Here is a 64,450-nt window from a genome sequence, read left to right on the forward strand (position 1 = left end):
ACCCCCAGCTTTGGGGAGGGGGGCAGGACCCCCAGCTTTGGGGAGCAGGACAGGACCCCCAGCTTTGGGGAGGGGCCAACACGGGGTGGTGCCCCCAGTGTGGGGGGTGGGGAAGGTTTGTGGGGTAGCCCCCCCCGGACACCTTAGTTTCGAGGGAGTCTGATCTGGGGATGAGCCTTAAAGGGGGGAAGAATAATTGGGGGGGGGTCTTGAGGGTCTTAATTTAGGGGTGTGGTCCAGAGACCTCTCATTTTGGGGGGGGGGACTTGGTGGTGATGATTTGGGGGGGAAGGGGGGGGTTTGATCATTTGGCAGGGGGCATTTGGGGAAGGTTGGGTTTCCTTTTTTTGGGGGGGGGTAGGGGGGAAGGCTGAGGGGATCCGGGGGTGTCTGGGGAGGGGGGTGAGGGATTAGGGGTCCGTGGTTCCCCCCAGGTGTCCCCTGAGGAGCAGGTGGGGGTCGTGAAGCAGTTGGTGGCCGAGAGCTTGGAGGTGCCTGTGGAGCAGCAGCGGCTCCTGTACAGGGGAAAGGCGCTGGCAGGTGGGGGGGGAGGGATTGGAGGGGACTGGGGAGGGACTGGGGAGGACTGGGAGGGGATGAGGGGGACTGGGAGGGACTGGGGAGGGACTGGGAAGGGATTGGGGAGGACTGGGAGGGGATGGGGAGGACTGGGAGGGGATGGGGAGGGACTGGGAAGGGATTGGGGAGGACTGGGAGGGGATGGGGAGGGACTGGGAGGGGATGAGGAGGACTGGGAGGGGATGGGGAGGGACTGGGAGGGGATGAGGAGGACTGGGAAGGGACTGGGAAGGGATTGGGGAGGACTGGGAGGGGATGAGGGGGACTGGAAGGGACTGGGAAGGGATTGGGGAGGACTGGGAGGGGATGAGGGGGACTGGAAGGGACTGGGAAGGGATTGGGGAGGACTGGGAGGGGATGAGGGGGACTGGAAGGGACTGGGAAGGGATTGGGGAGGACTGGGAGGGGATTTTGAGGGTGTTGGGGATTGAATGATTTGGGGGGGGGTGTCTCTGATATTGGGGGGGTGCTAATTGGGGAGGATGTTAATTGGGGGGGAGGGGGCCGCCCCTCATCTCTGTGCCCCCCCAGACGACCGCCGCCTGTGCGATTATGCCATTGGCCCTTCCGCTCGCCTCAACCTGGTCCTGAAACCTCCCCCTCCAGCCAGGGGGGGCCCCGAGAATGAGGGGGACCCTCCCCCCCCGAGCTTTCAGAGCCCTCCAGACTCCTCTGAGTGTTTTGCTCCCTTTTTTCGGGGGGAGGGAGATTTGGCTCAGGTTTTAGGGAGGCATTTTGGGGCTCAGGAGGTGCCCAGGATCCTGCAGCAGCTGCAGAAGGTTCGGGGGGGGGGGGGGGGGTAGGAGGGGGGGGAAAAAGAAGGGGGGTGGGGGGCACAAAAGGGAGGGGGGTAGGAGGTGACAGAGGGGAAAATTTGGGGGGTGGGGGATTTTTGATGCTGGGGGGCAGAAGGGAGGGTTTGGGGGGGTCAGGGGGAGTATTTTGGAGGGTCTCTGGGGTTTTTTGGGGGGGCAGATCAAGGGTCTTGGGAGGCCTTTGGGGGGGGCATAAAAAAGGGGGGGGGGAGCAGGGGAAAATTTGGGGAGGGTTTTGGGGAGGCTCTGGGGAGGTTTTGAGGGGCCAGAGGGGCTTTGGGAGGGGGGAGGAGGTTCTGGGGGGCTTTAAGCTGGGGTGAGATTGGAGGGGGGGGTTGGAGCCCCTTGGTGGGCCAGAAGTGGGGGGGAATTTGCAGGGGGGGTCTGAGAGAGCTTTTTAGTCCTGGAGGAGGCCCAGGGTGGGATGTTGGGGTACAGGGTGGGATCCAGGGTGTGTTTGTGTGGGGGGCAGGGGTGTCTGGGGGTATGTGGGGGGCTCTTGGGGTGGGTGAGACTGAGTAGGGCTTTCTGGGGAAGGGTCTGGGGGGGTCCTAAAGGGCCTCTCCTCCCCCTCCCCCCCCCCAGGATTATGAGCAGAGCCTCAGAGGGCTGAGCCTGGACGACGTGGAGCGGCTGGGGGCCAGGCTGCTGCAGCCCGAGGGGGCTCCCAGTAGCTCCCAGTAGCCCCCAGGACATCCCAGTTACCCTCCTGGACACCCCCACCCCACCCCCAGTCACTCCCAGTGAGCCTCTGGCTCCCTCCCCAGTAAAGGCTGCTGGAGAAAAGAGTCTTGAACTGCATCACTGTGGGGAGGGGACAGGGAATCACTTGGGGGGGGGGACCTGAGACCCCTGCCCAGTGTGGCCAAGAGCCCTGGGGGTCTGCAGGGAGCCACAGGGGTCTCTAAGAGCATGGAACCAGAGTCTGCCCAGTCCCTCCCAGGGACTGCAGGAGAAGCCTCTGGACCTGCTGAGTGCTGGGGGTCTGTTGGGGGGGGTCTGCTGTCATCTAAAGTGGGCCTGGGGGTACGAAAAGGGAATCTGGGGGTGTCTGAAGGGTTCTGGGGGACTCTGTTGGGGCTCCCAGGGGGTCTCTGGAGGGTCCCAAAGGAGTTGGGGGGGCAGGGGGGGCAGGGCTGTGAGGTTTAGGGTCTCTGTGGACTTCCAGGTTGTGGGGTCCTGTGGGATCTGGGGAGCTCTCACTCGGCACTGCAGCTGTGCAGCGGTGTGTGCCTCCCTGTCAGCGCTCAGTGCTGCCACCGTGTGGGTAATGTTCGGCACTGCAGCTGTGCAGCGGTGTGTGCCTCCCTGTCAGCGCTCAGTGCTGCCACCGTGTGTGCAGTGTTCGGCACTGCAGCTGAGCAGCGGCGTGTGCTGCCCCCCTGAGCGCTCAGTGCTGCCACCGTGTGTGCAATGGTCGGCACTGCAGCTGTGCAGCGGTGTGTGCCTCCCTGTCAGCTCTCAGTGCTGCCACCGTGTGGGTAATGTTCGGCACTGCAGCTGTGCAGCGGTGTGTGCCTCCCTGTCAGCGCTCAGTGCTGCCACCGTGTGGGTAATGTTCGGCACTGCAGCTGTGCAGCGGTGTGTGCCTCCCCGTCAGCTCTCAGTGCTGCCACCGTGTGGGTAATGTTCGGCACTGCAGCTGTGCAGCGGTGTGTGCCTCCCTGTCAGCGCTCAGTGCTGCCACCGTGTGGGTAATGTTCGGCACTGCAGCTGTGCAGCGGTGTGTGCCTCCCTGTCAGCGCTCAGTGCTGCCACCGTGTGGGTAATGTTCGGCACTGCAGCTGTGCAGCGGTGTGTGCCTCCCTGTCAGCTCTCAGTGCTGCCACCGTGTGGGTAATGTTCGGCACTGCAGCTGTGCAGCGGTGTGTGCCTCCCTGTCAGCGCTCAGTGCTGCCACCGTGTGGGTAATGTTCGGCACTGCAGCTTTGCAGCGGTGTGTGCCTCCCTGTCAGCTCTCAGTGCTGCCACCGCGTGTGTAATGTTCGGTACTGCAGCTGTGCAGCGGTGTGTGCCTCCCTGTCAGCTCTCGGTGCTGCCACCGTGTGGGTAATGTTCGGCACTGCAGCTTTGCAGCGGTGTGTGCCTCCCTGTCAGCTCTCAGTGCTGCCACCGTGTGGGTAATGTTCGGTACTGCAGCTAGGCAGCGGTGTGTGCCTCCCTGTCAGCTCTCAGTGCTGCCACCGTGTGGGTAATGTTCGGCACTGCAGCTGTGCAGCGGTGTGTGCCTCCCTGTCAGCTCTCAGTGCTGCCACCGTGTGGGTAATGTTCGGCACTGCAGCTGTGCAGCGGTGTGTGCCTCCCTGTCAGCGCTCAGTGCTGCCACCGCGTGTGTAATGTTCGGTACTGCAGCTAGGCAGCGGTGTGTGCCTCCCTGTCAGCGCTCAGTGCTGCCACCGTGTGGGTAATGTTCGGTACTGCAGCTGTGCAGCGGCGTGTGCTGCCCCCTCGGGGCTCAGTGCTGCCACCCTGTGTGTAATGTTCGGTACTGCGTTGCTATGGATTCAGGGCACGCTCATCCGGTCCAACCTCTCTGCAGTCAGCAGGGACGTCCTCCACTCGATCAGGTTGCCCACAGCCTGGTCGAGCCTCACCTTGAACACCTCCAGGGATGGGACCCCCAAGCACCTCCCTGGGCAGCCAGCTCTCGTGGTTTCTTTCTCGTCCAAGAAAACCCTGGGATGCCCACCCCCCCCCCTGAGTTTTAACCACTTTTCAAGTTCTTCCTTTCTCAAGGCACCGCGGGGGGGCTATTGAATTGCTGAGGTTGATCTTTGCAGCCCCGCAGCTGCTGTCTTCGCAAAGCATTCAACCAAACAAAAACCGTGACAAGAGTTCCCATTCAGCTGCTCTGTTTTGGGCATTGAAGGAGTGCAAAACGGTGAGCAACCTGGAAGTGGTCATGTTGGGAGTGGTGCTCTAGGAGAGAAGGGTCACTTGCATCCCCAACCCACCGTGCAGATGGTGGCTGTCGCTTTGAGGGTGGGGGGGAAGGCAGCACTCCTCATCTGGCTCAAATAATGCATCTAAACGAAGAGGTTTTAGTGAGCATTTGTCGAAGGAGTTAGGCTGTTGCTCTGCTCGTCGATGAGGTCTGAACAACCTTTCACTGCCACTGCCTGGCTGCAGGCTGGGGCAGAGGCAGGCACAGCACCAGCACCCTGCTATCTGCTAAGCTCTCCTCTTATTGCTGAAGTTGGGGAGGGCCAGCAAAAACGTGCTCTCTTCCCCGAGCCAGATTTGCAGCCACTCTGTTCCAGGTTTGCCGAGCACCCTGGCAGCAAGAGCTGGCCAGCCTGACAGCTCCGTGGGGGCCAGACGAAGCTGAGCAGGGTCCTTAAATTAATACATGTAACACTACAAGAAGGCCACCCCGGAGCTGTGACTTTAATGGCAGTGAGCTGCTTGCCTTCACCCCGTGGCAGTGGGTGGCGTTTGAAACAATTGTAAACAAGTCAGTGCACATGGAGACGGTTTCTATAGCAGCACAGCAACAGTTAAGGACTCGCTCCCAAACAGACCCCAAAGGGAACTAAAAATAGTGTTGTCTGTGGCCTCAAAATCTGTGTGCATGCTGGGGGAGACCTGCAGAAGCTAGGGGTTTGTGAGGCTCCAGTGGCTTTCCCCCTTTTCTTCCTTTCCTTTGCCCCCTCTTCTCCCTTTCACCCTCTTTTCCTCCCCCCTCCTTTTCCTCTCCCCTCCTCTTCCCTCCATTTCTCTTTCCCACTCCCTTTTCCTTCCCCCCCCTTTCTGAAGGGGGACTAGCAGGAGGGAGCAGTGTGTGGGGAGGGATGAGTTTGATGCTGCTGGTTCCCTCCCCAGTCCTTCCCAGCCAGGGCCAAGCTGGGAGGATGCCATGTCCTCTCCTCCCCATCCTGGCACAAATGGCCCCTCTGGCCAGGGATGGAAGACAAGGCCAGTTTTCTCCTCTCTGCTCTGTCCTGCTCTGGGGCCCCCAACACAAGAAGGACGTGGACCTGCTGGAGAGGCTACAGAGGGGGCCACAAAGATAATCAGAGGGCTGGAGCACCTCTGCTGTGGGGACAGGCTGAGACTTGTTCATCCTGGAGAAGAGAAGGTTCCAAGGGCACCTTAGAGCAGCTTTCCAGTACCTGAAGGGGCTACAGCTATGGAAGAGCTGGGGAGGGACTTTTGAACAAGGGCTGGGAGTGACAGGACGAGGGACAGTGGTTTGAGCCTGGAGCAGGGCAGATTTAGGTTGCACATCATGAGGAAGTTCTTTACAATGAGGGTGGTGAAATACTGGAAAAGGTTGTCCAGAGATGTGGCTGAGGCCCCATCCCTGGAGATAGTCAAGGTCAGACTTGATGGGGCCCTGGGCAACCTGCTGTCATGGTAGGGCCAAACAGCCCCAGCACAAATCCAGGCAGACCCTAGAGTGTCCAGACATGGTCCCCCTCTCCCCCTCCATCCTGCAGAAAGCCAGGGTAACGTGGGAAAAGGAACAAAGGGGACAGGACCAAGCATGTCTGGTAAGCAACCTGTACCTGGGGTGAGGGCATGGGTACTGACCACAGCCTGGCAGAGCCCCTGCTCATTGGGTAACTCGGTGCTGGTTTCAGTTGCCCAATCGAATCTTGGGCAAGATTTGTAGACAGGCGGATTTCTAGTCGCCTGTGCCTTGCTTAGCCTTGCTCAACCCTTGCTTAACCCTTGTTCAAGCCTTGCTTAACCCTTGTTCAAGCCTTGCCTAACCCTTGTTCAAGCCTTGCCTGCTTGAACCTGCTTGGACCTTGTCTAGCTTGAAGTTGCCTCGAGTTGCATAGCCTCGAGTCGCCGCGAGCATACACATAGGCCATCGACGGCCGCGTGGCTTTCCTGCCGGCAACCTGCCGTGCCTGGCACATGAGAGCACCCCAAAGCCACAGCAGCAGCACTCCCTACCTGGGTACAACCAGCTGTGAGTGATTAATTCACTGCCTCTTTGGCTTAATGGCTGTTGTCGAGTCTCCCCCCGCTGTGGTCAATGCCATTTCGCTCCCGGGGTGTTCTCCTTCTGTTATGTTCCTCCTACTTTGCATCAGATAGTTAAATTGGGATGGGATGGGATGGGATGGGATGGGATGGGATGGGATGGGATGGAATGGAATGGAATAGAATAGAATAGAATAGAATAGAATAGAATAGAATTAACCAGGTTGGAAAAGACCTTTGAGATCATCAAGTCCAGCCTATCACCCAGCACCATCTAATCAACTAAACCATGGCACCAAGCACCCCATCCAGTCTCTTCCTAAACACCTCCAGGGATGGTGACTCCACCACCTCCCCAGGCAGCACATTCCAATGGCCAATCTCTCTTTCTGTGAAGAACTTCTTCCTAACATCCAGCCTAAACCTCCCCTGGTGCAGCTTGAGACTGTGTCCTCCTGTTCCGGTGCTGGGTGCCTGGGAGAAGAAACCAACCCCCACCTGCCTACAACCTCCCTTCGGGTAGCTGTAGAGAGCAAGAAGGTCTCCCCTGAGCCTCCTCTTCTCCAGGCTAAGCAACCCCAGCTCCCTCAGCCTCTCCTCACAGGGCTGTGCCCCAGACCCCTCCCCAGCTTTCTTGCCCTTCTCTGGACACCTTCCAGCAGCTCAACCTCTTTCCTAAACTGAGGAGCCCAGAACTGGACACAGGACTCAAGGTGTGGCCTAACCAGTGCTGAGTCCAGGGGCAGAATGACCTCCCTGCTCCTGCTGGCCACGCTGTTCCTGATGCAAGCCAGGATACCACTGGCCTTCTTGGCCATCTGGGCACACTGCAGGCTCATGTTCAGCCTACCATCAACCAGCACCCCCAGGTCCCTCTCTGCCTGGCTGCTCTCAGCCACTCTGCCCCCAGCCTGTAGCACTGCCTGGGGTTGCTGTGGCCAATGTGCAGAACCTGGCACTTGGATGTGTTCAGTCTCCTGCCCTTGGACTCTGCCCATCTGTGCAGCCTGGCAGGGTCCCTCTGCAGAGCTCTCCTTGTTACAGTTGCCCAAATCCTGTACCTTCCCATTGTAAATATATTCTAACCATACATCAAACCTTTTGCTAAGTTGTGGCAATCTTCCTATTAACAAAAGGTTGTTGATGTTTTGATGCATATTGCCATGTTGTGTATAAACAAAGGCAATACTATATACTTTTAACACCTGCTCTTGTTGGAGGTGTCCTGGCTGACTGCAGGGGGGGGCAGGGGGGTTGGTCAAGATGACCTTAAAGGGTCTCCTCCAACCCAATGCAATCTCTGTGTGGGTGTTAGCTTGCAAAATAACACCTTGGAAAAGAAAGGTTGCAGTGAAAGCCCTTTGGACTGTGGTCAGTGCTGGGGGCAATTCCTTGCTAGCAGGCTGAAATCATGGAATGGTTGGGCTTGGAAAAGGACCTGAAAGATCATCTGAAATCATTGTCCTCTTCAGTTTCTGATGGATTGCACCTGAGCTCTGGAAGATTTGTTTCTGCATCCCTCGAGCAGCACTAACCAGCAAAATGAGAGTTGCAAGCTCTCGACAGCACGTTCAACCAGAAGGAAAGGAAAGCCAAGCAGCACCTCCTTGGTTTTGTGATCTGCCTGGGACTTGGTGACTTTTTTTTGTCTCCACCATGGTTAAAGTCAAGTGAAGTGCACTGCTGGGAAGGACAGCGTGACCTCAGGAGGAGCCCCAGTGGCTCCTGTGGACGTGGGACAGGGCCCAGCTCTGTCCTCTGACCCTGCAGCCGTGCGCTTTGAGAGGTAGCTGTGGCACCACGTGTGCTCTGCCTTTTGCTTTGCCCTTCCAGCTGTCACACTGCCTGCTTTTAGAATGCAGCTACCCCCAGTGTGACTGGGATTTCTGTTTGTTTTGGGAAAACAATGCTGGGGCAAAGCCACCCTTTGGCTGAAGCCTGGTTGTGGCATCAGCTATGTGTTTATGCAACAGGAGGTGTAGCAACACCACCATTGCTGAGCCAGCTGGGAAGATCATAGAGTCATGGAACCATTCAGTGTTAGGGGTTGGAAGGGAACCTCAGGAGATTGCAAACCCCCTGCCAGAGCAGGATCACCTAGAGCAGGCTGCACAGGAGCACATCCAGGCACGTCTTGAAAGTCTCCAGAGGAGACTCCACAACTTCTCTGGGAAGCCTGCTCCAGGCCTCTAGCACCCTTACAGCAAAGACTTCTTTCCTCCTGTGGAGGTGAAACTTCCTGGGTTCCAGTTTGTATCCATTGCCCCTTGGCCTGTCACAGACCACTGCTGAAAAGAGTCTGGGCCTCTTCATCTTGACACCCACCCCTCATTACAAACATCCATGAGATCCTCTCTTAGCCTAAACAGTCCTGGGTCTGTGGAGAGTGCTGTGGACTGAGCTTTGCGACTTCACCTGGTCCTCCCTGCTCATCATCCCCTCTCTGCACTTCCACTCAGTTGTTACTCTCAGTGCCACAGAGGAAAGCTCTCCCCACCTCATGACAGCCAGAAAAATAGGTCCTGCCCATGCTTAGCCAGGGCCAAACTGCACTTTTGACTTTGGCCTCGCACTTTCAGCCACCTCTGGGCGAGCTATGCCAGAGGAGAGCCCAGACACAGCATCTCCTAGCTGATTTTCCTCGGGGGTTATGTAAAGCAGACCTTGACAGCTCTGAAGCTGAGGCAGGTGAGTGCAGCCACCAGTGGCTAATGAAGGTGAATGCCAGGAGCCACCGTGGGAGTGATTAGTATAATTAAACCGAGCCGTGAAATGCCAGCACGGGCGGCAAAGCCCCCCCTGATGGGAGGTTTGCTTCATGGGCTTGGGAACTAGCTGCTTCCTTTGGACCTATGGGGGATGCTGGTTTTCCTTGGGTTCTCCTTTGCATCAGCCCTCTTGTCCTGATGCAGCTGACGAGCACTGCCCCACTGCTTTGGCAGCTGCCCTTGCCCCTGTCCAAGGACAAGCTGCCTAATTATTTTCGGTCTCGCTTCCCCAAGCCGAAAAGCATGGAGGAAAATATTTAGCTGCCTACCCAGGCAAGGCTGATGTGCAGATGAATTATTTCTCAAGTGCATCAAGAATCAGCCAGTATTATTGCTACACAACAACTGTTGCTACGTAGGGAACGCTGCCACCGGATCCAGGCGTGGACACCACACCTACATTTCCTGGCCTCACGGAGGTCAAAGCCCAGCTTGGCTGTGAGCATGCAGCCAGAAGGATCCTCCTTTGGGCCTCTCCTGATGCTTTGCTCATGTGGCTTGTGCAGCTATTTTTTTCATTGCCTGTGGTACATCAGGTGGTTGAAGATGACACTGCTGGATGCCTCTGTGTACTCCCATCTCCAAGCGACACGAGCGATGGCTTCTGCCGTCAGCAGCAGCTGGTCTTGGCATGGCTGGGCTGCATCAGGGCGAGGCTTGCTCCTGCCAGGATTTGCCAGGCTGTCACTGCCAGCCCATTTTCCCTGGGTGATTTGCCATACCCAGAACCTGTGTCAGCACTCAGCCCTGTAAAACTGCCTGGCTCCTGCCATGGTGGCAGTGAAGCAAGGGTGGACCTGATGAGCTCTGCAGGCTGTGATACCACACCTCAGTACCCGAGTGACTCATGAGGCGCTCCGAGAGCAAAGGACTTTGTTTCAAGTCCCTTTTTTGAACAACCAGGTTGGAAGGTTTTTTACAAAGCAGCCTGCTTCACCCTCCTCCTCCTCCTGGTTCTTCCTGCTGGAAAAGCCTTGTTTCCCGTGGCTGTGAGCCTTGGCTTGGTAGGCATCACGCTGATCACTCATCGGTGTAGCCCGCGTGGAGGAAGCACATGAGCTGGGGTTGTGTCAGTGGCTTTCAGGCCAACATCAAACTACAGATACATGAATCAATTGTGTCCTTGTGGCTGCTTGCTGATCCTGAGGCCAGCTGGCAGTGTGCTACTGCTGTCAAAGTCTCTTGCAGCCCGAGACAAGGTGGCCCCTTTCTAACTGTCCCCTCCGAGTGGACCACAGCTCCAACAGTTTCCTAAGCATGCCTGGGCAGTGCTTGGGCTTGTTGGTCTGGTCCAAATCAGTGCTGAGCTGGGGCTATTTTACTGTCACAGGCACAGCCACTGTGGTTGAGGGGCTGTTTATCAGAGAGCTGCCATTAGAGGCAATAAGGTGATGAGGTCCTGTCAAAGACCAGCAGGGGTAGGTGGGACGATATTGTGTCTTCCTCAGAAAGGACTTGATGAAGCTATCAGAGCCCAGGCTGGTGGAGAGGACAAGCAGAGTCTTTGCTAGGAAGGTGGATGCTGGTTCCTGTTAGTGAGCCTGTGCTTTCACAGCTGGGCTGCAGCAAGCTGCCATACCCCAGGCCTGCAGACACCAGCCTGGGGCGCAGTGTTCTTCATCATCTGGATAACAGTCAGAGCAAGGCTTTTTCCTCACAGTGATTTACTTCAGGCAAGCCAAAGTGCAAATGAGGGGCTGCAGAAGGGGAGTTTTCCTGGGTGGAAGGACAGGATCACATCAAATGAAGTTCAGGGGTGGAAAATGCACATTGAAGTGCAGTGTCAGGAAACACTTTTGATCTCTCAGGTGAAAACAAGTGGTTTGGTATCAGCTTTGACAGGGTAGTGATGAAACACAGCTATGAACAACCAAGTCCTGGCAAGAAGAAATGGCCTCAGCTTGCCCCAGGGCAGGTTTAGGTTGGACATTAGAAGAAACTTCTTGCCTGAAAGGGTTCTCAAAGCCTGGCAGAGGCTGCCCAGGGAGGTGGTTGAATGCCCATCCCTGGAGGTGCTTGAGAGAGGCAGAGGTGTGGTGCTGAGGGCCAGGGCTTAGCCCCAGCCTTGGCAGAGTTAGAGAATGATTGGACTGAAAGGGCTTTCCCAACTGAAATGATTCTGTGATCCCAAAATCCTGCAGCGCCCCTAAAAGCAAAAGGAAACCCCAAATCAGTGGTAGGACCATGCAGACACTCTAGACCATGGTCTAGAGAAGAAAGAGCAAAGGGTGCTGCTAGCCCTGTCCCACTGGCCCCTGCAAATAAATGGAGAAAGGGAGAGACTTGAAATGCTTGGCACACAACCCCTTGGAGCTCATTGCCCAACACCTCTGCAGCTGACAGGAGCCCTTCAGTTCCTCCTCCAAAGATGAAATCCACATCACTGCTGGTTGTCCAAGCCTCCATTTGGATAGCACTCTAGATACCCAGAGGAGACCTGCCAGGTGCAGTTACAGCCAGTAAAGGGTTTCTGGAGGTCACCTATGAAATGGTATCACCCAATGGGTGCAGGGAGCCCTCACAAGCTCACCCTCCAGATCAGCTCTGAGGAGTGATGAATTGGTGTGCCCATCTGGATGTGTTCCTGTGTGAGTGACCTGTGCTGGATTCTGTGGTCCTGCTCTGGCAGGGGGCTGGGACTCAAAGATCTCCAGAGGTCCCTTCCAACCCCTAACATCCTCTGATCCTGTGATTCCCCACTGCTGGGCTCCCAGTCTTAGCATGGTCAGTATTTTACTACCATGATTTGATGCTGAGCCTTTGCTGGACCAAAGCTGGGTTTGTAAAGAGCCAGATCTATTAGCATGCTGGGACAGGCTGCCCACGGATGGTGTGGAGTCTCCTTCTCTGGAGACCTTTAAGCTCCCCTGGCCACGTTCCTGTGAAGGCTGCTCTGGCTGCTCCTGCTCTGTCAGGGGATTTGGACTAGATGACATCCAAAGGTCCCCTCCAACCCCTGCTGTTCTCTGATTCTGTGAAGAACCCAACATCTGATGACCAGGATGATGAGTGTGCTCTGGATTACAGCATCTTGCCTTATGTTAGACCTCCTCCGACCTCCTGCCAACCAGTGCTAGCTGTTACTTTACTCAAGCCTCCCCAGAAGCAACTCACTGCTGACTTATCTCCAACATTTTCACACAGCTGAGGTCTGACTAATGACTTAATCACGGCTCGTGGCACCAAGCCTCAGTGACTGCCCACGCAGGCATGCACAGCACCACGTTGTGGCACCAGCAGCTGCTCAGCACCCTGTCACCACAGTCAGTTCCAGCAGCTTTGCTCCCTGATGAGGTTTGTTTGGGTGCAGGTTTGAAGCCCTCTGAAGGTTAGGGGTTGGATGAAAAAGGTGATGCTACCCTTGTTTCACAGCCTGGTTTAGAGGGGACACCTTTCTGGGGACGCTGGTTCTTCCCCAGGAACGAGGGGCAGCTCTGAAGTTTTGGGGAGGAACTTGGTGAAGTATCCCAGCAGGCTGAACTCAGCAGCTCAGGTCTAGAAGATGGCCTGGTGCGTGGTCAGGAGATGCACTGGGGGAGGTTTGAAGTGCCTCCCTGCTTTGAGGTGGGGATGTTTAGCAGCATGGCTGTGAGCCCAGCGAAGCCACTCTGGCTTGGGGTGATTTGATTTGAAAATAGGGAGAGGAGCAGTGCAGTGTGGATGAGCTGCTGCCACTGGAGCCCTGTGCAGCTTAGAGTGGCACAGGAAGCTGGCCAAGAGCCAGCTCACTGCTTCTTCATGGTTGCAGTGAGATCACAGGCCCATACATGCTGTAATGGGAAGATGAGAGGGGACCGTGTGTCATTGCAGTGTACCTTTGACTCAGCCTGCTTGGCAGCAATGCTGGAACAGTGCATGGCTGTCAGAAGACACAAAGGAGTTGTTTTAATATCACAGATGACTTCAGAGCTCCTCTGAGTTTCAGTGCTGGGAGGGAAAAAAGTGCTCTGAACTGAGATGGATCAGCAGAGGTGATGCTCTGCCTAGCCCTCTTCCCTTCTCTGACCAATCACCCAGGGTGCTGGGTGAGCTTGGCTCCCCTGGAAGACTTCTGTGCTCTTTATGCTTTTATGCTCAGCTCCCTGCTGTCTCACCATGAGGTGGCACATGCTTATGGGACAAGAGGACATGGCAGGATCAGAGGGGAGACCAGCCCCCAGGCCAGCAGGGAGCTGAGTCCAGTTTTTAGCATGGTGCAGAGGACTGCAAACCTTGAGTGGTTGTTGCTCTCTTTCCCTAGCAAGTGACATATGTTAAATATAAGGAAATACCCAAAGCAGCCACTAAACTCAGCTGTTTCCTTTTTATTTGGGGGGGAAAAAAAAAAGTGAGGAAAGAAAAGCCTTCTGAAAATTGTTCCTCCCACAAGAGGAATGTTTTGTAAAGCTGATTTGTCTCTTAGGCTTCCTCTGAACTGTGTTTCAAAAAGAAATGAGCCCCGAGGCAGGATGGGGATGGGGAAAGGAACTGCAAGAGGGGCTGAGGCAGGAGGTTGTGCTTGCACAGATTTAAGGAGGGTTTGGGCCAATTCATGACACAGAAGTCCATCAAAGGCTACTTATCAGGAAGGTGCTAATCTAGAGTTACCAAGAGGATCAGTAATGAAGTGTGAGCCCTGCTCCTGCTGCGTTTGCTCTCCTGGGACGGCTGGGTTTGATTCCGGCACTGTAGCCCCTGAGCCTGGTCCCTGAGGCAGCAGAGACAAGGCTGCAGCAGGGATGCTGGGTGTGCTTGCAACCCTTTATGGGTGCTTTGGGTTCTGAGGGAGGGCAGCATGGCCTGGTGAAATCAGGGAAATGCCTCCCGAGGGTCACAGTGATAAATCCAGCAGCTACCAATGGAAGAGTGCAGCAGGTGACAGCAACTGGGAGCAGCTCTCGTGAGCTAAACAGGACCCCATTCCACATGGAAGGAGGAACTGTTGGCTGGGTCAGGGCATGAATGCTAGGGGCAAGGCTCTGTACTGTAAATGCCCAGCTTGTCCTCCCCCCCAGGCTTCTTTCACCCTTCTCCAGCTTCTGCCAGCTGCACCTAATTCCTATATGGTTTAATAAAGTAAGCACGGGACAGCAGTGTGAGATCTCCTGCCATCTAGCCCCAGGATGCCCCAGGCATGATATTCACCTCTGCATGCCTCAGCCTCCTCTGGTAAATTAGATAACAATGAGATCTATCAACAGTGTCACATCATGTGTGGCAGGTGATTCATGACATGCAAAGCTCTGAGCACGTAAGGCAGCACACAGTGGGCAGGCAGCACTGGGCTCATCCTGGTGTGATGTCTGCCCACAGTCACGGTGGTTTCCCACCTCTCTCTCACGTTCTTCCCCACTGCCTCTTGCCCAGTTTTTGGCCTTCATTGTGGTCCCTGGGAGGAGAGGCTCTGCCCAGGTGGGACCCAGCAGGCTGTCGGTAGCAGGGCTCATGCCAGGAGCTTCTCCACCCACACCTTCACACCGCCATTACCCACCACCTATCTTCCACATGCCCACACACATGCTCATTACTCACTCGTGGCTAAGTCCCATGGGAACTGACAGCACTGGCAGCTACAGAGAGATGCAGAGTCTGCTCCTTCTCAAGGCTGAAGGTATGCCTTGCCCTGTGGTGAAGGATTAGGGGGTGCTGGTCTCAGTAGCTCGGCAAAGAGGAGGTTAAAGGATGTTTTGATCAGAGGGCCATAAACACCTAAGCTGGAAATCAAGAAGAGATAATGGGCTGATGAGTGGAGAGAACAAAGCTACAGCAAATCCAAAGGCAAACCAGCAAAGGCTCCACGGCAGAGCTCAGTTTGAACAGCAGGCTTTGTTTGCAGCAGTCACCAAAAGCAGGGCTGGGTTTACTAGCAGGGCTATTTTTATCTCAGGTGTTGAGGCCTCTTTGACAGAAATACCACCTCTGAGGCAACCATGGCTTCAGGTGCCAGAGTGCAGAAAGGATGATCACCCTGCCCCTTCCTCCTTACATTCTGGGATCTTCAAGTTACATTTCTTGATCTCTCTTTAACAAAATCCCAGGGCCACGGAAACTCAGGTTAAGGACTAGTAGGGCTGTGCATACAGGGCCCAGCACCACTCCTGTTTCTTGCTAACCAGCAGCTCTTGCTGTGATGGCCATGAAAACATCCCTGTTGGCTTTGTGTGCCATGCTAGGGCAGGGCCATGTGTTTTTTTTCCCCAAGTGAAGACAAGAAGGACATTGAACTGTCGGAGAGGATCCAGAGGGGGACATGAAGATGATCACAGGAGAGAAGCACCTCCAATATGGGGACAGGCTGAGGGAGTTGGAGAAGAGAAGGCTCTGGGGAGACCTTAGAGCAGCCTTCCAGTACCTGAAGGTGGCTATAGGAGAGCTGGGGAGGGACTTTTGATAAGGGCTGGGAGTGACAGGATGAGAGGGAATGGATTGAAGCTTGAGGAGGGCAGATTGAGACTGGAGATGAGGAAGAAATTCTCGACAGTGAGGGTGGGGAGAAACTGGTCAAAGCTGCTGGAGGAAGTGCTAGATGCCCCATTATGGGAGACATTCAGGGTTAGGGTGGACAGGGCTCTGAGCAGCCTGCTCTGGTTGGAGATTTCCCTGCTTACTGCAGTGGGTTTAGACCATATGACCTCGAAATATCCCACCCAACCCAAATCATTCTATGATTTGTTGATTCTTTATCATGGAGTCACAGAATTGTTTCCGTTGGAAAGGGCCTTTCAGATCATCCAGCCCAACCATTCTCTAGCTCTGCCTAGGCTGGGGCTAAGCCATGACCCTCAGCACCACAGCTCTGCCTCTCTCAAACACCTCCAGGGATGGGCATTCAAACACCTCCCTGGGCAGCCTCTGCCAGGCTTTGAGAACCCTTTCAGGCAAGAAGTTTCTTCTGTCGTCCAACCTGAACCTCCCCTGGGGCAACTCGAGGCCACTTCCTCTCCTCCTGTCATTTCTTCCTAGGGGGCAGAGCCCAACCCCCACCTGGCTCCAGCCTCCTCTCAGGGAGTTGTGGAGAGCAAGGAGGTCTCCCCTCAGCCTCCTCTTCTCCACACTAAACAACTCCAGCTCCTCAGCTGCTGCTCCCCAGCCCTCTTCTCCAGACCCTTCCTCAGCTTCCTTGCTCTGGACCCTCTCCAGCCCCTCAATGTCCTTCTTGCAGTGAGGTCCCAGAACTGAGCCCAGCACTGCAGGTGTGGCATCCCCGGCGCTGAGCGCAGGAGGGCAAATCCCTGCCCTGCTGCTGCTGCCCCAGGCCAGGCTGCCGGCGGCCTCCTGCGTGTGCCCCCTGGGTGCGCCGCCCCCGTCTACAGCCACGCCCCTGCCGGCGCCCTCCGGCGCGCCAGGGGGCAGCACTACAACTCCCATCCTGCCCCGGGGCGGCGGGCGCGCCCCCGTGACGCCTAGCCCGGCCCCGCCCCGCCGGTGGCGTGCGCGAGCGAGCGGTTGCCGTCGAGGCAGAGGGCGGGCGGCGCGGAGGAGAGCCGAGGCGGCGGAGCAGGGGCGGCCGTCGTTGTGAGGGCGGCGCGGACCGGCATCGCTCGGGCTTCTTCTCTCTGGCTGCTTCCCCCTTCGTCTCTCGCCGCGCCGGCTCGCCGGAGCCCCTGCGGTCGGGAGGGAGCGTTACGGAGGCTCCTTCTCCCCTCGCCTAGCCGGTTGCTATCGCCCTCCCTGCGGCCCTGAGGAGGCTCCGAGGCTGCCCCTTTCCCTTCCACCTCCCGGTGTTCCCCCGCCGCCTGGGGGAGTAGCGATTTGCTGGCGTGAGGCTGCCTGCTTCCTTCCTGCCTGGGGTAAGTATCGCTTCTGTCGCGACTGAGGCCCGTCCGTGTCGCCAGTGGGGGCCTGCCCGGGGCGGGGGGAAGGGGGGGGCCGCCCGCTTCCTCGGGCTGCCGCCGTCTCTCAGCCGCCTTCCGCGCCGGCCTGCGCCCTTTGTGCTGCGCCTTGGCACGGCTGGGGTTGGTTTTTTTTTTGTTGCGGCTTTTTCTTTTAGACGTTTTCTTTTTTTTTTTCCCCTCCTGGGACTTGCGGAAGTTTGTTGCCTTTTCGTCATTATTCTTTTTTATTATTATTATTATTACTGGGTTTTATTATTTTTTTTTTCTCCTGGTCTTTTGTTTGGTTTACTTGCAACCCTCTTCCCCCGCCATCCGCCCCGGAGCCGGCCGAGTCCCCGCTGCGGGGCTGGGGATGCGCTGGGGGAGAAGCTCCGCCGTGGAGCGCGGGGGGTGCTGAGCCGCCGGCCCTCGGGAGCAGACAGAACAACGCGGTGGAGTGGGTTGGAAAAAAAAAGCAAACCAACAAAAGGAATCAATCAGTCGCTCAGCATTTGGAACCCGCGGATTATTATTGTGTTTTTTTTTTTTACCATGCTTTATTTTTTTTGGGGGGGGGGACACACAAGGGGGCGGGAGGGGAGAGGAAAGAGTCGTGAGCCCCTCCAGTCCAGGCTCCCCCCGTATAACGCAGCCCCTCGAGCAGGAGCGTTGGATGGGAGCAGCAGCAGCAGCAGCACGCAGGCGGTTGGAAACAAAACAAAGGGGTGTTTGGTTTTGCTGTCGTTAATCTGTACAATCTGGGTGGGAAAGCGTGCTGGGGTGGGGTTTTTTTTTTTGGGTCGGTTGGGGGTTTTTTGTTTTGTTTGTTTTGTTTTCCGCCGCTGCCTCTTCCAAATCTGATGTTGTTTTACTCTGGAAGAATCCAGATAGCCGGTAGGTAAGTTGTCTTTTTAAGCTTCTGGTTGGGGGGGTGGGGGGTGGGATTGCAAGGTTTCTTCCTCGTATCCCCTCTCAGCCTTGGCTCTTTTGTGAGCAGCCTGCCGTCCAGGCGCAACTTTCATCGGGTTTTTCTTTTCGCTCTCCTCTCTTTTTGTTGGGGGTTGGGTTTTTTTTTTGTTTCCATGTGGTTAAACAGTGCGATTTCAGGAAGGGCTAATAGCAGGGGGACGTTTCTGCCTGTAGCAGCCATGGAGAAGGTTTTTAAGAGATGCGGGGGGGGCAGGGGAAGGAGTGTTTTCAGCTGAATATTTTTTGCCCCTTAAGGGGGACATTTCTAAACAATCACCGTATTTTTGTACTGAAAGCTTGTTCCCTTCCCCCCCCTCTCCCGCTCCCCGTTCGTTTTTAACTACCCCCTCAAAAAACCTGCAGCTACTTTGCCTCTGCAAAAGGCAGCTTCTAGAACGCTTGCAAAGCCAGAAGCAGGCTTAGCTGTAACGCTCCTGTTTCTGGCCTCACCTTCTAAAGGCTCCCCCCCCTTTGTTTTCGCTGGGACTCCTCTGCCTTGAAAGCACACCACCGGGCCGGCAAAATCAGAAAGCATTTCGGCTAGGCAGAGCTGGCAGTTCTGCATCCGAAGGCTGATGGGCTTATTTTTCCCGTTTCTAACACGGGGAGGGGGGAGCAGGGAGAGAGGCAGAGGTAACAAAAGGTCATTTCCGGTTGCTGTTCAGCAGCTTTTCATATTTTAAACGATTTTTTTTTTTCCACTGAGGCAGCGGTCGGGTGCCCTGTTGCTTGTTGTGCCGGAAGGCGGCGGGAGGTTGGGGGGAGATGGAAGCCGCAGCTCGCCAGGCTGCCCAGGGCTTTTTGTTTGCGTGCCTTGCCGTGAGGTCCCGTGCGGCTGCGTGTTGTTAGACCCACACGTCTGGTTGGGGAGTAGTGTAGTGCCGGAGTGCAGATGTCTGCAGGAGAGGCTTCCCCCTATCCATGTCCCTGCCCTCCCTCCCACCAAGAAAAAAGCCTGGTTTGTAGAAAAAAATGAGCACTCCTCGTCGGAAAATCAGACTTTTCTAGTGCCGTGTGAGAGAAGCGTCCCGAGTTCTTTTGAAGCGGTATGAATGGCCAGGCGGGAGGTGTGGACACCTGCTGAGAGCCTTAAGCTGGAACGTCTCCTGTTTCAGATGAATTCAACTTGTGTGAGCACCTCGGTGATGTGAAGCGTTCCTAGAGCGTTTCTTGCCAAACACTGAAAGGGGCTTCTCAATGCAGCAAACGGGTGACTGTGCCCGTGTTCATCGTGGAAATTGACATTTGGAGCGGGTGTTGCAGCCGAAGCAATAGCCAGGTTGTATTTTTGGTGTCAGTGTTGGCTGCTACTAAGAAACGAGGCAGGGAGAAACAGGATCCTTTCACTTCAGGGTTCAGAGGTAGTGACTCCGTGCTGCGTAGATGCAACCTGAAGCATCACCTTTGTGAAAGCAGTGGTATGGAAAACTCCTTGACTTGTTTGGAAGGGATTCACTGCAGTTCCATTTTGATGTAAAATGTCTTCTCAGGCTGGAGCTCTGGGAAAGCAGCAAACCAAAGCTGTTTGCTAATCCAAGGAGGAAGAATGAGGGTATCTTAACGAGCTATCAGCGTCACCCTTAGGTGCCTGCTCGTAAGCAACATTGCACAGCTGATTAGGAATTCCTGCAGGGTAGCAGTAACTGGAGGTACTGGTCACTATGCATCTTGGTGCTTAGGTTGTCCAAGTTTTGGCTGTAGGTGGCATCAAGAGGAAAAGGTCCAGCTCCCTTGCTTCCCAGGCATTTGTTCCTTGCTCTCCAGCTTCATAAGCGTGCTGACAAACTGCCCTCGCTTCTCTTGACAAAGGAATGGTGCAGGAAGTAGGTTGGGTGCTGTTGTGTACTGCTGAGAGAGGTTTCACTGGAAAAAAAAAAGTAAGCCTGTTCTGATCTAGTTTCTGTTTCCTTTCAATCTGCTGGTTAACAGTTTGCACCAGTAAATGTCCTCTTCCATTCTCCTGAAACTGCTGGTGCGTCTCTCACGGTGCCCAGTCAGCCCAGGGGAAGAAGCTGAAAGAGCAACTGAGTTCTCATCCCATGAAGGGCAAATTGTATCTGTTGGGCAAAGCTGAAGTGGCTCTGTGTCACCCAAGAGTCCTTGGGCAGCTGGTGGGGTGGGCTCCCCTCTCCCTGTGCTGCTGGAGAAGCAGGGCAGTACTGTGGCGTGTTCTTTTGGGCTTTAAATGTTGTGCCGTGGAGGTGGCAATCCTGACAGTCATGAGTGGTTGTGAGTGTTTCTTGTTTACAGTGCTTGACTGGATGGATTTAAAACCCCTGCCTTCCAGCTTAAAAAAGGCACCAGTTCTTTGGCATGCTAGGAAGTACTCCTCAAACCACCAAAAAAGCAAGTTCTACTCTGGTGCTTTCTCCTGAAAGCAGTGAAGTCTGTTGACAGTAACATTGATTTGCCTAAAGAATGACAGCCTTGCATTTTGGATGTGTTCATTTCTAAGTAGCCTGCTTGGAGATCTTGCTTCATGGAGGAAAAAAAGAGTGCTAAGTGTGTGGTTTATGGGCTGTGTAGGTGAGCCCTGCACCCTGGGCTTCTTTTGCTGACCCAGGTCGTGGTGTTTGGAGCACCAAACGCTGCTAGCTGCTTCAAAAGATGTTGCTGGAATAACCCTGTGGTCATGAATGGATGTAAAAAGAGGTGACTGAGAACTGCAAGGTTCTGCCAGAAAAGTCTGCTGTCCTGTGCTGAGGGTGGGTGGGTGGTCATCAGTGCCAGTCTTGCTCCAGCAGTGTCTCCTGACTGGCATGCGAGGTGGTGATCTGGGCTGTGGGCTCAGGTGTAAACCTTTCATTTCAGCTGAGGATATCGACCCAGCTGGGAGCGTTTGGTTAGAGACTGACAGTGTCCTCAGGGGCCCTGCCACGCAGCAGCACAGTTCAGGCTGTGAGAAGGTGACAAATGTGAGGTTGCTGACCTTGCTGCTGACCACCTACCCTCAGCACAGAGACATCTCTATCTTTCACCCAGAAAACCTTTCTGGCTGCTTGTCCCTTTGGATGCAGGTGCTGTTCAATTGACTCTGTCATGTTACAATATTTTTAACATCAGTAGTGATGATTAGAAGTTGGAACTTGGGGGGAGGGGGGGGACTCACTTTAAACTGAGTCACTGTGCTAACACCTAAATTCAGCACCTGCTGCTTGCATGTGTTAAGGGATGTTTGTTTAACAGACCTTCAGCAAAGAGCTGGGAGAGATCCAGCTCAAATTCCTTGAAACTTCTGGGGGCAATCAGTAAAAACTGCTTTTTAACAGGGAAAATACCTAAGGGTTTGTTTTTTTAACTCGGAGAGCAGACATGACCAAAGAGGTTCTGCTTTTGGGCTCTCATAGTGTTTCACAGAATGGGAGGGGTTGGAAGGGACCTCTGAAGATCAAGGCCCAACCCCCTTCCTAGAGCAGGGTCACCCAGAGTCAGTCACACAGGAACACGTCCAGGTGGGTCTGGAATGCCTCCAGAGATGGAGACTCCACAGCCTCTCTGGGCAGCCTGTCCCAGTGCTCTGCCACCCTCACAGGGAAGAATTTTTGCTTTATAAAGCTTCTGCATTCCAGTCTATGTCCATTGCCCCTTGCCCTGTCCCTGGGCACCACTGAGAAGAGTTTGGCTCCAGCCTCCTGCCACTCACCCCTCAGCTATTGATCAGCATTGCTGAGCTCCCCCTCAGGCTGCTCTTCTCCAGGCTAAGCAGTCCCAGGGCTCTCAGCCTCTCCTCACAAGGTGCTGTTCAGTGCCCTCAGTGGCTCTGCTGGACTCTCTTCAGTAGCTCCTTGTCCTTGGAACTAGGGAGCCCAGAACTGGGCACAATATTCCATATGAGGCCTCAGCAGGGCAGAGCAGAGGGGGAGGAGAACCTACCTTGACCTGCTGGCCACACTCTTCTGAATGTACCCCAGGATCTGTCATTTTGCTTCTGTGGTACTATCCAGGCAAACCTATGATGGTAGTGCTGAGGACTACTCCAGTCTGCTCTCCCTGCACTTTACAGAGTTCAACCATTACATGTGGTTATATATACATATAAAACCATAGAGAATCATGGAATCCCTTCAGTTGGAGAAGACCTTTAAGGTCATCAAGTCCAACCCTTGGGGCTGGCAGACCGTGTTTAAGACAAATGATGTTTTAATGCTTATTAGTCTGAACACAGTTATCACACTGTTGTGCTTAGGTGGCTTTCACAGCCAAGTCATCTCCTCTTGACTTCTCTGGTAGGTGGATCCATCACACTGGATCTTTGTTCCCTCATACACATTATTTTTTAATCAGGTAATTACTATGCTGCTGATGGCCCACATCAATTATTTTAGCATTCACTCGGGGCTGGATGTGAAATAGCATTCCAGCAGCGTTTCCCCCCTGCTGCAGCAAGAGCTGGTGCCTCTTGGTTGAGGTCTCTGTAAACCTGAGGTGGTTGCAGGGGGCTGGAAGTGTCCCATGCAGAGGGGAGCAGCTGGGTTGGGTTGTTTTGTTCTTTCAAGAAGTGATGTGTTACTCTGTTGAGGCTTCAAGCCACACACTGAAGCTGAGGAACTCCACTTTTGGGTCCTGAGCTGAGGAACTCCATCATTCAAACAGCAGTGCATGGCTAGCTTCAATTCTTACCCATCTTCCTTGCCCTGTGTGTGTTTTTGCAGGCAGTGGTGTGGCCAGTGAGTTAGATTTGTCTGAGGCTTTCTGAACAGCAGATGAGCTCAAAGCCATTGCCCTTCATCCTATCACTGCAAGCCCTTGTAAAAAGGCCCTTCCTAGCTCTTGTGTGGTCCCCTTCAGGTACTGGAAGGCTGCTCTAAGGTCTCCCTGGAGCCTTCTCCAGGTTGAACACCCCAAACTCCCCCAGCCTATCCCCATGGGTAGATACTCCAGCTCTCTGATCATCTTCATGGCCTCCTCTGGACTGGCTCCAGCAGTTCCATGTCCTTCTTGTGTTGGGGGCTCCAGAAGTGCTCTAGTGGGGTCTCAGCAGAGCAGATGGACACAATAACTGTGTGTAGCAAGTGTCTGGTGTCTTTCAGTCTCTCAGAGCATTGTAGCCATGCTGCTATTGCTTTCTGATAATAAACTGCTTCTAGTAATGCAGAGGATTAATGCTTGCATTTTTCTGGCCCTTTTGGTACTTGCTTCAAAACCTCATGCATCAAGAGGCAGCAGTTTTAAAGATAGTGCTGGGCTTGCATGTAGAGTGAGATGGCACGAGAAGCTTCTTGCCTCACTGTGGGCAGCAGTCAGGTGCTGCATCACCTGCTTTCTCTTAGAATCACAGCAGCATTTTGTTTGGAAAAGCCCTTTCAGATCATCCTCTAATTCTACCAAGGCTGGGACTAACCCATGGCCCTCAGCACCACTTCTCTGCCTCTTCAAAACACCACTAGGGATGGGCAAACACCTCCCTGGGCAACCTGTGCCAGGATTTGGGAAGCCTTGCAGGGAAGAAGTTTCTTCTGATGTCCAACTGAAACCTGCTCTGGTGAAACTTGAGGCCATTTCCTCTCTGGCCACTTGTTCCTGGGGAGAAGAGACCAACCCCCACCTGGCTCCAGCCTTCTTTCAGGGAGCTGTAGAGAGCAATGAGGTCGCCTCCTCAGCCTCCTTTTCTCTAGACTAAACACCCCCAGGTCCCTTAGGTGCTCCTCCCCAGCCCTGTTCTCCAGACCCTTCCCCAGCTTCCTTGCCCTTTGTTGCCCTCTTGCAGGGCTAGGGCTGTGATCCTTCAGTGCCATCACCTCCTACTGTCCTTAAAGACAGGAGGGGTGTGCTCCCTCCCCATTCCTTTGGAGCTCTGTGAGAGCCCTCCCAGACAGAACAGCAGAAAGTCTGATAAAGCTAAGGCTACACTCCCCTCTCCTGGCCTGGCAGCAGCTCAGTGTGTCAGGGGTGGCAGGGAGAGAAACCAAAGTGCTGGGATGATCTCTCCAGAGCCCCAGATGGCTTGTCTTTTCCCCCACTGTGCTTGTTTTGATGAAGGTAAGGAATTCACAGGTGTTGATGATTAATTTGCTAGTGTTTGGAGGCTGCTACAGAAATGCAGATCAGTGTTCAGTTCCTAATCAAATCTTGCTCTGCTTTGGGGCATCTCAAGTAATGAGGAATGTGAAGGTGCTTGAAGAAACTGCTGGTGCCAGTGTGAGCTCCCTGAGTTCATGCTTCCCAGTTCTGCCTCCCCTGCGTCAGTGTGACCAAGGACCAGGTGCAGGGCTTATCTAAGAACCCAAACTGATGCTAAAGGAGGAGAGCACCCCATGCTTTGGAGCCTGGGGAGGTTACCAGGGCTGGTAACCTTTGGCAGCAGTGCAAGGCACCCCAGAGTGACCGGCCCTGAGCCCGCTGGTCAGCCTCTGCTCGGCTCAGCGCTGCACAAAGCACACCAAGTGGATTTCATGCAGTGTTCCCTCAGAAAGATCACCTTGGTTGGACTTAGGTGTTTGGTTTTTTTTTTCAGATGCATGAAGCTGAAGTGGTCTGAGGCACTCTGCTTGTGCTTTAAAGATGAAGTGCTGCATTTCCAGCTCTTGGCAGTTATTGTCCACCAGTACTTCGTGTTCCGTTGGGCTCGTGCCAGGTTTAATGTACTGCATGTACTGAGAGCATCAAACCCAGGCTTGCTTTAATTTTAGATTTTACAGCCACTATTGATTTTTCTTAGAGCTGGTCTAGCCAATCTGCTTGTGTTTTAATTACTTTTCCCTACAGGAATTTGGCAAAGGATCTTGCCAGCCTTTGTGTCTAGGGGCTGTTTGTGTGAGTGAGAGCGGCGGCGATCAGGCGTCTCTGCTGTGGCCAAACTCTCCATTTATAGAAGCTACAGCAGTGCACTGCTTTATTGGTGAACTTGTCTTTAATGCTGGCTGTCTTGGTGCAAGTGGGGGTGGTGTCAGGAGCAGAGTCCATCGACAGTCTTTCAAAAGCATTGACTGTTGTGAGTCCCTGGGACAAGAGAGGACGACTGCAAGCAGCTACGTGTACCGGGAAAGGTGAACCTTGTGCTTTTGCAGCTTGCATGCTTGGGCTCTGGAGAGACGAAAGTCACAAGAGGTAGGGCAGAGAAACAGCACAAGTAGGAGGTAGAGACAAAGAGAGGAAGGAAATAAGGGGTGGAAAGAACAGGGCATGGAGGAAAGCAGCCAAGCAGGCTGGGCCACGGCATTCTGAATGCTGCAGTCAGAAGGGCTGCTGATCCCTGCCTGCCGGCCAGCTGTGCAGCCCCTGCCTGCCAGGCTGATCCCTGCCTGCCAGGCTGATCCCTGCCTGCCAGGCTGATCCCTGCCTGCCATACAGCTGTGCGGCCTCTGCCTGCCAGGCTGATCCCTGCCTGCCAGCCAGCTGTGCAGCCCCTGCCTGCCAGGCTGATCCCTGCCTGCCAGGCTGATCCCCGCCTGCCATACAGCTGTGCGGCCCCTGCCTGCCCGGCTGATCCCTGCCTGCCCGGCTGATCCCTGCCTGCCCGGCTGATCCCCGCCTGCCATACAGCTGTGCGGCCCCTGCCTGCCAGGCTGATCCCTGCCTGCCATACAGCTGTGCAGCCCCTGCCTGCCAGGCTGATCCCTGCCTGCGGGACAGCTGTGCGGCCCCTGCCTGCCAGGCTGATCCCTGCCTTCGGGACAGCTGTGTGGCCCCCGCCTGCCAGACTGATCCCTGCCTGCCATACAGCTGTGCGGTCCCTGCCCGCCCGGCTGATCCCTGCCTGCCAGCTGTGTCTCCTGCCCTGATATTTTGTCTGTTCATGTTTTTTCAGCCCCCAGGGCCAAGTAGCTGTGCATAAGCATGGCTCCTGGCCAGGTGGCTCGTAGCCCTCGGAGTGGAGCAGGATTCCCTTCCATTGTACCGGTGTAGAGGAGCACAGCACTCGCTGGAGCCTGTTGGGTTTTCTCTTCTGCCTTTTTGACTCCTCCTGTATCAAATGATGATCTGTTCTGCTTTCTGCTCCTCAGCTTTGCCTTCTGCTAGTGATGCCAAAGCTGTTCAGGTCTTCAAAGACTTGCATGAGGAGTTCAACACTGCCTCTGAAGAGTCATTACTGTAATTGAGGTGTGTGGGAATTCCTGGTTAGACTTTGTTGTGGGCTCAACCGTGGCACCCAGAAGATAGAGTGTGGATTCAAGTCTTTAACTTCAGTTGTCCAGTCCTCAGCTGTAGTTCATAGCTCGGACTTTACTCTCTCTTAAGGATGGTGATTCGTCCTTGGAAGCATTACTTAAACTTTGACAATCTTTAGATACCATCCCACAGTCCTCAGGGACCTTATTTCTGTCATTCACCCATCTTGGAATCTCTGTTGGGGCTTCTTCAAGCTTTTGCCTTTTACCTTTACCAAGCAGTGCTAGAATATACTTTTGCAATGTGTAACCAGTAGGATACTTAGGGAGAATTATTGGGAGAAGTTGTTTTGCAAGTGGCCCCTAAGATCTGTGGGTGTGAGTGTCCATCTCTTCTCCCTAGGAACAAGTGATAGGAGGAGAGGAAATGGCCTCAAGTTGCCCAAGGGCAGGTTTAGGTTGGAGGCGAGAAGAAAATTCTTCCCTGAAAGGGTTCTCAGAGCCCTGGAACAGGTTGCCCAGGGAGGTGGTTGAATGCCCATCCCTGGAGATCATGGAATTTCATAGAATCATTAAGGTTGATCTCAAAGATCATCGAGTCCAACCTGTCACCCCACACCTCATGACTACTAGAGGCAGAGATGTGGTGCTGAGGGCCCTGGGTCAGCCCCAGCCTTGGTAGGCTTAGAGAATGGTTGGACTCAGTGACCTTGGAAGTGTTTTCCAGCCCAAGGGACTCTGTTAATGTTGCCATATCCCAGGTTTTACTGTAACTACTGGTCATGGGAGGGACCTGCATTAGTGTAGCAGACAAACTGTGCCTCGTTTTGGCCTCCAAAAAGCCTTCTGGTAAATTTTACCTTGTGGTCGGGGCTCACAAGGAGAACGAGTGCTACAATCATGCTTGTCTTCCCCTCCACTCTCAAGCTGTCACAAGTTTTAGACCCCTGGAGACAGCAAAACTGCAGCAGAAAACTTGTCCTAAGGGGAAGTGGACAGGGTATGGCTAAACCTGATGAAAACAGAATCAAAGGCTGTTGCAAGTGTCCCCTTGTGTAACTGAGTTTGGACGGTTTTGGTTGGGTGCTGCTCCTCTGTTGTCAGACTTTTCTCCTGTAAGTTTAGTATTAACTCAGTCTGCATGCTAATAAGATTATTGCTGTCCTAAGCTGTCTTTTTGCTGATGAATGCAGCTTTTGTTACCTAAAGGAACGGAGTGAGTTGAATAGAAGAGCAAGTAGAACAAAATCCACGCCGAGGTTAAGAATGGGAGCGTGTCCCCTTGTTTCTCAGTGCTAAACACGGCCTCTAAGGACAGCTCAGGAGCAAGCTGTGTTCTGTCAGCTCCCTGTTAGCTCCCCTGTGCATTGAAAGAGATGTAGGCTTGCTCTTTTTCATAGAATCACAGAACTCTTGAGGTTGGAGGGGAACCTTTGAGATCATCAAGGCCAAGGGCTCACCCAGAGCTCACAATCCCACTGCTGAACCGTGTCCCACAGCACCACATCCAGGCAGCTTTTAAATGCCTGCCAGAGATGGTGGAGGGCTGCTGTCCCCTCGGCCTCCTCTTCTGGAGACTGAGTGACTCCAGCTTCCTCAGTCCTATTTAAGTCTTCTGTCAGTGGCAACAGCTAAGTTCAGGCATTCCTGCAGGTGGTGAGAACAGGTAATAAGTATCAGTTCTGTGATGCTGAGTGCTTCTGTCTGCATGCAAAGCTCAGGCCTCTGCAAGAGTGGCCAGGTTTTGTCAGTGAGGAGAAGTTATTTTGGAAGGGAACTCTGGAGTTAGGATCTAGTTCCTCCTGCTCAGCGTAGTGTGAAAGCCATCTCTTTCATCCCTTGGTTTTGCATGGTCTCAAACAGCACACAGCCAGGGTGTCTGCTGGTGGTACTCACCTGATGCTTACCTGCACCTCTGTCTTGTGTCACTGCAAACCTTAGGCTTACTCAGTGTCATTCCAGAACATGTTCTGAGATGTCACTGAAACCAAGTGACTGCCAAGTGAATTCCTTCAGTAACTGAACAACTGAGTCTCTGACTTGCCTTGCACTAAGACTGGACACAAGTGTGTGCCATGTGCAAAGGCACAAGGAGGATCCAAGGGCTTGAGCACCTCTGCTGTGAGGGCAGACTGAGGGAGCTGAGGTTATTTAGCCTAGAGAAGACTCTGGGGAGGACCTTCCAATACCTGAAAGGACCCTACAGGAAGGCTGCAGAGGGACTTTTGCTGAGGGTGTCTAGAGACAGGCCAAGGGGGAATGGTTTGAAGCTGAGGCAGAGCAGGGTTAGCCTGGAGCTGAGGGAGAAGTTCCTCAGTAGGAGGGTGGTGAGACTCTGGAACAGGTTGCCCAGGGAGGTTGTGGGTGCTTCCTCCCAGGGGGTGTTGAAAGCCAAGCTGGATGAGTCCTTGAGCAGCCAAGTCTTAATTGAGAGGTGTCCCTGCCAATAGGAGGGAGGTTGGAGTAGATGGTATCTGAGGTCCCTTCCAACCTGAGCCATGCTAGGACTCATGCTTTTCTTGAAACAGATTCCCTCCAGTAGACACTGCTCCAGTATTGCTAAACCTCTTTGAAACTTCCTCCCAGTGACTGTGAGAGCAGGAGGAGAGGGGAGGCAGACTCTTCACTGCTGCTGCTCCCAGCTGGCAGTTCTCAACTGCTGCTGCTCACTGCTAGTGTGGATGGGGCTTAACCACACGGTCTCACTCTGACTTTCTCTCACAGCATTGAAAACTGTCCTGCCTGCACTAGCAGCTCACAGCCACCACCATCACCAGGTCATTTCCCCTCTCTGCACCTGTGGCTTTTCATTATGTGTCGTAAGTCCAAGTGGAAGCGCGGGTACAATCTGGAGGTTCTGGGACACGGTGAGTTTACATCTACCCCTGCTTTTAGAGTGCAGGCTTTTTCCCCATGCACCTGCAACTTCTCTTCACATGTCTAATCTAACAGAAGAAAATTCATGAATCACTTCTCATATTCCTTGAAATGGACCTTTTCTGTCTCTGAGCTTGAGATGAGTTGCTAGAAACACAAGTGATGGAATGGCAGCGGGGTGGAACTCTGGGGTCACCCAGAGTCAATCACACAGGAACACATCCAGGGGGGTTTGGAATGCCTCCAGCAATGGAGACTCCAGCACCTCTCCAGGCAGCCTGTCCCAGTGCAGAACCATGCAATCAGTGCTGTCCTGCTGCTTGGCATAATTGATCCTTGGCTGCTCAACAGATGAGCTGCAAACCTCAGTTTTATTTGTGCAAAACATGGTGAAGGCTTGTGGTAATAACCAGAGAGAGAGGACTCAGGCTGTTGCTACATTACTGCACCAGGAAGTAATCTCTCTTCTCTGAGCAGTTCCTTAGCTGCTCCAGCCATAAGACAATGACATTTCAAGTGTTTATCAATGACTTTATTTAGATTGTTCTTGGATATCAGAAGAAACTTCTGCCCTGAAGAGATTCTCAGAGCCAGGAACAGGTTGCCCAGGGAGGTAGTTGAATGCCCATCCCTGGAGGTGTTTGAAAGAGGCAGAGATGTGCTGAGGGCCATGGCTTAGCCCCAGCCTTGGCAGAGTTAGAGGGTGGTTGGGCTGGGTGATCTGGAAGGGCTTTGCCAACTGAAATGACTTACTCTGTGAACACATGTGAAGGAGGCAGTGCCTGCTCCATGAGCAGCTGTTAGTGGTCTGGAGAAATGCTCATAAACAGTCCAGAGAGGGCTCATCTACCCCTGACAGCTCCCAAAGATGACTTCAGAGGAGGCAGATTTCTTGCAATGAATTAAGTCTGCATTGAATGACCAACTGCAGAAGGGAAAGTGGAACAGCTCCTCTGTGCTGGGTCATTGCTGTAGCAGAAAACAGCCCTTCAGATGGTGGTGATGCACTGGAAGGTACCCAAGCAGAGTGCACAACACAGGTAAAAGGCTGTGGAAGCTTCTTTCTACTTCTCTCTCTCTCAATATTCAGAAAGGAAGAATCCTGTGTCCTGCTGACCAGTCCCTTGGGTTAATAAATCAGTGCCTGCTGTAAATCACTTGGAGCTGATTTTCCAACTGCCTTAAGTCCTCCTGAGGCACCTGGGAGTGTTTAACCTGACTGCTGCTGCTTCCCTACTGGAAGGCTGCAGAGGGACTTATCCTGAGGGTGTCTAGAGACAGGCCAAGGGGGAATGGTTTGAAGCTGAGGCAGAGCAGGGTTAGCCTGGAGCTGAGGGAGAAGTTCTGCAGTACGAGGGTGGTGAGACACTGGAACAGGCTGCCTAGGGAGGCTGTTGGTGGCTCCTCCTTGGAGGTGTTGAAGGCCAAGCTGGATGAGGCCTTGAGCAGCTGAGTCTAGCTGAGAGGTGTCCCTGCCCATGGCAGGAGGTTGGAGTAGAGGAGCTCAGAGATCCCTTCCAATCTGAGGCATTCTGTGGATTCCAGTTAAAACACAGTCAAAGTGGTGTGTGTGCAGAGTGCAGTGATGGTGTGGTGAGGAGTTCAGGATAAAGCAAAGGGGAGCTGTTGGATGAAGTTGGCTTTTGTGTCTCACAACCTCTCCAGGGGAACAGGTCCTGGCTTTATTGTGAGGTAACCCTCTGTGTGATGTGGGACTGGAGTCCCACTGGAGCTTTGCCCCTCTTCAGCTCCCTTTCTTAACCTAGCATTGGAGTGTGTGGGGCCAGCTGGTGTATAGCTGAACTACTGTTAACTGCCTGCTTTTTCTGTCCTTTTTTCTGCTAGTCTATGTGAAATAGTTCTCATCACTGAAAGTGAGGCAAAGCTGTGTTAATCATTCCAGTGACTGTCTTAACTTTCTCTGAAGTCTGTGGTCAGATGAATTAGCTTTGTGGGAATGAGAGCTTACAGGTAATGCAGGCTCAGCTGGTTCTGCTGGGAGGCACCTGAAAAGTTTTGCAAGCAGGATAGCTGTATATTGAAGCTGAGCCTCTCTTTATTTAAGGGAAAGTGTAATACCTGGAGCTCAGTCAGGCTGAGTTCTGCTGTTCAGAGAATGCAGAGCTACAGCTGAAATGTTCTTTGAAGAAGCACTGGTGCATGGCCTAGGTACAGTGTGTGGCTTGCAGGGTTCTCAAGATCCAGAAATCCTCCTGGAAAGCTTCAAAACCAAACAAAAAGCAAACCCACCACAAACCCCCAACCAAATAACCACCCTAAAAAAAAAAAACCCAAACAAACCAAACCCCCAAAACAACAGACCCCAAACTTACTCACTGCAGTTTCCAGGTACCTGGGAAATCTGAGTTTACTGTCGTGGACAGAAGCCTGGTGCAACATACACCTAGCAGGGGGCTCCCATCAGGTTGAGCCTTTGGGATGTGGCTGTTTGTTTTCACACTTGTGCCTCAGCTGTTGTCAGTCTGGGGTTTTCAGGCATCCAGCATTGTCTGGTGCTTCAGGCTGTTCTGGTAGAAGCCCATCCAAGGACCATCTTAAGAGCAGCTTCGTTCCCAACTGTCTTGCTTGGGCAAGGATCGCTGTGAAGAGAGTTGTGTGGTGGACAGTTCACGGGACACATTTCTCTGTTGTGAAGCACAAGCTGTGCTGTGGCTCTCTTTTCAAGGGTTTAATCAGCCCAAACAGGCTTTGGTGTGGCTGCTACAGGCTCTCTGCAGTCATTTTTGCCAGTTGTTTTACTTTAAGCAAATGCTGAGTCAAGGCTGTGGAGGAGCTACACACAGGTCTGCAAGGCCACTTGTCATCTGCAGTTCTGCAGCCTTCTCTCCTGTTGCCTGAGGCAATGCAACTTACAGCTCCCAGCCTCTTGCAGTAATAGCTCAGGATCTGGAAAACCAGCTCCTGCTTTCAAAGCAGGAAGGTTGGACTAATCACCTCCTGTGATTCTGCGAAGCCTCTGAAGAGGAAAGGAGTTGACTCAGTCTCTTGGAAGCACATAAGCACCACGCAGTTGGTAGTCCCTCTGTCTTAGGGGTATTTGTTCATTCCTGCCTGAGATGCTTTCAGGCCATGGTAAGGTGAAAGTGTGCAATAGTGAATTGATTCTCAGTCCCTGGATCAGACATCTTGCTTGCACTTTTCTTGATGGGATCTCTTCCCTAGGAGACTGAAGAGACTGAGCTGGTGCAAAGCTAACGGCCACGTGTGCCTACAGAAGCAGAGGCCATCTGAAGGCCGAGGGCCAAGTTCAGTCTCCACAACCAGGCCTGTGCTGATGCTGGGTTTGAGTTGAAGGGCTTCCCTGGTGTATCTGAGGAGCAGGCAGGCAGAGATCCAAGGATAAAGTGGGGCTGGGTAAGAAATGCTGGTCATGTTTATCTGTTGGCAAAGCATGACTTGTGTGGTGGGATGTGCCTCTGTAACTAGGCTACTGCAGCTTTGGTGACAAATTGCTCCACGGTTGCCTGAGGATCACTGTGCTTGGGGAGTGACAGACATTTTAAGGTTGGCAAATCCCTTTGAAGGAGATTTTGCTGGCCTGCAAATCTAATTAGCCTCTCCTCCTCCTTCCAGAAGTGGTCAGCGTAGAGGAGTTCATGAAGAGCCATCTACCCTTCATGTTGCAGAAAGCTGAGAGGCAGAGAAGTGTTCTCCTTAGCTGTAACAATGGACCTTTGTTTCAGCCCTGACAAGAACTTGCTTACTTCTTGCCACGAGGCACCATACAGCAGGGCAGTGGATTAGGTCATTTCCTTCCCTCCTCCTCTTCCTGCAGATTATTTGATTAACATTTCTATTGTGTGCTCTAGTTAGCATGTTCTTGGCTCCAGGGTGCACCCCACCCCCCTTAATCTCCTTAAAACACTGCAGTGGGACTTTGCTAATTGCAGAACACGGGAACTCCTTGCACAGAGGTTATTTGTGGCGTAGCATAGTGAAAGATTGATGGGACTGGCACCTCAGGCATCTTCCCTCCTTTCTTCTTCCCCTCTGCACCTGGGCTTAGGCTTCAGGGAACCCCCAGCAGTGGTACTGCTTTGCCATGCATGGAATGGGTCTGGTGTGAGTATTGTTTGGCTTTGATCAGAGTTCAGCCACTGACTTCATGGGAAGTGGGGTTAGGGTGGTGTTTAGTGCATGTCCAGCTTTCAGTATTGAGTGTAGGAATGTACTTCCCCTTGGGACCAGCACAGATCCCAGTCTCCCACGTTTTTGCTTTCTTCTCTCTGTGCTTCCTTCAGTCTCCTACCCCCCTGGCCCTTGAGGGGCTTTGAGACTGCTGTTTTGTTAGATGAAATTAATAAGAGGCATGTTTAAAATGCCCACCCTGAAATGCAGGAGTAGCACGCTGATGGGGTTAAGTCTAGGATGTCTGCACACTAGAGAACATAGCAGTGCCCTTTGCCTGTGTCTGCCAGGCTGTCTTTTGAACCAGTAGAGCCAGGAATGCATTCATTCCTCTGCAGTGGTGCCTTGGAATGTCACCTGGAATCCCCTCCTTACAGCCAGCTGTGCAGCACTTGCTTGTGACCCAGAAGAGCACAACAACAGGGCCCTTGGTTTCTGTAGCAGCTCCAGGAGAAGAGCCTCCCTTGGGTTTCATCCTCCAGGCTCAGGGCAGAGTGGCTGGGAGCTGCCCAGCAGAGAAAGCCCTGGGGGTGGCTAGTTGACAGCTGGCTGAAGATGAGCCAGGGGCTGCCCAGGTGGGCAAGGAGGCCACCGGCAGCCTGGCCTGGATCAGCAGTGGTGTGGGCAGCAGGAGTAGGACAGGGTTTGTCCTCCTGCACTCAGGACTTGAGAGGCCACACCTTGAGTGCTGGGTGCAGTTTTGGGGCCCTCACTCCAAGAAGGACATTGAGGGACTGGAGCAGGTCCTGAGAAGAGCAAGGAAGCTGGGGAAGAGTCTGGAGAAACAGGGCTGGTGAGGAGCAGCTGAGGGGAGACCTTCTAGCTCTGCAACTGAGAGGAGGTTGGAGCCAGGTGGAGGTTGGTCTCTTCTCCCTAGGAAGAAGTGATAGGAGGAGAGGAAATGGCCTCAGGTTGCCCCAGGGGAGGTTTAGGTTGGATGTTAGCAGAAACTTCTTGGCTGAAAGGTTACTGAAAGCCTGGAACAGGAGGTGGCTGAATGCCCATCCGTGGAGGTGTTTGAAAGAGACAGAGACGTGGTGCTGAGGGATGTGCTTCAGCTCCAGTCTTGGTAGAGGTAGAGAATGGCTGGGCTGGATGTTCCAACCCAAACAATTCTAATTCCCAGTGGTAAAGCTAGGTTCCTGTGCCAGTGGACAGGAGGGTTTAATGTCAGGATGTAGGGTGATGACTCTGTGGCTTTACTGGTGAGGCTGCTTCAGAAGGTTCCTATCTCCTCGCTTGCATCGGTGTGGTGGCTTTGCAGAACAACCCCCAGTGGCTAGAAGAGTCATCTGCCAGCTTATTCATCTGATAGCTGAGGTAATGACTGGACACTGTGGGTCAGTATCCAACAGCATGGCTCTTTCTGTGGTGGCCAGAAGAGCAGGAGCCAGGGAGCACATCAGTGTTTCTCCAAGCACATTGCAGTGTTCAGTGGCTCCAGCACTTCGGTGGAGCAAAATTACATCTTTGTGCTCAGTGGGAATCAAAGCAGTGTCTTGGAGCCTGTGCTTAGTTTCATTATCCACACCATCCCATGGAAGGGTGTTCTGCAGTTGGTTGCTTCAGTTAGATGACATGGAGTGGTCTGGAGAACAGGGCTGGTGAGGAGATGCTGAGGGACCTGGGGTTGTTTAGTGTGGAGCAGAGAAGGCTGAGGGGAGACCTCATTGCTCTCTACAGCTCCCTGAAAGGGGGCTGCAGCCAGGTGGGGGTGGGTCTCTTCTCCCTAGGAACAAGTGACAGGGGGAGAGGAAATGGCCTGACATCTTGCTAGGGGAGGTTTAGGTTGGAGATGAGGAAAAATGTCTTTGCTGCAAGAGTGGTCAGGGATTGGCACAGGCTGCCCAGGGAGGTGGCGGAGTCCCCGTCCTGGAGAAACGTGTGGCCATGGCACCTGGGGGCATGGTCTAATGTCTGTGATGGTGTTGGGCTGATGGTTGGACTCAGTGATCTGAGAGGGCTTTTCCAGCCCAGACAATCCTCTGATACTGTGGCATGTTAGGGAAACTACTGCATAAAATTGTCCTTGCAAAACTGAGGTGGCAAGCCAAGGAAAGAGGAGGAGAAGTAGGAGGGGTAGTCACCTGTCAAACTTGAAGGTGTCAAATGTCAGTCTGAACATAGATGGCTTGAGCCAGGGTAACCAAGCACACCTTAGCACACTCCAGTTGTGATGCAACACCTGATGTCAAGGTGAAGCTGCCACCCCAGCAACCTGGGAACCTCTGCGTGGTCCCTTCTGAGAGGCAGTGGCCTGGAAGCTGTGGGAACTCGATCGTCATTTGATGGCTCAGACACCAGAATTATCCCACCCACTGGCTTGCTACAGCAAGTTCAGTGCTAGCAGGATAGAGAACTGAGCTGGGAGCCTGGTGTGGTGCAGGGAGCTCTGCCTTGCTGGGAGTGTACCCTGAAGGGCTGAGCTGCCACAGCACTGCTGGCCTCGCGGGTCCCGTCCGCACCGCTGGCACCTGCAGGTGTGTCATGAGCCCGATCCCATCTGGGTGGTGAGCGAGCGGTGCCTGGAGAGCTGCTGCTGCTTTTGTGCCCATTGTATTAAGAGCTCACTTTGTATGTGGGAGGTGAGGAAGGCTGCCTGGGTAATAAATGATGGTTTACTAAAAAAGCCAGAAGCAGGCAGGTATAGCATGCACGGGTACACTTATGTAAGAGCAGTGGAGAAGGAAATAGCTCAGCATTCCTCCACCAGCCTCAGAGAGCTGCCAGGGAATTGGGCTGCAGGGCTGTTCTCAACACACCCTTTGCTTCCTTTTTCCCTTTTTGGGGCCAGAGATGGATGGATTCACGGAGCAGCAGGCAGGATGCAGGCTGTGTGTGCAGCCAATGGTCGGTGGAGCGGTGGTGTTTACCTCGTTTACGCAAGGCAGAGCCAGCCCCTCTTGAGTCAGCAGGCGCTGCCTACCGCTTCAGTCACAGCACAGAGCAGAGGCACTCAGGCTGGCAGTTGCTGGGGCTTTAAAGGAGTTGGTGGGTTTCAGCTGGTTTTAAATGAGATCCAGGGAGTGGGTTTTTCTTGTTTCTTTTCCGCTGTAGAGACATCAAAAGGACAGAAGGATCCTGGTAAGTGCTCTGCATACCATCTCTCTTTCTCTTCCTTCCTAGTACTGTGTGGTTTCAGTGTCTCTTGTGAACCCTCCTTGGTTGCAGTATTTTCTGTCAGTGGGAAGTTGAAAGATGGTTGGGTGATGTGGTCAGATGGAGAGGTAAGAACAGGCAGGGTGTCTGTGGGCTGCCTCTCACCTGAACCAGGAAGGCTTTGGGAAGTGCACAACCTAGCAAATGCTGCTGTCGCTTCATGAGAAGTGTCAGGCACCATGCATGTTGAGGGTGCAGGGCAAGGTGCATTGAAGCTGCCATCTGTAGCTAAAAAAAATCACACCAAAGAGGATTTCTCATCAAGCCATTTCAGATCTGTGTTGTCTAAACCAGGTAAAGGCTTTGGATGTGACTGTAACTGCTGGCTCTGCGAGATGTGGTGTGTAATGTGAAAGGGCTTTAGTCCAACACAAACCTCTCTGGGGCTGGTGCCTTGGTACAGAAAGCACCTCAGCAGAAAGTCAGAGGCTTGTCAAAAGTGAACTGGTGAAGTTCAGATCTGTGGAAGAAGTTGCTGGGGCGTTGTGCAAGCACAGGGTCCCTGGCTGTGTACCCTGGTTGAGGTGCATTAGCTGGGAGAAGCCCCCAGGCTCAGTCAGCAAGGCAGGAAAGGCTCCAGCTGCCTGTGTGACAGCCCTGTTAGAGAAATGCCTCTGCTGTGGGTTCAGTTCTTGATCTGTCTGGGGATCTTCTGCCACCAGTGGAAGGTGGACTGCTTATTTTTAAGGTCATGCCATGTAATTTGGCTGAAAGCAGTAAAGAGGATGCTGACTGCATTGCTCTCTGCACTGGGCTGTGCTTTGTCACATTGGACCAGTACTGCACAAAGTTGTTTGTTTTCCTGCTTGCACTTCTGCAAGGCAGTCCCTGGAGATACAAATAGGCAGTGCTATGGCTACTGGACACCTAAGGTTGCTCTACCAGCATGCCCCTGTCCTATGGTGCCATGGTTCATAGAATCAAAAGAATGGTTTAGGTTGAAAGGGACCTCAGAGATACCTACTCCAACCCCCTGTCGTGGGCAGGGACACCTGCACAAGGCCTCATCCAACCTGGCCTTTATCAGCTCCAGGGAGGAGGCATCCACAGCCTCCTTGGGCAACCTGCTCCAGAATCTCACCACCCTCATACTGAAGAACTTCTGCCTCAGCTCCAGTCTAACCCTGCTTTGCTTCAGTTTCAAACCATTCCCCTCTTCTCCTGTCTCTAGATGCCCTTATGAAAAGTCCCTCTGCAGCCTTCCTGTAGGATCCCTTCAGATATTGGAAGACAGCTTTAAGGTCCCCCCCAGAGTTTTCTCCAGCTTGAACACCCCCAGCTCCCTCAGCCCCTCCTCTAGCCTAGGGGCTCCAGGCCCTTCTCCAGCCTGGCTGCCCTGCTCTGGACAGGCTCCAGCCCCTCAGTGTCCTTCCTGCAGTGAGGGCCCAGAGCTGAACACAGCACTCGAGGTGTGGCCTCCCCAGTGCTGAGCACAGGGGGATGGTCCCCTCCTGTCCCTGCTGTCCAAACCAGGCTGCCATTGGCTTTCTTGGCCCCCTGGGCACTGCTGGCTCATGCTCAGTGACTGCCAACCAACACCCCCAGCCCCCTCTCTAAGCTGCAGCTTTCCAACCACACATCCCCAAGCCTGTAGCTCCCCGTGGGGTGGTTGTGACTCAGGTGCAGGACCTGGCACTTGGCCTTGTTGAACTCCACCCAGTGAGCCTTGGCCCCATGGCTCTGACCTGTCCAGACCCTGCTGCAAAGCCTCCCTCCCCTCTAGCCCACCCGGCTTGGGGTCGCCGTTGCCTCGCGCGCGGCTGCCCGCGCCGGAGCCGGCGGCTGACGTGGAGGGCATGGGGGTGGTAAGGGGGGCGTAGGCTGCGTGTCAGCATAGTGGTGGAGCTGGTGCAAAGCTCTCTCTCAGCTAATGAAGGCCACAGATAATATTGCAGTGGCAGCTTTAAAATAGAGCCCTTGTGCTAAAAGACAAATGTTTGCAGCTTCCCACACGCAGGCTGGGTTGCATCATGTACGCTCTGTGGGAGGCTATCGTGGTTTCCTCAGGGGAGGAGCAGCTGTTACTTTTCCTAGCTGAAAAAAAAAAACAACCAACCACCCCATGTAAGTCCTGGATGATTTTGTTTCCAGGAAAAGATTGCTCAGAACTGGTTTTGGTCAGGTTGCTCCAGTGGATCGTTGGAGGTCACACAGAAGCGTTGCGGTTGTGAAAGGCCTTCCGGATCACCCGGCCTCGCTCTAGCTCTGCCAAGGCTGGGGCTGAACCATGGCCCTCAGCACCACATCTTTGCCTCTTTCAAACACCTCCAGGGGTGAGCATTCAACCACCTCCCTGGGCTGCCTGTGCCAGGCTTTGAGATGCCTTTCAGGGAAGAAGTGTCTTCTAATGTCCAACCTAGACCTGCTCTGGCGCAGCTTGAGGCCATTTCCTCTTCTCCTCTCACTTGTTCCTAGGGAGAAATAAATCTCCCATGTGTCTTATGCCTGGCCATGTTCTCATCCCATCAGCAGTGGCTCAGAATACCAGGTATGGAGTTCATAGAATCATAGAATTGTTAGGCTTGGGGTTGGCAGAGAGCTGATTGAAACCAGGCTCCTGTGCTTAAGGCAGGTTTAGTTCATCTTCTGAACAGCAATAATGCTATTTTTGAGCACTGTCATGAAGTACAGATTGTCATAGAGGTGCCTAGAATAGAATTCTTGTTCTCAGACACTTGCCTTACTCATTGAAGTAGGGTGCTTGTCCTCACAGGGCTCTTTCTCACTGCCCTGAAATTGCTGAGAACTGCTCAGACAGCTGAGGCTGAAACAGGATTTGATGCAGGACAGTGCATGCCAATCTGACTAAGAGCTGCTGTTCCTTACACTGGAAAAGGCTGTAGCCTTGCTGTGCAGAGTGGGAGGTTTGCCTGTGGGTATCATGGTAATGCCCTTTTGAAAGTGTCTGTAGGCAGCATGGAGTTGTCCTGTGCAGGAAAGTCTTGCTTGTTCATGGGATCATGGAACAGCTTAGGCTGGAAGAGACCTCAGAGATCATCTCATCCAACCTTCCTGCCTCTCAGCTCCCCCAGGTTACTCGTCCAACCTGGCCTTGAACACCTCCAGTGAGGAGGCATCCACAGTCTCTCTGGACAATCCATTCCAGAGTCTTGCCACCCTTGTAGTGAGGAATTTCTTCCTCACATCCAATCTAAGCCATGGTGTAGTTGATTAGATAGTGTTGGATGATAGGTTGGACACAGTGATCTCAAAGGTCTCTTCCAAGCTGGTCTATTCCTATTCCATTCCTATTCTGTTCTAATTCTCCTTCAATATCAATCCATTTCCCCTTGTCCTATCACTGGACAAAATGAAGTCCCTTTGCAGCCTTCCTGTAGGATCCCTTCAAGTACTGGAAGGCTTGGATCATCTTTGTGGCCTCCTCTGGACTTGTTCCAACAGCTCAGCATCCTCCTTCTGCTGAGGACAGGGGAACAAGGCAGGGTTGGAGGTGAAGTCTCAGCAGAGCAGAGTCAAGGGGCAGAATCCCCTCTCTTGCCCTGCTGCCCACCCTCCTCTGGCTGCAGCCTAGCACACAGCTGCCTGCTGGGCTGCAGGAGGGCACTGCTGGCTCCTGGGGAGCTTCTCAGAAACCAGCATCCCAAAGTCCTTCTCTTCAGGGCTTCTCTTAGTTCACTTTATACCCAGTTTGTTTGTGCCTGGGGCAGGCTTGACCTGTGTCTTATGTCCTGGCCTGGCCCTTTGGCTTTGCTGTTCAATGCTTTCATGCTGTGAGGCCCTCTGTGTGCACAGTAGAGGACCAAACTTGTTCAGAGGCTACCAGAGGTGAGCAGGACAGACTAGGGAAAGCCATAAGTCAGTAGCAAAAGGCTGGACTGACTTTCCATGCTGCTGAGGCTTGCTTATTGTTTGGTGCTGGAAAAACTCCCTTTTCTAGAGAGCAGGAAACTAATGATCCTTCTTTAGAAGGGTGAAGTCTGGCTGCTGACCTGCAGTGACAGCACAATCTGAGGATGTAGCAGCTGCATCACTCTACCTTTGCTGTGCATCCCTAGTGACAGGTGCCAGCTGCAGACAGAATCTGGATCATCTCGGAAGAGCAGCATAAAACCTACTGGACTTAGAGTTCCAAACGTGCTTGGTGGAAAGGCAAACTTGTTCTTGGCTGGAAGTGGGGAGAAGCCTGAGAGCTATGGCAGGTATGTGTGCTTGTGGCCCAGAAGGCAGCTGTGCTGCAGCCACAGCAGCGAGAGCAGCAGGACAGGGGAGGGGATTCTGCCCCTTTGCTCTGCTGAGACCCCACCTCAGCAGTGCATTCAGTTTTGGTGCCCCCAGCACAAGAAGGACAGATTGCTGCTGGAGAGGGTCCAGAGGAGGCCACAGAGGACTGGAGAACCTCCCCTATGGAGACAGGCTTGGACAGTTGGGGCTCTTCAGCCTGGGGAAGACAAGGCTCCAGGGAGGCCTTAGAGCAGCCTTCCAGTACTTGAAGGGTCTCCAGGAGAGCTGGGGAGGGACTTTTGACAAGGGCTGGGAGTGAGTGGATGAAGGACAGTGTCTTTGAGCTGGGAGTGGGGAGATTGAGACTGGAGATGAGGAAGAAATTCTTGACAGTGAGGGTGGGGAGACACTGGCACAGGCTGCCCAGGGAGGCTGTGGCTGCCTCCTCCCTGGAGGTGTTGAAGGCCAGGCTGGATGAGGCCTTGAGCAACCTGTGCTGGGGGAAGGTATCCCTGCCCATGTCAGGAGGTCTGGAACTAGATGATCTTTTAGGTCCCTTCCAACCCAAGCCATTGTGTGATAAGCACAGATCCTTATGCATGCTCTCTTACCCTGCTGGCATAAGAGACTCCAAGGAGAGCCACTTCCCAGTGGGAGCTGACCCATCATGGAGAAGAAAGTGATTTCTCAATCCTTTTCTCAGCTCCCAGAAACACAGTCAGTGTTTCTGCTGAGTCCTTGTTGCTTGCATCAGTGGAGATCAGCAGTGATGGCATGGATGAAATCTGGCAACCTGCACTTGATGTCAGCCTGCTGGCTTGGGGTTTCCTGTTGGTGTTGGTTTGAGTTGTTGGGTTTTTCTGGGGGGTGGGTTTGGGGTTTTTTTCCACTTCTCTCTCATTACTCCTTCCTTCTTCCACGCTTGCAAACATCTTCATCTCGAGAGCCTGCTGTTCTGCATGGATCCTTTGTGTCTCACGCTTGGGTGTTCTGCTCCTTTAAATCAGGAAGTCAAGGTTTTGCTTTTGGAGGGTTGAGACATGAGCAGAGGAAGAGAACACAGGGCAGTGAAATGTTGGGGATGTGTTCAGAGGCTTTGCTTTCTGAGCCTGCAGTGGCAAAACTGCCTGATGGAAATCAGAGTGCTAAAGAGCTTCAGTGCTGGCAAACTTGGGTCCTACTTGTGTGCTGTCAGGTAACTGCCCTGCTCAGTGGGAGCTGCTTGAAGAGCAGCCCTGGGGTTCAAGATGCAAATGAAGCTCTGGACAGTGATGTGGAGATCCTAGGAGGATGAGGGTAACGTTTTGTTTTGTTGGTGATGGAGTTGCTCTCAGTTGCCTTGAACTCATGACAAGCACAACTGAGCTGCATTTTTCAGCTGCTTGTTAAAACTGTGTTGGGCTTCCTGAAATGACTCTTCTTTCTGGGGAATAATTCAGCTGTGGAGGTTGTCTGATTCAGTCCCTGCTGCTCAGGGTGGCTGTGCAGGGCGGTGTGCAGCTGAGATTTGAATGTGGCAGCCTCTCTGGATTGGGTTTTCTCTTCCCTGAAACAGCTAGTCAGGATTTCCTGTGCTGCAGCTTGTTTGTTGCCTCTCATTCCTTCAGAATGGCTGGATTATAGATATATATTTTTTTTTCCTCCTTAGCCCTTCTGTGTTAAATCAGGGTGTGGGGGGGTGGGGATAAGGGAAGAGCTGGGTATGAAAGTTGTCAAGGCACTGAATGGAAAAGTACAGATAGCAAATCACAGGAAACTACAAACTTCAGTGGAGAAGTCCTGTGCAAAAATCCAGCCCTTGCACCATGCAGTTAAGAGGACACAAAGAAGGTAATTCTATAAGGGGCAGGAGGGGGAAATCCCATTTTTGCATCTGAATCAGCATCTTTCTATTTCATATACTCCTGGACAGAGGAGTCCTTTTCATGCTGTGCAAGGGGGGGGTGTTCATGCAGCACTTCAGAAAAGGGCCAGCCTGGCAGTAGCTGCAGTTGCTAGCAGCCTATAATGCTGGCTCTGTCTCGAGAAGATGATGGGAATTTATTACAAAGAGACTTTTATGCCAGTATTTTTAGCTCACAGCCGAGTGTTTAATGAATCTCTGCTTGGGCTCATTGAATTTATGTCCTCCCCTGCCCCCTTTTAACCATTAAGATGCTGCTGCTCTTCCTGCGGTTCCAAGAGCTGTGTTTGGTCTGCCAGTCAGAGACCTTTGGCATGAGGTTGCTGTGCCTTAGCAAAACCAAGGTCTGAAGAGTTGCTGGACATGAGCAGTGTGAGCTTGCAGCCCAGAAGGCCAATGGACTGCATCCAAAGCAGTGTGGCCAGGGATGGAGAAAGGGGATTCTGCCTTTCTGCTCTGGGGAGACCTCATCTTCAGTGCTGTGTCCAGCTCTGGAGCCCTCAACACAGGGAGGACATGGACCTGATGGAGAGGGTCCAGAGGAGGGCCAGGAAAATGATCAGGGGGCTGGAGCAGCTGTGCTACGAGGACAGGCTGAGGGAGCTGGGGGTGTTCAACCTGGAGATGAGAAGGCTCCAGGGAGACCTTAGAGCAGCCTGCTAGTACCTGAAGGGGCTACAAGAAAGCTGCAGAGGGACTGTCTGCAAAGGCCTGCAGTGACAGGACCAAGGGCAGTGGCTTCAAACTGGAGAGGAGGAGATTTAGATTAGGTGAGAGGAACAAGTTCTGCACCAGGAGGGTAGTGGAACACTGGAGGAGGTTGCCCAGGGAGGTGGCTGGGGCCCCATCCCTGGAGATACTCAAGGTTAGGCTGGGCAGAGCTCTGGGCAACCTGATCTGGTGGAGGATGAACCTGCTAACAGCAGCGGGGTTGGACAGGATGAGCTTTGGAGGTCCCTTTCAACCCAGACCGTTCTGTGAGTTGCTGTAGAAGCCACCCAAGAGTGGTTGTGCATAAGTCCACCACCAGAAAATGCAGCTGAATGACTGGAGCTGGCCAATAAGCTAAAGCTGATAGCTGCAAAGCAGCCAGAATTCATTCTGTGACCCCACTGCAAAAGGCAGGCTCAGAGGCAGCAGGCAGCCGCTTGAACTCTTCACCTCCTCTGAAGCAGCGCTTGGGAAGGCTTCCCGAGAGCAGGCTGCCTCTCGATGCAGGGGTGAGTGGTTGTGACAGGAGAGGCTCCAGCAGTGCAACTTCTGCTTGTGTGTCATCAGAAGGCTGAGGCTTGCTTTCTGCTGTGGAAACCTTAGACTGCTGTGCTCAGTGAAATAGTGAAGAAGGCAGCTGGTAAGGAAGGGCATTCCATTCCTAACACAGAGTTTTGGTCCATTTGCAGTCCAGGTGTCACCTCTTTCCAGTCCCTCCAAAGAGCTGCATGTGGCAGGATTATTGTGTAAGTCACCTTCACTGAGCTTTCTCCCAGCTCAGAAGGAAAGAGTCTGAAGACTAAACAGGGATCTTGGGGGTTCTGGTTGGCAGTTGATTAAATATGAGCCAGCAGTGCCCGGGGGGGCAAGAAAGCCAGCGGCATCCTGGCTTGGATCAGAAGCAGGGTGGGCAGCAGGGACAGGAGGTGACCATCCCCCTGTGCTCAGCACTGGTGTGGTAGTGTAAAGCACAGGCCACACCTTGAGTGTTGTGTTCAGCCCTGGGCCCTCATTCCAGGAAGGACATTGAGGGGCTGGAGCCTGTCCAGAGCGGGACAGTGAGGCTGGAGAAGGGCCTGGAGCCCCTGGGCTACAAGGAGGGGCTGAGGAGGCCGAGGGGAGACCTCATGGCTCTCTCTTCCAACCAAATGTCTTCTGTGATTTCTGTTTTGCTTGTTGATGAGTTCCTCCTGTTCCCATTTCCTACTCTGGAGACTGAAAGATGCTGACTGGCCCCGCTGTGGTTCTGTGCCTGTGGCAGGCAGTTGTGTCCCCCTCCTGCCCAGCCAGGCTGCGCTGTTCAGGCGGGTGTCTGGTGTGCAAGTTACTCCACTCCTGAGGTCCTTGCAGAGCTGTCAGACAGGGCTGTGTACAGCTTGGGGGCTTTGAGGCTTAGCTCTCTGGCAGAAGCAGAGACCTTGTGAAAACTGCTGCTGCCAGCTGCATGATTTCTGGAGCAGTGTCGGATGAGGTGGGCTCTTGTGATTTGCATCTTACTCCTCACCAGTATCAATGGCTCTGGGAGAAGCTGAGGGCAGGCTGGTGTTCAGGAGCTGGTGTCCAGAGCTGATTCCACTGGTGTCTGAGTGCCCTGCTGCAGAAAGCAGCAAAAACTGCATGTTCTGCACATTCTGTCCAAGCCACCAGTTCCTTGGGTCACAGTCACAGAACATTAGGGGTTGGAACGGACCTCAAAAGATCACCTGCTCCAACTTCCCTGCCAGAGCAGGGTCACCCAGGGCAGGTCACACAGGAATGTGTCCAGGTAGGTTTTGAATGTCTCCAGAGAAGGAGACTCCACAACCTCTCTGGGCAGCCTGCTCCAGGCCTCCAGCAGCCTCACACTGACAGTTTTCCCTTCTGTTCCCATGGTGCCTCCTCTGCTCCAGCTTGCTCCCAGTATCCCCTGTGCTGTCCTTGGACATCCCTGAGCAGAGCCTGGCTCCATCCTCCTTACACTGCCAGCAGTGAGGGCAGCCCTCAGGCTCCTCTGCTCCAAGCCCCAGCTCCCTCAGGCTGGCTTCACAGGGAGATGTTCCACTGCCTGCAGCAGCTCTGTAGCTCTGTGCTGTACTCTCTGCAGTGGTTCCCTGAGGTCCTTCTTGAACTGAGGGGCCCAGAACTGGCCACAATATTCCAGATGTGGCTTCAGCAGGGCAGAGTAGAGGGGGAGGAGAACCTGTCTTGGAGTCCTTCTAATCCACCCCAGGATGCCTTTGGCCTTCTTGGCCACAGTGGTACCTTGCTGGCTTGTGAGCATCCTTCTGTCTGCCAAGACCCCCAGGGCCCTCTCCTCTGCACTGCTCTCCAGTTCCAGAATGGCCCTTCAGGGACAAGTTGTCTTTTAAACTTGTTCAGTTAACTGTTCCTATGACTCTGGAAGTCTCCTGTAGTATTCTAGGAATAAAAGCTGGGCAGATTATATCACAGGGGAAGGCCTCTTGTAAAAACTGGTGAATCCTTCCTCTCAACTCAAGAGCATTTCCTCTTGGAACTTGTTAAGTGCTTTCTGCAGCTGTAAATGATCCCCAGGCCTGTTCTGTTTCAGGAGTGTATTGGCTGGCAGCCCATCTCCAGTGGGACAATGCTTGAGTTTTATTTGCAGACACCAGCTTTTGCTTGGACATCCCAGAGAGGATGTAATGAATCCTGGCTGGTTGTGGGAATTAAGTGAATCTTCCTTTTATGGAATCAGAGAATTGTTTCAGTTGGAAAAGCCCTCTCAGATTGTCCAGTCCAACCTTCAACCCAGCACCAGGTTAAATCATGTCCCACAGTGCCATGGCCACACATTCATGGAACACCTCCAGGGATGGGCATTCAACCACCTCCCTGGGCAGCCTCTGCCAGCCTTTGAGAACCCTTTCAGTCAAGTTTCTTCTCATCTCCAACCTAAATCTCCTCTGGGGCAACTTAAGGCCATTTCCTCTCCTCCTGCACTTCTTCCTAGGGAGCAGAGACCAACCCCCACCTGGCTCCAGCTGCCTTTAAGGGAGCTGTAGAGAGCAATGAGGTCACCTCTCAGCCTTCTCTTCTCCAGGCTAAAGCAATCCCAGGTCCCTCAGCTGCTCCTCCCCAGCCCTGTTCTCCAGACCCTTCCCCAGCTTCCTTGCCCATCTCTGGATCTGCTCCAGCCCCTCAATGTCCTCCTTGGAGTGAGGGCCCCAAAACTGAACCAGGCACTCCAGGTGTGGCCTCCCCAGTGCTGAGTCCCAGGGAGCAGCAGCTGGATCACAATGGCTGGGAAGTGCTGGATGTATTGCAGGGACTATTGTGTTTCTTGGGGGTGCTGAATGTTTTGTGTGCTCATGTTGGAGCTGACTGGGTGTTAGCAGCTGTGACAGTGGGGTGTGCAGCTGAGAAAGGGTCTGAGATGTGTTCCAAAAAGAGATCAAGTTCAAACACTGGAGATCTGCTTTTGAAAAGCACCTGAGCAAGCTGCTTTAGTAATGATGACTTCTTGAGCTTTCTGTAAGAGCAGCAGTGGATCCCAAAATAAACTTCTCTGCAGGTCTTGAAGAGTGAAAGCACCATGTCTGCAGTGCTGGGGGTGGGACACCTCTCCTCACAGCTGATTTCTGGTTACCTTCTTGTGCCACTGAAGCCTGGCACTTGGAGCCATTGGCCCTTGCTCAGTCATCTCCTAAGAGGAGGTCACTGGCCACCTGCTCAGGTAATTGCAGTCTCCTTTGGCTGGTCAGCTGTAACTACATCTGATGAGACTCAGAAGCTGAGTCTGTGACTGGAAGATGAAGCTTTCTGTGGCTTTTGATGACATCATGAGCAGAGGAGATCTACCAAACCTTCTCTTCTACTAATGGCACAAGTTACAAGTTGTTTTTACTGCTTGCTTTCCCACATCTCCAAGGTCTTTCTCAAAGCCCAGAGAGTTGGGGGAATATGATTCAGACCTTTCTTTACCCTGCCATGTCACTCACTTAGTCCTGTGCCCTCTCCTAATGAGTGGTGCTGGTTTCATAGCAGGAGTTGTTAGATGTCACTTCAGGACAACCAACTAGCAAGGAAAGGTTGAGAAATGCAACAACCAAGATGAAATTAGCGGTGTGGAGAAGACTAAATTGCAGTGAGAAGGCTGCCATGGAGGTCAATATTCAGCTGGTGAATAGGTTAATCATTTGGGGAGGAGGTTAGAACGTGGAGACCTGTTGTTAGAAGGCAACATGTAAGCAGCTGTAAAGCAAGTGGCTGGAAACTGCCCAGCAGAAAAAGACCTGGGGGTGCTGGTCAGCAGCTGGCTGGAGATGAGCCAGGGTGCACCCAGGGTGGCCAAGGAGGCCGCCAGCATCCTGGCAGTGGTGTGGGCAGCAGGGCAGGGATTGTCTTCCTGCACTCAGGACTGGGGAGGCCACACCTTGAGGTCTGGGTTCAGTTTGGGACATTGAGGGAATGGTTTTGTTTCTGGTAAGGCCTCAAGCAGGCTGGCATCCCCTTTCTCCTGACTGAGCCCTGGAGCAGGCTGCCCAGAGAGGTTGTGGAGTCTCCTTCTCTGGAGACCTTCCAAACCCACCTGGCTGTGTTCCTGTGTGCCCTGCCCCTGTGTGACCCTGCTCTGGCAGGGGGGTTGGGCTGGGTGACCTCTGGAGGTGCCTTCTAACCCCTAACATACTGTGATTCTTCTCTGGGAAGGTCACAGGTGGCTTGCGTAGCTCAGAGGTGTCTGGAAATGTTACTAATGAGAAGCAGTGTGAACTCTTCCTCGGAGCAGAAGTGTGACCAAACATGTCTCAAGAGACAGTTCCCACTGAGAATTCCCTGGAATTCCCTCAGGAATGCTGCTTCAAACAGCTCTTTGTATTCCTTGTCTCTGGTGAAACAGGAGAGGTCACACTGCACACTCAAAACTTGGATAGCAGGCTCCATGTCGAATTGTCCCCCAGCCTCCTTCCCCCTGCAAACCCAGACCTTCCTTGGAAAGCTTCAACCTTGCTTTGGTGCCTGCTTGGCTTTTCTTCTTGAAGTTTAATCCCTGTCTGGCTCTACTCCTGATAGCTGAACCCAGCATACTAAGTGAAGCTGGATCCTGTTCGTGCTTCTGTAGCACTGGCTGAAATGCAGCAAGGCCATACTGGAATCTGCTGAAGGCACTGGTGGGGTTTTGGTGGCCACACAGTTCAGCCTTCATTGATGTGGGCCTGCATGTATGGATTTGAAATGGTATCAGGCAAACCCAAAGTGTGGTACCTGCTGTGGTCAGGTAGCTTGGAGCTGTGTGTAACTGATCAGTTTGAGCCTTTCCTCTGACGTTTAATGTTATCCTTTTTCTTTCTCTTTACAGGAAATAATGAACAAAGTGTGCCACAGCTCTTGATCAGAGACTTGAAGCTGGAGAAGCCCTTAGCTAAGCTCATGTTTTCTCCTGATCAAGAAAATCATCCATCAAAAGCACCAGTCAAATATGGTGAACTGATCGTGCTAGGGTGAGTTTTTCTTCTCTCAGGTGAAAGGGAGAGTGAAGAAACAGTGTCAGGGTCCACTTGAAGCAGGTGGAATGTGGGTTTCTGTGAGGTGGTCCCACCAGCTACCACTTCAGCTTCCTCTTGTGCAGCTCATCTCATGAGCATGCAGCTGAATCACCAGCTGCTCAGCTTTGCTCTGCTCCCTCAGACAGAATCACACAGAATTACAGAATGGGCTGGAGCTCCAAAGGTCAGCTAGTCCAAACCCCCTCTGCAGTCAGCAGGGACATCCTCCCCTAGATCAGGTTCCTCAGAGCCCTGTTGAGCCTCACCTTGAACATCTCCAGGGATGGGGCCTCAACCTCCTCCCCCAGGCAACCTGTGGCAGTGTTCCAGCAGCCTCCTGGTGCAGAACTTGTTCCTCACATCCAATCTCAATTTGCTCTGCTTTAGTTTGAAGCCGTTGCCCCTGGTCCTGTCCCTGCAGGCCTCTGCAAACAGTCCCTCTGCAGCCTTCTTGTAGCCCCCTTGAGGCACTGGCAGGCCACTATTATGGGCTGCTCAGAGTCTTCTCCAGGCTGAACACCCCCAGCTCCCTCAGGGTGTCCTGCTAGCAGAGCTGCTCCTTCAGCAGGGAGTGCTGCCTTTTGCAGTGGCAGCTGGCTGCTGTGGGTGATGTCCTGCTTTGGACCATGGCATTCCCAGCTGGTTCCAGGTTGGGCCCAAACAGATAAGCAGTGTCTTGTGGAAGGAGAGGTTCCCTGGGACTTCAAGTGAGAGAAAGCTTTCAAAGAACATCGTAGCTGACTCCGCTGTCCCAAGTGCAAACAGAAAGGTGTCACTAAAGCCTCTCTGCCTGCTGGCCTGTTTGTGCTGATATGGTCAAAGTGAGAGGTTGAGGGGTTTCTGATGCACTAAGCAGAAGTCTTGGAGGACACTTTCTTACAGGCCTTTACTTCAGCCAGAGTCCTCTAAAACACCAGCTCTCCAGCAGGGCTGCTGAGCGTTTAGAACCTTGTGTTTGTAGTGTGAACACAGGATTTAAAGGTAAAGCTCTGGCCTAGCCTCTAAACTTGCTGTCATGTTTGGGGCCCAAGCCTTGAGTTCTCCCTGAGTACCTTGACACTTAAGAATATTGATAGAGACTCACACCATCATTTTGGTTGGAAAAGACCTTTTAAGGTCATTGAGCTGAACCATTGCTGAGGCCTTACATTCAGGGAATGGCATAAAGGGAAGGCTCATGGACAAGCAGCTCTGGGATGAACCTGGGGAGCATTCCTTGCCCTGCAAGCTTCATCTGTGGCTGCTGCCCTTCTGTGGGTGTGCTTCAATTCTCAGCTTTAGATGGGATTAGTCTGAAATCTATAACCCTTAATGCTGTGCTAACTAAGAAGCTGTGGTGCTTGAAATGACAGTTCTTGGGGGGGGGTCTGTATCTCATGAGACATGAACTCCTTCAGGAAGATGGACCTGGTGCTCTTTCTGTGCTTTTTGGTAGGTACAATGGGTCTCTCCCAAATGGAGACAGAGGAAGAAGAAAAAGTAGATTTGCTTTGTTTAAAAGGCCCAAGGCAAATGGGGTGAAACCCAGCACTGTGCATATTGCCTGTACCCCTCAAGCAGCAAAGGTAAGCTGAAGTCTCCTGTCTCCTCTAACAAAGCTGTATAGAGTCAGTGCTGTTCTGGTGAGATGAAATTAGGGGGAAAAGCCTTCAAGTTCTGGCCCTGAAGAGTGGTTTGTGTCCATCCAAGGGGCTTGATACCTGTCAGTCTTAGCAAGAAAGCAGTCAGCAAAACCAAATCTTGTGCCTAGTGTTTGCCATGTCCAGAAAGAAAACTGTGGATTTGAGAGCTGCCTGCTGAGGGCACAGGCTGGGAAACACTTTCTGTATTGTTTGCCTTCCAAACTCACTGCAGACATCTGCTCCAGACTTCCTGTTTTTGCACTCACTCCTGCTCCAGGGCTAACTGTGCTTCACATGAAGCTGACTTTCAAATGATCCTTTGCCAAAGCTCTGCCTCCACTTGCTGCTCCATCCAGTGGGGAGGAATTCCCCAGGGATGAGGGCAGATGAGTTTTGCAGGGCTTGTAATCAGTTTCAGAGGTCCCATCAAGAAGCAGTAAAGGCTGGGCTTAGCTCTTGAAGTTGTTTCATCTTACAGATAAGGCACTGCTGTGGAATCCTCTTGCATGGTAGCAGGTCAAGTTGTAGGCACAATTAAGTTCACTGCCAAGTGGGACATCTCTGCTGAAATCAATAGAATCTGAGAGTACAATGAGTTGTCTACAGATCTCCAGTGTCCACATCAGGCCCTTAAATACTGGAGTGCCTTGACACTCAGGAATATTGATCATAGAATCACAGAATCATTTCAGCTGGAAAGGACCTTCTGAGGTCACTGAGCTGAACCATTTCTGAGGCCCCAAATCCAGGGAATGGCATTAAGGGATCCTGAAATCAAAAGGAGTTTGCTAATCATTTTGCTAACCAGTTCTTGCAATAGGAGAGCTGTGCAGCAAACCCTTATCTTTGATGATTCATAGAATCACAGAATGGCTCAGGTTGGAAGGGACCTTAAAGGTCCTCTACTCCTACCCCCTGCCATGGGCAGGGACACCTCCCACCAGCACAGGTTGCTCAAGGCCTCATCCAGCCTGGCTTTGAACACCTCCAGGGAGGAGGCAGCCACAGCCTTCCTGGGCAACCTGTGCCAGTGTCTCCCCATCCTCACTGTCAAGAATTTCTTCCTCCTCTCTAATCTCACACTCTCCTCTCCCAGCTCAAAGCCATTGTCCCTCATCCACTCACTCCCAGCCCTTGTCAAAAGTCGCTCCCCAGCTCTCCTGGAGCCCTTTCAGGTACTGGAAGGCTGCTCTAAGGCCTCCCTGGAGCCTTGTCTATCCCAGGCTGCAGAGACCTGACTGTCCAAGTCTGTCCCTGTAGGGGAGGTTCTTCAGCCCTCTGGTCAGCTTCATGCCCTCCTCTGGACCCTCTCCAGCAGCTCCATGTCCCTCTTAGGCTGGGCACCCCAGAAAAGGACACAGTGCTGCAGGTGGGGGTCACAGCAGAATCTCCTCCTTGTGCTACTGCTTTTTGGTCTTCTAGCAAGTGGTGTTAAGAAGCACTTGTAGAAAACCATTTGTTCAGTTCCTAGTGGGGAGCTGCAGAACAAAAATCTGGATTGACAAAGCAAAGCCTGGGTTGTTTTGCTAGAGCTCCTCACACCTGGGTGAGTTCCTCCATTTCAGTCTCTTTATCTTCATTGTTTGTTAGGGGCTTTTTGTCTACTAATCAGAACTGACTTTGGTCTGAGCTTGGATCCTGGCTTCAGAATGAAGTCCTGCAGTGTTTGTGCCCAGTTTGCCGTTGGACAAGCTCAGGCTGAGAGGGCCATGAAGTTGTTGGGCTCAGTTCTAGCCTCTGCACTCACAGGGGGTGGTTCTGTGAGGCCAGTGTTGCTTTAAGACAGAGCATGACTAAGAGCATGCCTGAGGAACAGCTCTCTTGAGCAGTGAGGAGACCAGTTTGGGCTGTTGCTGAATCAATACTGCAGCTTTTCTTCAACAGCCAGGACTGGTTTTTGTTAACTGCAAGTGTGTCACTACCAGCCATTAACTGAACAGAGGAGAGCCTGGTTCTCTAGGTTGTGTGCTGTGCTCAGGAGCCTGTTTGCTGGGTCAGTAACAGCTGGCTGTTCTTTTTCCCTCCATAGGCAATCAGCAATAAGGACCAACACAGCATCTCTTACACTTTGTCTCGGGCCCAGACAGTAGTAGTTGAATATACCCATGACAGCAGCACAGATATGTTCCAGGTATGTGAAGTGAATGTGATCTGTGAATGTATAGCTGAGTGTGTGCTTGCCTTCAGGAGCTCCTGCTGGAACATCCTCCCAACAGGCCTTTTCCCTCAGACCCAAAGCTTTGCACTTTTCAGAGGGATTTAACTGTGCTTCCTCCCAAGGCCATGTGTATCTGTGCCTCTGCTAGCATGGGCAGAGGTGAGAGGTGGGCTTGGGTCTGTTCTGTGACTGAGGCACAGGATTAGTTGTGCCTTGCCTGCCCTGGAGCCTGTCTCCCTAGTCCCTTCTTGCAAAATGAAAGGAGGAAGGGCATGGTTCTCTTGAAGCGCTTGGAACCTTGCTTCTAGCATTGAGGGAGGAATTTAGGATCTGCCAGATGGAGATGGGGTGGAAGAAATAACACAGTGTGACAGTACAGGACAGCTTTTGACAGAGCTAATATGAAAATCACCCCAAACTCCTTCAAGCAAACCCAGACCTAAGTCTAAAGCACAGAGAAGTATGGAGAGAGGAGGCCTGATTCTGATGTGCTGGGAGTTGGGAGCCTCTTCGTTGCAGTTCCTGTATGCATGAGAAGGACCCACAAAGGCATTTGTAGCTGTGGTGTGCTTTCACATCTTCTGTTTCCTGTTCTCTGATTCCTTGTGCTAGTTTTGGAGGGGATTTGTGGGGCCTTGTTCTGATTCCTGCTCTGGTCTTTCATCAATTGATTGATTGACTTTTGCTGTTGTCACTAATTCATAGCAAGGAGTTTTGCTCAGATGCCACTGCAGGATCTAAGGGGGTGGGGGAGATGTTGGTAAGTGGTGGAGGAAGCTGCTATGCAACTGCAGATGCCCACAGCAGAGCAGAAGGGCTGTAAGGAGCTCACTGCTGTTTGTGTGGCTGTGCTCTGCTCGGGCATGCTGTGGCATGCACCCTGCTCTGACACTGGCAGGGGCAGTCCCTGTCTGCTGATGGGTTATCCTGCCTGAGAAGCAACAGGAAAAATGCATTCTGACAAAGCAGTTTCAGTCTCAGGAAAGCACTCCAGCCTTCACCAAGAGATTTTGGGTCTCCTGCCCAGCAGTTAATCAGTCTTAATGTAACCAGCTATTTTGTTAAGAGTCCAAGAGCTTTGGAAGTGAGTGAAAGGTAGGAAGGGGGATTTAAATCTTGTGTGTTGTGTGAATGTTTGGGAGAGGGATATCACAGTATAACCAAGGTTGGAAGAGACCCCCAAGGATCATCAAGTCCAATCATTTCTCTTCACACCTTGTAAGGAAAAGGCCAAGATGAGTTGACTGGAAGAGCAGTGAAATCCAAGCAGTTCTGTCAGACCTGGTACAAGTGTGTGGGACTGCAAAACTCACAGGACTGTTTACGTTGGAAAAGCTCTCCCAAGAGCACCCAGCCCAGCCATTCCCTAACTCTACCAAGGCTGGGGCTGAGCCATGGCCCTCAGCACCACAGCTCTGCCTCTTCCAAACACCTCCAGGGATAGGCATTCAACCAGCTCCCTGGGCAGCCTGTGCCAGCCTTTGAGAACCCTTTCAGTCAACAAATTTCTTCTTATCTCCAAACTGAACCTCCCCTGGGATAACTTAAGGCCATTTCCTCTCCTCCTGTCATTTCTTCCTAGGGAGCAGAGACCAACCCCCACCTGGCTCCAGCTGGGAGCTGTAGAGAGCAAGGAGGTCTCCCTTCAGCCTCCTTTTCTCCAGACTAAACAGCGCCAGGTCTCTCAGCTGCTCCTCACTTCTGGACCTGCTCTGGGCTGTCCTTCTTGGAGTGAGGGCCCCAAAGCTGAACCTAGCACTCAAGGTGTGGCCTCCCCAGTGCATGGGGAAGCCATGCAAGCAGAGAAGATGACACAGCTGCTAGAAAGAGAGGATTGCAGCCAGATCTTGCCATTATTGTGTGTTTTGTGCACAGTGGTGTAGGACCTTTCTGCCACGAACATCTTGGATGTGGTCTTTCCTGATGGCTTTGCTGCTTCTCAGTGCCTCACTGGAGCTGCAGAGTCAGCTCATAAACTAATTGTCCCACACCTCCACCTGGTCTGGCCCTCTTCAGAGTGCTTTGGGCAATGCAAGGTGACTCAGTGTCTTTTTCCCATCTCGCTGTTCCCTGGCTGCTTGGGCACTGCCACATCTGGTCCGGATGCTCCCAGCGTCACCTTTCTGCCGAGGAGGACTCCACTGGGAAATTGTCTGAGAACTGATTTTAATTGCATCATTTTCTTTCCCCTTCCTTCAGCTGGATGAGTGTGGCCCTTAGAATAACTGCTGGCATGGAGGTGGAATCACTGATGAGCTCAGATTAGGCTTTTAGAAACCTAAGTTTGGGCTGGTGGAGGGGAATGCTTCCAACTGGAATGCCATAGAACCACAGAGCAGCTCAGGCTTGAAGAGACCTTAGAGGCCATCTACTCCAGCCTTCCTGCCACGTGCAAGGACACCTCTCAACTAGAGCAGGTTATTCAAGGCCCCATCCACGCTGAGCTTGGTTGGTTTGTTGTCTTTTGGGGTGTGGTAGGTTGAAAGGCCCATCCTCCCAGCAGGGGCAAAAGAAGAGGCTCAGACAAACGGGTTGCAAAAGTGGTGGGAAGCTTAAATGGAAAAGCAGTGAAAAATGTTACAGAGAACCACAAGCACAGTGGCAAAAGAGATCCCAAAGCACACCCAAAAGTGTCCCATCCCCACCTGAGGGTACACCCAAACCCCCCAGGGCTTTTTCTTCCCCCTCCCCCTGCCACCTCGGCCTTGGGCCTAGCCAGGCCCAAGAGGCCACGAGATGGCTCACCCCAGGCTTACCAGGCAGTGGTGAGGGAAGAAAGAGAGAGTGCAGGACCCCTGCTGATGGTTTTATAAGGGAGCAGGGCATTATGGGATGATTGGCATTATGACACCAAGTTGGTCAGAGGGCAGAAGGGCTCTGCAGAGGGACCTTGACTGGCTGGACAGATGGGCTGAGTCCAACAGGATGGCATTCAACAAGTCCAAGTGCCAGGGGCTGCACTTTGGCCACAACAACCCCAGGCAGAGCTACAGGCTGGGGTCAGAGTGGCTGAGAGCTCCCAAACAGAGGGGGACCTGGGGGTGCTGATTGACAGCTGCCTGAACATGAGCCACCAGTGTGCCCAGGGGGCCAAGAAGGCCAATGGCATCCTGGCCTGCATTAGGAATAGTGTGGCCAGCAGGAGCGGGGAAGTCCTTGTGCCCTGTGCTCAGCACTGGTTAGGCCACACCTTGAGTCCTGTGTCCAGTTCTGGGCCCCTCAGTTTAAGAAGGACATCGAGACACTTGAAGGTGTCCAGAGAAGGGCAACAAGGCCTTGAGCACAGCCCTGTGAGGAGAGGCTGAGGGAGCTGGGGTTGCTTAGCCTGGAGAAGAGGAGGCTCAGGGGAGACCTCATTGCTCTCTACAACTACCTGAAAGGTGGCTGTAGCCAGGTGGGGGTTGGTCTCTTCTCCCAGGCAAGCAGCACCAGAACAAGAGGACACAGTCTCAAGCTGTGCCAGGGGAAGTTTAGGCTGGAAGTGAGGAGAAAGTTCTTCACTGAGAGAGTCGTTAGCCATTGGAATGTGCTGCCCAGGGAGGTGGTGGAGTCCCCATCCCTGGAGGTGTTCAAGAGGGGATTGGACGTGGCACTTGGTGCCGTGGTCTAGTCACGAGGTCTGTGGTCACAGGTTGGACTGGGTGATCCTTGAGGTCTCTTCCAACCTTAGTGATGCTGTGAAATACGTAGCTTCCCGTGTCCACCCCCTGGGCTGGACCCTCTGGGACACCGCAGGTGTGGCTTGTGCGGTGGCATCAGTGGGGGGCACCCAGCCTGAACCACCACATGGGGTTTGTGTTTTGGATGCTGTTGGCTGTTCTGAGCTGGAGGCACGCCGCCTGCCGGGAGCTCAGTGTCCCTCTGACCCCGCTGCAGATCGGCCGCTCGACGGAGAGCCCCATCGACTTCGTGGTGACGGACACGGTGCCGGGCAGCCAGAGCAACGCGGACACGCAGTCGGTGCAGAGCACCATCTCCAGGTTTGCCTGCAGGATCATCTGCGAGCGCAGCCCCCCCTTCACCGCCAGGATATACGCCGCCGGCTTCGACTCCTCCAAGAACATCTTCCTGGGGGTAAGGCAGCTCGGCCCTCGCGGGCTCACAGGATGTGCTGAGGGGTTGGAAGGGGCCTCAGGAGATCCTCCAGTCAGAGCAGCCCCCTGCCAGAGCAGGACCATAGAATCCGGCACGGGTCACACAGGAACGCAGCCAGACAGGGCTGGAAAGGCTCCAGAGAAGGAGACTCCACAACCTCTCTGGGCAGCCTGCTCCAGGGCTCTGGGACCCTCACAGGGAAGAAGTTCCTCCTCATGTTGAGGTGGAGCCTCCTGTGCTGCAGTTTCCATCCATTGCCCCTTGTCCTCTCCCAGGGCACAGTGAGCAGAGGCTGTCCCTGTCCCTTCCTTCCTGACCCCCAGCCCTCAGCTATTGATAGACTTTGATCCAGATCCCCTCTTAGCCTTTTCCTCTCCAGACTAAACAGCCTCAGGGCTCTCAGTCTTGCCCTGCTTTCAGCCCAGGCTGTTTTTTACACTCACAGCCAGCTCTGCTGCAGCCACCTGAAAGGTTTTGTTGATGTGGTTCCTCCTAGGAGAAGGCTGCCAAATGGAAGACGTCTGATGGGCAAATGGATGGGCTGACCACCAATGGAGTTCTTGTCATGCATCCTCGGAATGGATTTACAGAGGACTCCAAGCCAGGGGTGTGGAGAGAGATCTCTGTGTGTGGGAATGTCTTCAGCCTCCGTGAAACCAGATCAGCTCAGCAGAGGGGAAAAATGGTAAGAGTAAGTGACCCCTCTTTGCTGCAGCCTGTTGAAAGGGGATCTTCCAGCCACAAACGATTGGTCACAAGGGAGGAGCCTGCTCTGCTCTGTCCAGATGTCACCTCTGTCGTTAGTTTCACTGACAGCTGGTGTCAGCCTTCACACATGGAGGTGTCTTGCTCGGCCTCAATAACTGACAAGGGTTCCTCTGCAGACGAGGACCTTGCTGCAGCTCCAGCCTGCTCCCCTGCAATGAGTGGCCAGTCCCCTCTGCTGTTCTGCCAGCTGCTGTGGTCATGCACCTGTTCCAGGAACTGTTTTCCCTGATTCTTCCCCTTGAGTTGATGCTTTTCAGGTTTCTCCCCTTTCCCTCTTGAACAGAATGACTGAGAACAGTGATGGTTTCACTGATGCATGCCTGGATGCCCGTGTGTCCTTTGCCACCCTGGCATGCTGAGTGTGCCTCTTGTTTCCAAAGCAGTAGTGCTGATTTGTTTTGCTGTGACATGGAATCCCTTAGTGGAAGGAAATGCTGTGAGAGCACTGCAGTGAGTCATTTAGCTAGGAATGATGACTTCTGATAGAGGAGAGGAAAGCAATGGTGTCAGGAGGTACAGCTGACAAAACCAGTTTAAAACAGGATGGAAGTCTGTGTGTGTCCTTGATGCGTTTCATATAACTTAGCTGGGAGTCCTGTAGGGATGGAGCTGAGAGGAGCTTGGAGAACAGGGCCTCTGAGGAGCAGCTGAGCATGTACCAGAGGGCCACCAGCATCCTGGCCTGGATCAGCAATAGTGTGGGCAGCAGGAACAGGGCAGGGGTTGTTCCCTGGGACTCAGCACTGGGGAGGCCACAGCTTGAGTGCTGGGTTCAGTTTTGGGGCCCTCACTGCAAGAAGGACATTGAGAGGCTGGGGCAGGTCCAGACAAGGGCAAGGAAGCTGGGGAAGGGTCTGGAGAGGAGGGCTGGTAAGGAGCAGTTGAGGGAGCTGGGGGTGTTTAGTGTGGAGAAGAGGAGGATGCAGGGAGACCTCATTGCTCTCTGCAGCTCCCTGAGAGGAGGCTGGATCCAGGTGGGGGTTGGTCTCTGCTCTCTAGGAAGAAATTACAGGAGGGAAGGAAATGGCCTCAAGTTGCCCCAGGGGAGGTTTAGGTTGGAGATGAGAAGAAATTTGTTGACTGAAAGGGTTCTGAAAGGCTGGCACAGGCTGCCCAGGGAGGTGGTTGAATGCCCATCCCTGGAAGTGTTTGGAAGAGGCAGGGATGTGGTGCTGAAGGCCACAGTTCAGCCTCAGCCCTGGTGGAGTTAGAGAATAGTTTGTCTGGATGAGCTTAAAGGGCTTTTCCAATTGCTGTGGTTATATGATTGTATGTTGTTGAGGTTGGAGAGGAGCTTTTCACACTTCTGGACTCTCCATGTAGGCCAATCTATCAGGAGCTGCTTGAAACTCCTGGGTCTTGGATCTGGCTGGATCTTCCAGGCAGATTACAGAATCACAGAAACATTCAGGTTGGGAAAGGCCCTTGGGATCATCAAGTCCAACCCCTGGCCCTACTCTACCAGGTATGCCCAAGCACCACATCTAAACAACCTTTAGACACCTCCAAGGTTGGCGACTCCACCACCTCTCTGGGCAGCCTGTGCCAGTGCCTGACCCCCCTTGCTGTGAAAAAATTCTTTCTAATGTCCAGTCTAAACCTGCCCTGCTGCAGCTTGAGGCTTGTTCTAGCACTAAATACCTGTGAGAAGTGAGCAGCACCCACCTCTCCACAATGTCCTTCCAGGGAGTTGTAGAGAGCCATGAGGCCTCCCTTCCGTTTCCAACTAAGCAGCCCCAGCTCCTTCAGTTGCTCTTCAGAAGTTTGGTTCTCCAGGATGAGTGTGCACCCTGTTACTCTCCTGGTAAGCTCAGGTGACCCCTCTCTTCCCTTCTGCCCATCCCCAGGTGGAGAATGAATCCAACCAGCTGCAGGACGGCTCCCTGATCGACCTGTGCGGGGCCACGCTGCTGTGGCGCACGGCCGAGGGGCTGGCGCGCACGCCCACCGTCAAGCACCTGGAGGCGCTGCGGCAGGAGATCAACGCGGCCAGGCCCCAGTGCCCCGTGGGCTTCAACACCTTGGCCTTCCCCAGCATGAAGAGGAAAGATGTGGTGGATGAGAAGCAGCCCTGGGTGTACCTGAACTGCGGCCACGTCCACGGCTACCACAACTGGGGAAACAAAGAGGAGAGGGACGGCAAGGACCGCGAGTGCCCCATGTGCCGCTCGGTCGGCCCCTACGTGCCGCTGTGGCTGGGCTGCGAGGCCGGCTTCTACGTGGACGCGGGACCTCCCACCCACGCCTTCAGCCCCTGCGGACACGTCTGCTCGGAAAAGACGACTGCTTACTGGTCCCAAATCCCCCTGCCCCACGGCACGCACACGTTCCACGCCGCCTGCCCCTTCTGCGCCCATCAGCTGGCTGGTGAGCAGGGCTACATCAGGCTCATCTTCCAGGGACCGCTGGACTAGCCGCGGCCTCAATAAACACATCCGCCAAGGCTCCGGCTCTCCGACCGCTCCTTTTTCCTCCTCTGGGCTTTGCTGGTTTCCTTACAATGAAGAATCTTGTGGGGGGAGGAGGTTTGTTCTTCTCACTTGAGAAAAAGCTTGGCAACGGAGGGACAAGAGACAGCTCTCGGGTGGCTGTGTGTTTTACACTTAAAACTCCTCCTGACTTGGCTGAAGGAAATGTTGTAGGGGGGGAGCTTGGATGCCTTCCCTTCGGTGGTTTTGAACCACACGCCGCCCATGGGGTTTGAAAGTCGCTTCGTTCCTTTTGTATATGGAGGGTAAATAGTTCCAAGCAGATGAAGTTTGCAGCTGGGATGAAAAACCTTGTAAAATACAACCTGTACATGAACTCTTTTCTATTTATCTTTGTTATTGACACGATGTAGAGTTGTTTAGAGGGCAGCATGGTCGTGATGTAGTGTATCCAGCAGCTGGATGTGTAGAATAGCTCTGGGTGGAGGAGAACATGGGATGGAAACAGTAGGAAAAAAACCCTTTTTAGTCTAAAGTACTGAGTTCTTAGAATAGCTAAAATGCATTTGAAACCAAGCTGATGCAGGTGCTGGTGGCATAGAGGACTGCTTTAATCATGTTGAGAGGTAGCTAAAGGAGGACTTCTTCCAAGGGTCTTTTTGGTAGTGCTTCAGATCTGGTTAGGAGAGGGTTTTCCAGACTCTTGCAATATGCAACTTGGTCTAGGTTGAGGGTTTTTCCTCCCTTCGTGCTAACAGGTCTCTTTATGTAGCATTAGTGACGTTGGTGAGGGGTTTCCCAGCGTGACCAGGAGCTGGGAGGTGAGGCTGGTCCCGTGCCCTGCCAGCTGGGGCAGGGGGTGAGGAGAGACGGCCGCGCCGGGCGCCTGCGCGAGGAGCAGGGAGCGCTCTGCGGGTTGGCCTCCGTGCACTGCATCTGGCTTGGCTGCTTCGGGGCAGATCCACAGCCTGACCTGAGCACTGAGTTGAGCTTTTTTTGACCAGCTTCATCCCTTTCTTTTCTGTTGTTTTTCCCCCCCCCCCACCCCCCCTGGCAGATTCCTGTGCTTTCGGAGCTGCAGCTCTGCCTTTGGACACCGTTCTGAAAGCTGCTGGGTTTGCAGAGAGAGGCCCGTGTGGCTCAGGCGGCCCGAGTTCACTGGGGCTGCCAGCTGTCTCCCATTTTTCAGCAGCAGCAGCTCTCCCTGTTGTTTGGCTCTCAGGAAATGCATGTGTCAGGAAGCCTGTGCGCTGAGCTGAGGCAGCTGTCGTGTGCAAGGCGCTGCTCTTGACTCCCTTGCCGCAGAACCCCAACCCGATGGGACGTTTAGCAGGTTCAGCGCATCAAGGAAGGAAACTCCTGCAGCAGGAAGTCCCTGTTACCCTAGTTGTTCTAATCATTTTATCCAAACTCTTATTACACTGTAGTTTTACTTTTTATTTGCCAATTAATTTATTCCAATGCTGTGAGTAAAACACTTTCCAAACACGGAACTGCTGGGATCGTCTCTTGCTTTGCTTCCATTGGCCAAGAGGGCCGATGGCATCCTGGCCTGCATCAGGAGCAGTGTGGCCAGCAGGAGCAGGGAGGTCATTCTCCCCCTGTACACAGCACTGGTCAGGCCACACCTTGAGTCCTGTGTCCAGTTCTGGGCCTCTCAGTTTAGGAAAGATGTTGACTTGCTGGAAGGTGTCCAGAGAAGGGCAGCGAGGCTGGGGAGGGGTCTGGAGCACAGCCCTGTGAGGAGAGGCTGAGGGAGCCTGGGGTTGCTTAGCCTAGAGAAGAGGAGGCTCAGAGGAGACCTTACTGCTGTCTACAACTACCTGAAGGGAGGTTGTAGCCAGGTGGAGGCTGGTCTCTTTTCCCAGGCAAGCAGCACCAGAACAAGAGGACACAGTCTCAAGCTGCACCAGGGGAGGTTTAAGCTGGATGTTAGAAGTTCTTCACGGAGAGAGTGATTTGCCATTGGAATGTGCTGCCTGGGGAGGTGGTGGAGTCACCATCACTGGAGGTGCTTAGGAAGAGACTGGATGGGATGCTTGGTGCCATGGATTAGTTGATTAGATGGTGTTGGATGATAGGTTGGACACAATGATCTCGAAGGTCTCTTCCAACCTGGTTTATTCTGTTCTATTCCAAGAGATGCCAAAGGGGGCTGCAGGTGGCCCTGCTGCTGTCACAGGAGGTGTCTGCTTGGCATCTGCGGATCCAGATCACACAGAAGCAGCAAATGGAAAGAGTTTGCCTGTTACCTTGGTCAGGGGTTGAATGACCTCTTGCAGAGGTGACATCTCAGTCTATGTTTTACATAGAAGCCAACAGCAGCACTGTTGGGACTGGCATTCAAACAGCAGAGGGAAATGAGCCCTTCCCCCAGCAAGCAGCAGAGCAGGAAAGGTGAGCAGAAAGTTGTGGATGGGCTCTTAAAATGCCAAGAGGTCTTGAAGGGGTTGGGGCACCCTCAGTCAGTTTGCAGGTGGCACTGAGCTGTGAGGGAGTGTGGATCTCCTGGAGGGTAGGAAGGCTGTGCAGAGGGACCTGCATCCATGGGCTGAGGCCAGTGGGATGAGATCCAACAAGCAGGAGCAGGGCAGGGATTGTTCCCTGGGACTAAGCACTGAGGAGGCCACAGCTTGAGTGCTGGGTTCAGTTTTGGGGCCCTCACTCCCAGAAGAACACTGAGGGGCTGGATTGGATCCAGAAGACAAGAAGGCTGGGGAAGGGTCTGGAGAACAGGGCTGGGGAGGAGCAGCTGAGGCAGCTGGTGTTGTTTAGTGTGGAGAAGAGGAGGGTGAAGGGAGACCTCATTGCTCTGCTCTCTACAGCTCCCTGAGAGGATGTTGCAGCCAGGTAGAGATTGGTCTCTTTTCCCTAGTGACAGGAGGAAAGGAAATGGCTTCAAGTTGCACCAGAGGAGGTTTATGTTGGAGAACTTGTTGACTGAAAGGGTTCCCAAAGCCTGGCAGAGGCTGCCCAGGGAGGTGGTTGAATGCCCATCCCTAGAGGTGTTTGGAAGAGGCAGAGCTGTGGTGCTGAGGGCCATGGTTGAGCCCCAGCCTTGATGGAGTTAGAGAATGGTTGGGCTGGGTGAGCTGAAAGAGCTCAAAAACAATAATCACATTGCCCCACGTTCTCTGGTCCTGATCTGGTTGACTGCCAGGCTATGTGAAGTCAGAAGAGGACATGATGAAAGCTCCAAATGTGAGTAATACAAAGATGAGCTGTGAAAACAGATTGGGAACTGGATGGCAGCAGACAGATGGAGAGCGCTGTCCTCGCCTGTGTGGGCGCCATGGCTGGGTGCTGGTGCGAAGCCAACGGTGCAGCTGGGTGCACACACATCTGAGTGCAGTGGGCACGAGGAGAGCTCCCTGCCCATGCTCTAACTGTGCCTCTCCCTCATCCCTAACATGTGATAGATGACACCTGATGCTTTCCTTACCTTTCTATGCCCCCTCCCCTCAAACAGGAAACATCCCAGCAGGATCATAGAATCGTAGGATGGCTTAGGCTGGAAGAGCCCTCAGAGATCATCTACTCCAACTCCCTGCCAGGGGTAGGGACACCTCTCATCTAGCCCAGGTTGCTCAAGGCCTCATCCAACCTGGCTTTGAACACCTCCAGGGAGGAGGCACCCACAACCTCTCTGGACAATCTATTCCAGAGCCTTGCCAACCTCATAGTGAAGAACTTCCTCAGACCCTATTCTCCTGCAGTTTAAATCCATTTCCCCTTATCCTATCAGTGGACACTCTTGTAAGAAGTTCCTCTGCAGCCTTCCTGTAGGATCCCTTCAGGTACTGGACTGCAGCTCTAAGGTCCCCCTGGAATCTTCTCTTCTGCAGGCTGAACACCCCCAGCTCCCTCAGCCTGTCCTCATAGCAGAGGTGCTCCAGCCCTTGGATCATCTTTGTGGCTTCCTCTGGACTTGTTCCAAGAGAAGGTGTGTGGTCCTAGCAGATCTGGGTGGTGTTCACTAAGGGAACCCATCAGAGTCTGCCCCACACACTCTGTCTCTTGTCTGCTTTTGCTGGGCTTGTTGATGCCAGTTTTAGAAGGGTAGAACATGGGCATGGAAGTGCCTGGGACACAGAAAGCCTGCTGCCAACAGCTGAGAGGTTTGAGGAGCAGCTTCCATACCAAGTGCAGGCTATCTGAAAGCAGTAGCTTTGACTGGGGCTCCCCCTGGGAGTCCCCCTGGGCTTTTGTTCTTTAATAAATGATTTAAATAGCTCTTAATTAGTAAGAGTCAGGCTGCCCAGAGAGGTTGTGAAGTCTCCATCTCTGGAGGCATTCCAAACCCACCTGGGCATGTTCCCACGTGACTGAATCTGGGTGACCCTGCTGTAGCAGGGGGGTTGGGCTGGGTGATCTCCAGAGGTCCCCTCTGACCCCTGCCCATTCTGACGTTCTGTGCCTTGCACTCTGCGAACTCCAAAACGAGCATGAGCTTGGAAGTGAAATAATCCCTTTGACTCAAACAGCTGACTGCAGCACTATGAGCTTCAAGGCCCTTCCTTCTGAATGTATCTGGGAGGTGGGAGCTGTGCAAGAGGTGGTTCTGTGCTGGCTTTGACGTGGTTACAGCTCCACTTGTGCAGCAGCCCCTTGCACCTGCGAGAAGCCAGCCCCAAATGGTCTCCGGGGTCTTACCCTGCTGTCAAAGGCTTGGAAGGAGGCATTGCTGATGCAACCAGCAGATGGGACAGGGCTGCCCTTCCTTGCATGTGAAACTGGGGCTGGGGGCATGCCTGTGGAGATGAGCACATCTCAGCCCTTTTCTGGCCATGAAGTTTTATGAAGAGCTGGAGGAGTACCTCTGGAGATCAGCAGCTGGCTCGCTGCGGCTGGGTTGCGTGCGATGCAGGGGATGAGCCGAGTGGCTTTCCAGCTGTGGCAAGTGCATGGCTTTCCTGCCGGTGGGAGGCAGCAGCCTGGCACAGCAGCTGGCAGCCACCTTCTCTCTCCTTGCCCAGCCGCAGCTGGCAGCGCCGACTCGCCACAGGG

General features: G+C 53.3%; 2 protein-coding genes across 5 annotated transcripts in view; both read left to right on the top strand.

Annotated features, from left to right (window-relative positions):
• UBL4A (ubiquitin like 4A) overlaps window positions 1–2,117 on the top strand; it is a 2,662-nt gene extending 545 nt beyond the window's left edge. Inside the window, exons 3-5 of the mRNA XM_054177268.1 lie at window positions 435–540; window positions 1,111–1,358; window positions 1,980–2,117. Coding sequence (XP_054033243.1) covers window positions 435–540; window positions 1,111–1,358; window positions 1,980–2,078 — 453 coding nt within the window. The 3' untranslated portion in view covers window positions 2,079–2,117. The remainder of the gene's footprint in view (window positions 1–434; window positions 541–1,110; window positions 1,359–1,979) is intronic.
• A 14,517-nt stretch (window positions 2,118–16,634) lies between these two features.
• Window positions 16,635–59,608, top strand: PELI1 (pellino E3 ubiquitin protein ligase 1). Of its 4 annotated transcripts, none has more exons than XM_054177282.1 (7): window positions 16,635–16,866; window positions 48,185–48,326; window positions 49,807–49,936; window positions 52,023–52,124; window positions 56,028–56,225; window positions 56,743–56,937; window positions 58,862–59,608. In XM_054177282.1, exons 2-7 carry the CDS (start codon window positions 48,256–48,258, stop codon window positions 59,426–59,428), a joined length of 1,263 nt encoding a protein of 420 aa, XP_054033257.1. In that variant the 5' UTR covers window positions 16,635–16,866; window positions 48,185–48,255; the 3' UTR covers window positions 59,429–59,608. The 4 variants fall into 4 exon arrangements, with proteins under 4 accessions (XP_054033257.1, XP_054033255.1, XP_009899912.2 ...); XM_054177280.1 differs by lacking the exon at window positions 16,635–16,866 and adding an exon at window positions 28,655–28,774; XM_009901610.2 differs by lacking the exon at window positions 16,635–16,866 and adding an exon at window positions 28,656–28,774 and having other exon boundaries at window positions 56,743–56,931.
• The last annotated feature ends 4,842 nt before the right edge of the window (window positions 59,609–64,450 follow it).

The sequence above is a fragment of the Dryobates pubescens genome, chromosome 39, assembly GCF_014839835.1.
Source record: "Dryobates pubescens isolate bDryPub1 chromosome 39, bDryPub1.pri, whole genome shotgun sequence".
Taxonomy (NCBI): domain Eukaryota; kingdom Metazoa; phylum Chordata; class Aves; order Piciformes; family Picidae; genus Dryobates; species Dryobates pubescens.

Bases quoted from the DNA above. Each gene is read 5' to 3' on its own strand.
- PELI1 (XM_054177280.1), top strand. From the start codon at position 28,720: ATGTGTCGTAAGTCCAAGTGGAAGCGCGGGTACAATCTGGAGGTTCTG. The intron at 28,775-48,184 runs GTGAGTTTACAT...TTCTCTTTACAG, and splicing joins TCTGGAGGTTCTGGGACACG to GAAATAATGAACAAAGTGTG. The intron at 49,937-52,022 runs GTAAGCTGAAGT...TTCCCTCCATAG, and splicing joins GTACCCCTCAAGCAGCAAAG to GCAATCAGCAATAAGGACCA.